Genomic DNA, 72,089 nt, shown 5'->3' with positions numbered 1-72,089 from the left:
AGAATTCAAGATCCCGGAGGTTAGGGTTACGGTTCGAGGTTATTTGTTGGGATGGAATTTCATGGTCGGATATTGTTATGTGTTGTGACTAGGGTTTCGGCAAGGCTCACGTTAGCGGAATGTGCTCGGGGCATCGGTGCTCTGGAAGCTCCGAACTCAGGTAAGAAAACCCTTATTTCCATAAAGCTTGTGTGCAGGGCTAAGCCCAATATATTGTATGGAAATGACATGCAGGGCCGAGCCCTATATACTAGAATTGTGGAGCGTGGCTCTTTGTCTGTTTATGCTTGAATTCTGTGCTTGTTGCTATATTGTGTTTGATATTATATGCATGATCGGAGAGAGCCGGGAACGGTGTAGACCGGGAATGGCGAGGGGCCGGGAACGGCGTGAAGCACGATGAGTGCAAGGCCGAGAACGGCAAGTGGCCGGGAGCAGCGTCGAGCACGTGAGGTGCAAGTTGCCAGGGCGAGTCCCTAACAGGATACCTGGGATATCCTAACGGCGTGGTCCACGAACCCAGGGCTTGGTAAACGCCTGGGACGGCTAGGCCGTATGTGTTTAACCATTGGTGGCCTGCTTATGTGCTTGATTCATGTATTGCATATGTTATCTGTTTTGGATTTTCTTGCTGAGCTTCGGCTCACAGATGCTCTGTGGTGCAGGTAAGGGTAAAGAGAAGATCAACAAACCATGAGCACAACTGGCGTGATGCGGCATGTACATGTCCGGCCAACCTGGCTGCCACAGCTAGGGGGTTTTGGGAGATGTTTGTAAAGGAACCTAGGTTTTGTCGTCTAGTCGACTCTGATCAGTTTTGTGTTGTAAATATTTTCTAAACTTAGTTTTGGGATCCCAAGTGTAAACTTTTATAATGTAATGACCCACTACTCTAGACTTTTTGGACCATTAACGAAACTATACATAAAACTTACATTTTTGCGAAAATACCACAATTTATCAGAAACTTGTAGAAACAAAGTTTACTTTCATAAAATAAGTAGGATATGGGTACCCATTGTCTTTAAAACAAAAATAACTTAAAGTGAAAAGAGTTACATAGAAAATGCGGAAAATACATTTAAAACCATAAAAACATAAACAAGACTACATCCTCGAATCGAATAACGCTCGGCCCCTTGACTCCATTCACCATCGATACACATCCTCTAAGCGTCACGAATCTTTCCGCCTCTAAAGCTTATTTCCTGCACATAAACAGAAAGGAATGAGCCTAATGCCCAGCAAGGAAAAATCTAACACTTAATCATATACATAATTTCATAAGAAACATAAAGACTTAACATAATACATATAACATACACTTAATATAATGGCCATTATTACTTGGGGTCCCATAGACTAAACAAGCATATGCCCATGGGATTAGTGGGGTCCTACTAGCTAAGTAGGTCATATGCCCATAACCCATTTGGGGTCTTGTTAGTCATATGGGTCATATGCCCAAGCCTACAAACATATATACATATCATAACACATTTAATAACATAAAACATATAGATAACATAAGCACATAACATATTGATTCTAGCCTATTTTCCTTACCAAAGTTACCGGGATATAATGGACTGAGTTGGGACTTTTTGGAACACTCCTAAAACCATAAGAAAGAGTGAGTCTAAAGAAAGGAGATGAAATGAAAGAGATGGAAAGACTAAACCATAAAAAAACATACTTACCGACTTATATGCTTAAGAACTTGGATTCCCTAACCAAAATAAGAATGAGGTTAGGGGACTGAGTAGAAGGTTTTGAGAAAGGAAATAACATGAAATAAATGAAATAGAGTTTCGGGTTTACCTCAAAGATTTGCAAGATCAATCTAACCTCCACCGAAATACTATAGAACTCACTTCCCAAAGTGTTTGATAAGCTTATGATGTTTAAGCTTATAGTTTTTCCCAAACCAGGTGTTTACACTCTCACACTCACTTAACACTAGCAGCTTCTGAACTTAGAGCAAAAGGTGAATAATGGCTGGGTACTAGGTCCTATTTATAGAGTTTGGGAAGGAAAGTATCTTGATTTTACTTGAATAAAAATAATGGCTTTTTAGATGAAAATCATTTGAATAATCGTTCAGCAGAGGCTGAAGACTCGTTCAAAAGATGCTGGACTTATGGAGGAGTTTGAATGGCTGAAAGGAAAAGAATTCAAAAGTATTTGAATTTATGCTGGAGGAGGCGATATATCGCCCCCTATAGGCGATATATCGCCTGGACCATTGTTCCCGAGGCGACCGTGCATCGATTCGTGTTTTCCGTATCTACGTGCTGCGATATATCGCCCCCTATAGCTGCGATATATCGGCACACGCTGAATATTTAAACACGAAATTACACATTTTTAGCTAAGTTTGAATGGAGTAAACAGCCTTGACTAAGCCCTCAACGTACTCAAAGCTGCTGACTGACCCTATAACATTCAAACTTTACTCCTTATTAAATTAAATCCTCAAAAATCTTTAATCCTTAATCACCATTCATAACATGTGCTTAAAATCCTATTGGTTGATATCTAAACCTTATAGTATAATAAATATAATCCTTAATATCAGTCACATTAATCAAACCTTAGGTTAACTTAATATTCTTAAACTATAGATTAAACTTAGAAAATCTATAAGTACTACTATGAGTGTCCAAATAATTCCCGGTCTGAACCAAAAATCCACAGTAACAAAGATAATGCTATAAATACTATCATACTACTATCTATCTTAGCTAAGTAAAGTTCTTGGACTCTACATATAATTAGCTATGAAATCTACTTTCTCTAATGTTTTCTTTTAATTATGGCTTAGTTACATGTTTTTTATTCAAAGCCTCGATTAGCGAGTTGAGGCACAATTTTAAACACACTTAGTAATGGCTCTAAGGGAGTAGGGCGTTACAAGGGTTGTATCCAGGTCCGGATCACATCGGTGGCATTGGACAATCTATTTGGGATTATACCTAGCTAGCCGGGGGTCAGCAGTAGCCCTATCTAAATTCCTAAACATGTAAGGGTTACCTTGGCCAGAAGGACCCGCGGCTGCTCCGGAACGGATCCTCTTCTCGTCCGTTCTCTGGGCGACCTCCAACGCCCGCTTCTTGTTCCTCACGAGGGGCACTTCGTCCTCCTCGTCCTCCTCATCTTCATTCCCCACGACCTCCTCCACAATGATAGACCTGGTGTCACGAGCTGGGGGAAGCGCTCGGAGCCTCCTTAGGTTAAGAGTCTGACCTGGGAAGATCAGCTTACAGGCCACCATCGTTTCGTCTGTCACGAGCAGACGATAATCCTTTTCACTGGGGGGCAAGCCCGCCAGTGTCTTATACTGAGCCCCAAGGGTCACAAATTTCTCTGTCCTCGCGAAGATAGCTGCAAAATTAATCTAAGTCAGAAAGGGATACAGGAGGAGCTAAATGGTACTTAACTTACGAGCTAAGGTTGAAAAGCACTTACGAGGACGATTGAAGTAGTGGAGCTCGCAGTTTCGGAACCCCGTCGACATAAAGAATTGATCTTTGAAGTCATTGGGGTGGCTGGGCAGCTCGATGACCGCAGCCGTGTTGGGGAACCGGGTTAAGTAATAAAACTCATCGCCTCGTCCCCGCTGCTCCGGGATGGCCTTGAGGCAGAAGAAGTACAGGATGTCCGCAGGAGTGGGGACCTCCCACTCCTGTTTCAGGAACAAGTATCTCAACCCCGCCAACAAGCGATAATAGTTGGGGGGGAGCTGGAATGGGGCCAACCTCACATAATTGAGGAAGTCAGCGAAATACTGATCCAACGGGAGGAAGGCCCCCGCCTTGAAGTGCTTGTCACTCCAGGCCGAGAACGCCTCATCAAGCGGCGCACAGCTCCGCTAGCCTTCTAAAGGAGGACGGGCAACCATGGATCCTCTCCCCAGCCTGATGTTATGGGAGAGGAATATTTTGTTGACCCTCGCCTGGTCAGTGATCTTTGAAACGATCCTCTCCGCCTCAAAGAACGCGTCAGGAGCCACCTCGAGCTCCTGTTCCACTGCTGGCCCGAAGTTGGGGATCGGGGATCGGGGATTCGGCCATATGCTCCTTTCCTTTGTCTTGTCGGGAGGACGAGCTGCCTACAGGCTTCTTGGGAGCATTCTTCTTGGGTCCCATCTGGTCGCCTAGCGAACAAAAAGAAGAAATTTTAGAAGAAGGTGACTTAAAAATGGAGAACAATCTGTTTCCTTGACACGAGCTGAGGTAAGCCCAGCCCGTGGAGAGTGAGACCACGCGGTTCTATGAACACGCGCCTGTGCTCCCAACAGATCCCCGATTACTCGGAATTCATGTGTCAGGAGGGTCAGGTTAGAATTTTTCCTTGGAGGGAAAGTTCCAGTAGGCAAGAAAGGCAAAACCGCCTGTGAAGCGTGTCCCCTAAGCTACCCGGTTTTGCACCCAAAATACTGGTTATTTTGAACTAATATCCCAAAAATCCTACCCAGAAATTTTCCCCAGAAAATGCATCCTGTAAACCATGCTCCTAAACGGTTTTCTACTACAAACAATACCCTAACCTAAAAGGCTTTCACCCTTTATGCCAACAAAAAACCAGCAAACCCTTGCATGCGGCTACAGTAAATATTTACCTAAGCTACAGTGAAAAATAATTTCAACACATGCACGGTCAGAAGACTTACTGAGTGTTCTGGTTGAGAAGAGGATGAAGGAATCGCCTGGGTTGGGGCTTCGTCGGAGTAGTTGATTCCAAAGCCTCGAAGGAACCCTTGCACCTGAGTTTCTGGAACGCCGAAGATGGTGACTGGAAAGAGAAAAAGGGGGGATTTTTGAGAGCAAGAATAAGAGAAAATTCTTGAAAATTTCAAATAAACGAGTGGCCCATGCGTAAGGTGGCCACCCATTTTATATACATAAAGGGCCACGTGGGGAGGACCGTTGGATTGCCCTGATGTGGGATCCAAGGCCCTCCACTCGAAAGACAAAACGACGGCTGGGCATAGGCTAGGCCATTAAATGCGGTTCTCGAAAGACATACTGTCACCAACCACGATGTTCCACGTATTCGGCGCCTGCGTAGAATGTGGAATATGAAGAGTTCATGGGGAAGCCTAAAAGCCCCTACTGTGGCCCTACACGACGTCGTGTACCACGAGCAGAGGCTTGGGGGGCAGATGTACGCCCTGATTTTCCCACGGGATGATTAACGAGCTGAGATACGGCCTAGTCATGACTACCATGTGGACATCCCCAAGACCGGAGCTGCCGTCATAAGATCCTACCTCCTTAGCTCGAGGTAACCCAAGGATTCACCAAGATTGCTTAAGGACCGAGTCTGGATTCTGAAGACCACAAATCGAGGGAATCATCCAACTCGTGGTACGAGCTAGAGTTAGAGGCTGTGACCCTTTATAAAGTCAACCACGCAAGGTAAACGTGGATATATCAGACATCACGTGTCTGATATACCCCTGACTTCTCGGACACGCAGCAGGAACGTGCGTATTCAGACACCCACGATTGGGTTGGGCCGTGCGGCCCATTATCCCCTTACCTATTGATTTGACCACACTTATGTATCAGGTTTAGGAATTAATCATGAATGTCCCAGAGTTGACATGATAGGTAAGAAGGTCACGGGATGACCTTCTTACCAACTCCCAGGTGCCTTCTCCTATATATATGGAGACCTTGGGAGTTAATAGGGGTTGGATTCTCTATTGTAAGAAATACCCTGTAAAAGAATACCCAGTATATAGCAATAATATTGACTAGTGGAGTAGAAGGATTTTAACCTTTGAACCACCTAAAAACGTAATTGTGTCACCAGCCCATTTTCATAAGATCATTCATCTATTTCGGTTCAACATAAGCACTAATCCCTTCCTCTTATTTTCTTAATTACCTGTTGGCGAAGAACCGCGTAAACAATAGTATATGATAACCCATCTAGGTCCTCTGTCTACTAATCGAGGTAGGGTAAATCATAACTCTAAACTACGATAATGATAAAAATTCTTGGGGTTCGCTATCTAAGCAACTATAATCCCCAAGTGACTACAAAACATATTTATACATATTATAGCATAAAACATAAAACATATCATAACATAAACATATAAACACATATATTCTAACCTATTTTCCTTACCGAAAACCGGGATATGGAGACAAGAACGGGATTTGGAACACTCCTAAAACCAATAGTAAGAATCGCGAGCTTCTAAAGAAAAAGAGATGAAAAAGAGAACTAAAACCATCCAAGTAGAAACTTACCGAAAAACTTAATGTTCAAGGAACTTATACACCTAACCAAGAATCATAAACAAGAGTTACGATCTGAAAGAAAATGTAATAAAAGAACTATGAAGAACTGAACTTAAGGATAGGAATACCTTGAATGATCTTATGACTTGATCTATACCTCGATACCAAAATAACTTTATATCTTACTTCCCAAGTGTTTAGAAAAGCTTAGATTGGAAAAGCTTTTATCCCAAAACCCAAGTGTTTCTCTCTATAGTAATCTTAGCAGCTTGGAGGCTTTGAACAAAGCTTGATTGATGAGTGAAATGGCTGAGTACTAGGTCCTATTTATAGAATTCAATAAGTGAAACTAACCCCTTTTAATTTGAATAAATAAATGAATATAAAATAAAAAAGATTTGAATTTTTGTTCAACAGATGCCCATAACTCGGTCAAAATCGTTCAAGGGCAGGTCCAAGTTGTTAAGGTTGGTTTTAAATTTAAAAACCTCAAGCTTCCAAAAATTCATGCCAGGGGCGATATATCGCCTACCCTGGGCGATATATCGCCTAGACCTATATCTCAAGCCCCATTCGATCGTTCGTGCGAAGTCGACGTTTTTCCGTATATCTCGTAGGTGATATATCGACACCTATAACTGCGATATATCGACATACGTTAATATATCAAACACGTATTTTCACTTTTTCAGCATATTTTGAATTGATTAAACAACTTTGACTGAGTCAAAACGTGACCCTAACAGCTGGTGGAAAGTTCTAGAGCTTCTAGATCTTTCTTTTATTTAAACTATTCATCAAAATACTTAATTCCTTAATAAACATGCTTGTGACAAGTGTCACGCTCGTATTAATTCTATCTAAACCTTAGATTATAATAAATAATATTTCTAAGACCAGCAATATTAATCAAACCTTATGTTAAAATTAATATTTCTAAACTATAGGTTAAACTTATAAAATTCATAATTGTTGCTATGAATTTCCAACTAAGTCCCGACTTGAACCAAAATCCATGGAAACTAACATACTACAAACTATTACTAACTACTACTACTATCTAGCTAAGTAAAATTTCGAGACACTTCAGTTAGTGTGGTATTTTCTCCTAAATACCCACTTACACCCAATTGGCTTAGACCTCAGTGGGAGGTCTACCAATTCCAAAGTGTTGTCGGAACGAATGGAATCCATCTCATCATTGATGGCTTCTTTCCAAAATGCACTATCTCTTGATTGCATAGCTTCTCTATAAGTCTTAGGATCATCCTCAACAAGAAGTACAATAGGAATTTTCCTAATGACTTCCTCTCTATTTCCTTATACCATGTAGAAAGAAATTCGTTGAGAATCTATCTCATCCACTACTAGACTTTTCTCCTTCCTAAGCCTTTGACTTCTTCTAAATTCATTGGGTTGCTTTACATTCATTTGAGAATTCTCCTCTTGAGAATCCTTTTTGGATGTAGAAGCTTGAGAATTGTTCTCATATAACAAATTCTCCTTTAGAGATGTTGAAGCTTGAGAATTGTTGTCACAGCACATGTTCTCAAAAAATTTAACTTCTCTAGATTCAATCACAATATTAGACTCTAAGCCTAATAGCCTATAAGCTTTACTATTGTTGGCATAACCAACAAAAAACACACTTTTTGGCTCTTAAACCTAACTTTGTTCTATTAGGTTCGTTTTTCTTGCAATATGCAAGACACCCCCATACTTTGAAGTACCCTATGTTGGGTTTTCTTCCTTTCCATAATTCATATGGAGATATCTCATTTTTCTTCATCAGTATTCGATTAAGAATGTGACAAGCGGTTAACAATACTTCACCCCATAAGTTGAAGTTCAACTTAGAAAACACCAACATAGAATTTATCATCTCTATATAAGCCCTATTTTTTCTTTCGGCAACACCATTGTGCTGTGGTGTATGATGGACCCAAAACAGGTATGTTTTAAATATTTATAACTCGCAAGCGCACGAATCGTATATGAAGTATAGTGTTCGTGTAAGCACAGGATCGAACCCAAAGGAGTTGTCTAAAATAAAAAAGAAAACTATTTTAAACCAAAATTAATATATTCAAACCTAGCTCCAAAGATTGATGAGAATTTGTGACAAGAAAATCAAATAAGGGACAATAATAAAGAAATTAAAGACAATATATAAACATAAATTAATAATAGAAACCAAGATGGTAAAAGAAAGATTATTAAGATAATAGAATCCACAAAATATAAGTTCAATAATATTTATAAGTACATTAATTTCCAAGTTTTAGTAATAGTAAAAATTAATCAAACCATCACTTATTCAAATTAGATATTCTATTTAAGTATGCACTAGAATTAGTTATTACTGTTATTAGGATCTTCTCCTGTTATTTCTACTATTACTGTTATTTTGATACTAGAATAGAAAATACTGAAGTATCAAAATTTTGATACTAAGTATGCACTAACTGAAGTGTCTCAAAATAATAATAGTTCTAATTCTGGTACCACTTTAATATATAAATGAAAGATGGTCTCATTGTTGAATACTTAATAATCCACTATTAGGATCTTCTCCTGTTATTAAAAGATGTATTTTATTAACAAAATTATAAGGATTATTTCCTAAATCAATTAATTCTTTTATTTCATTAGGGTACTGAGCTTTATACCTCTCCCAATGTGCTTTTACTGTTTCTCCTAAATAATTTTCTAAATAAGCATACATTTCTTCTCCAATGTGATTATGTTCATTTTTTATATATTCTCTTATTAATTCTGCCTTCCAACTCATTATTACTGAATTCCATAGTTAGGGGTCAATATTTGTTATATTTAATTGTTTATTATTATTCCAATTTATACTTAAATCTCCTGGTTCTCTCTGACCTCTACTTTTATACTTAGGTTCTTAAGGATATACAGGTTGTCTAGGGAAATTTCCTCCGCTTAATGGTTCAATTGTTCTAGTATGGGGTCTTAAAAATAAATTACTATTTGCATTAGTCATACTACTTTCTCCTGAACTATTTTCCATAAAATCTTTTTGATATGAAATATCATATACTTCAGTAATATTTTCTTCTGTAATATTTTCATTTTTGAATTTTTCTCTGATGATTAATATTTGATTTTTAAATTCATCTATATTTTTATCCATATTATCTTTTTCATCGTCTTCTAATTCTTTGTTACTTTATTCTCCATAATCTGAAAATGAAATACTAAGTCTATTATTATTTTGATATATACTTCCATTTGTGGGAACACTTATATTTTCTTTTAATTTTACATCCCATTCTATTCCTTTTAATAGTTGTGAAGAGTATTCGGGAGGTTTTATCATTTTTATTCCTTTACTTTGAAGGGTTTCTATTACTTTTTCTATTTTTAAATTAAATCTTATGCTAGTATTATGTATTAATTTTCCTTGAAATCATGTACATATTATGAGGTTTTCACAGTCTATATTTTCGTATCCTCTACTTTGAATTCTTAGTTTAATACTTCCTATGTCTTTAATCATCATCATAAAGCCTGGGGTTACAAAGAATAATCCATAATTATTATTCATGTCTACTTCCATCATGATATGATAATATTTAAGATGATATTTAAGTGTAAATATGTGCTAACAATAAAAAATACATGATATTTAAGATGAAATAATATATTTGAAAAATAAAATCCATAAACTTTATTGCACAAAATGGGAAATCAATATACAACATAAATACTATCTAGTTACATATTGTTTCATCATCACATTAATAATCTTAAATAGATTAGAAACTCATAACTAGAATAGAAAATACAAACAAAAAAATTACAAACATAACTTAGGAAAATTTGGAGAAAAACCCACAAATTGTTCCTCTAAAAATACATAGAAAATTAACCAAAAAGAAGAAAAAGATGAAGAGAATAGAGAGGTTTGAAAGTGTAGAAACTTTGTGGTATGACCTCTCCCAAAATTAAGCACTCCAAATGGTCTTGGAAATTCCCTATTTATAGTCAGAATGAGAGTATTAAAATAATCAAATTAACTTGATTAAATTAATTATAATATGGCAAATATGGGTATTTTTTTGGTATAATGATGATTTTGGGGTAAAATGAGAAGAAAAGTTTGGGTAAAAATGTGGTATTTTAAGACAAAGAGACAAGGGGACAAGGGTGAAATTGTTGGGTTCAAAAAAGGATGGCTTTGGTGGGTGTTGGCAGCTGTGGAAGGGTGCTGGGCCGAAAGCTTGCTGTTGTCTGGGAGCATCAGGTGTGAGGCAGCAAGGCTGGCTGGGTCTTGGTGAGCTGCTGGCGTGGTGTTGCTGATGGACTGGGCCAGGCGGAATGGAGGGACTGAGAGCATCAGGTGGACCGAACTGCTGCTGAAGGCTTGTGCCAGGAGGCAGAGGCATGTGGAGCTTGGATGATGGTGTGGATGGGCCTGGTGAGGTGGCGTTTGGGCTGGCTTGCATTTCATAAATGTCACAATTTTTTCTTGCTTTTCAAGAGCCAAAAAATACAACATATCTCCTCTAAAAAACATAAATTAAATTAAAACTAAATATTTTCAATAATCAAATATACAACATAAGTTCTATGAAAATATTAATTAAAACTTAATTTATATTTAATATTTAAGTTCAATAATACAACATTTTTTTACCTCAAATTAGACAACAATAATTCAAAAAATTAACTACAACATTTTACAACAAAATAACTATAAAAACACACAAAAATAAATAAAATCACAATAAACTCAATAAATTCAAAATTACTTAAAAACTTAACAAATCAATTAAAAACTCAAGAATTAAGCAACAATTAGCACATAAAAAGTGGTAAAATAACTCTATTTTGTAGAGTTATCAGTGTATAAGGTGCGGTGTACTCATGAATTGTACAATTTTCTTCACAAAATGTATTGAATTCATTAGAGAAGTACTCTCCTCCTCTATCACTTCTTAGTATCTTAATATTTTTATTTAGTTGATTTTCAACTTCTAATTTATATATTTTAAAAGCATCAAAAAGTTTCATCTTTATGCTTTAAAATAAACACGTAGGTATATCTACTAAAATCATCTATCAAAGTAATAAAATACATTTTATGTAACGCCCCACATCACTATGGCTACTTCCTGGAATGACGACTGGCCCTACAAACCAACACGAGTCTTTCCAGCGTGTTTTTCCTTACTCGCACGCTTCTTGGGAAAACTTCCCAGGAGGTCACCCATCTTGAGATTACTCCAGGTCAAGCACACTTAACTTTGGAGTTCTCAAGTGATGGGCTACCGAAAAGAAGATGCATCTTGTTGGCATTGGTAGTACCCATCAAACCATTTAAGCCCTCTTCAACTTTGTAGTCCCATACCTACACAGTCTTAGAATCATCACACTTGACCTTCCCCAGGCGATGTGGGATTGCACAGATTTTACCCGGTTTTCCCCCTACAAATCATGGGATTCTGACTGTTCATTTACCACCTCTAGTTAAAACACCATTTAATTCACAAAGATCACTATGAATTAAATCTAGTACATTAGATGATCTTTCTACACTAGGAAATGGTTTCTTAATCATTTTTTCCTTAACACATGTTTCACATTTACCATAGTTTTTAACATTGCATGCTATCATACCACATTTTACTAGTCTTTTTATGGTTCAAAAACATATATGAGATAGTCTAAGATGCCATAAAAATAAAGAATCATACTCAACTATATAGGTGGAATTAGTATTTTTATTGATAACATTGAAAGTTACATCATTGGTGCACAACTTAAACATACCCTCACAATAGTATCCCTTTCCAAAAAAAATACATTAGATTTGGTAAGAATAAGTTTACTGGACTCAAAAATGACTTTAATGCCGAGCTTGCCAAGCAAATCACCACTTACCAAGTTTCCACTCATTTCGGGAACATAAAGTACATTCACTAATGTTACTTTCTTGCCGGAGGTGAAAAAGACTTTAATGGTACCTTGGATTTGCTCTCATTGCTCATTTGAATCTCATGGTTGCCCTTTGACTCTTCAAAGGTCTTGAACAATGATTTTTCATAGGTGACATGGATGGTGGCACATGTATCATACCACCACCTTTTCACTGGACTGCATTCACCTCACTAAGGGTAGCAACTATGTTTTCCTCTTGAGTTGCGTTTACCTTAGGTCTTTGTTCGTCTTTTCTATGCCTACACTCTCTAGCATAGTGACCATTTTTCCCACACACAAAGCAAGGACCTTTCTCGCCCTTAAACTTGTTTGGGTTGGTTCTTGGACCCAGGGATGTCTCGTTACCCTTCTTGCCTTTCCCTTTGTTTTTGGGATATTTTGGTTGTGACACTGAATTTGCTTTGGAAGTCTCTCCATTAGACCCCTCCACAAGTTTATCTCTACATATCAATTCCTCATCGATTTGAATATGCTTTTGGATTTCCTCCAAAGAATAATCCTCATTTTTATGAATGATTCTTTTCCTATAACTCTTCCAAGTTTGTGGTAATTTAGCCACTATAGCACCAACTTGAAAGGGCTCGGGAAGCTCAATCTTCAAAACTTTCAATTTGTTAATAATTATTTACAATTCATGTATTTGAGGAAGAATAGGTTTATCACTAAAAAACTTGAAATCAAAATATTGAGATATCAAAAACTTTTTGGTACCATCCTCTTCTCCCTTGAATTTTGTCTCAAGTGCATCCCATATATCCTTTGCCGATTTGGTCTCGGTGTAGAGGTTATAGAGCCTATCGAAAAGGGCGTTAAGGATATGACCCCTACAAAGGAGATTGTCCTCCTCCCTCTTCCTTCTTTTCTCCACCTCCTCAGGAGTGTCCTTGTCGGATGGCGTTGGGAGTGGTTCTAGAGTGGACTCTAGAATGTAGGTGATCTTGAGAGTGGTCAAAAGGAATCTCACCTTGTCTTGCAATCTAGTGAAGTTGGACCCATCAAACCTATCCAACCTCACTAGGTCTTGATTTATAATCTTGATAGTCTCACACAACCAAAGTGAAGAGTCTTGGGGATCACCAACTTGAACAAGGTGAGTTCGGTTGGGAACTTGAGTTCTAAGGTTAAATCCTGACGAACATATATGGGTGCTGTGACTAGGGTTTCTGCCATGCTCGAGTCAGGATTAGCGCTCGGGGTCGTTTCGCTATTCGCAAGGGGATCGAGGTAAAAAAACTGCACTCGATGCGTGAGATACGTGATTAGGGCTCAACCCTGCTGTCAAGTGTAGTATGATTAGGGCTCGACCCAATTGTTAAATGGATATGACTGGGCTTGGCCCAACTATTAAGTGTATTATGATTAGGGCTTGGCCCAACTGTTAAATGTAATATGACTAGGGCTTGTCCCAATTGTTAAGTGTATTATGATTAGGGCTTTGCTCCGTTGTTGAATGTATTACAATTAATGCTCGGCTCAGCTATCAAATGTATATGATTAAGGCTCGACCCAACTGGTAAATGTAAACATGATTAGGGCTTGAGCCCAGGTAATGAGCATGATTATAATTATGCCTGTGTATATCTGCTTTAGCATACTATAATGCATTGTAACTGTGTGTATGATGAATGTATTATGTGGATGTTGTTCTAGCTAGGAAGCTCGGTTTATAAGCCGAGAATTTGTCCATTGCTTCTAATTAAATCTCAGCCTACTAGTTGAGGGTATATTTGATTCAAAAAGGGCTCGACTTATAAGTCGATGGACTAAAAGGGCTCGAATTATGAGTCGAGGGGTTCACAAGGCTCGACTTATGAGTCGAGGGTTTTCAAGGCTCAACTTATCAGTTGTGATCGGCATTATGCGCGATGAGCGCAGGCCGTTATGAATAGGCCACCTTGGAAGTGCATTATTCACTTGACTGGCTCGGATGCTGCCATATGAATGAATGGGAGTGCGACTTATAAGTTGAGGGGTTCACAAGGTTTAACTTATGAGTCGAGGGTTTGCAAGGCTCGACTTATCATTCGTGATCGACATTATGCGTGTTAAGCGCAGGCCGTTATGGCTAGGCCACCCTGGAAGTGCATTATGCACTTGACTAGCTCGGATGCCATATGAATGAATGGGAGTGTGACACACACTTGTGTGATGTTATGGTCACTTACTGGTACAGTGTGAATGCTTGGTTTCAGTTATCACTGTCAAGCATGTTGTTATATTCTGTTGACTATCTGAATTTGTTAGTATGTTTTCTTGTTGAGTCTTTTGGCTCATGGATGCTTTGTGGTGCAGGTAAGGGTAAGGAGAAGCTTGGCTAGCCATGAGTTGGAGAGCGTTAGGGGCGATGTGTACATATGCAGTCTGCTCGACCGCCACAGCCGAGGTATCGCAGGGGAACTAGGGTTGGACCATGTTTTGCTGCTTAGGTCGGCTTATTTTGTAATCCCTCAGTTATAATTTTTTTTTAAATTTTCATTTTGGGATCCCATGTAAAGACTAAATTTTTATTTTAATGGAAATGTTTATTCATTGACCAAGATTTTTAATACATGAACCCTTAGTGGCTTAATCACATGTTTTAGTCCAAATGACTCGTTTAGCGAGTCCATCACTAATTTTAAACACACGTGGTAATAGACCCTAATTAGCAGGGCGTTACATCTGCGGTCCGGGACCCCCCACGACAGAGCAATGTCCGGGGACCCAACGACCAACGCAGGCTTCCACCTATTTACCAAGACGGACTAGGGAGAAGAGAGGGGGACAGTGCGTACAGCAGGTCGCGTACTCACAGGTTACAGTTCAGAGACGACCATGATTACAATGAAGTGGACTTCGGTTATATTAGGAGAAACAGTGGTCGACAAGAGGAGGAAAGGAACGGGCAGTAAAACCCTCCTCCGATGGACAACTGACCAACAGCCCAGGACGCTGGGGGCAGCCCAGACAACCCAACGTCTTTGATCGACTTGGTGCAAGCGAGCACAGGCGAAGGGATGAGGACCTAAGGGGCGTACTTAATGGCTAAAGGGAAAGGCACGATGAGTACGCCCCATCTGCAGCGGCCGCTCCTGCCCCTACTATACCAGACATTTTTCAGGCTCAAATTGATGCCTTGAATCAGGTTGTGCAACAACTGATCGGGAATAAAATGTCCCATATTGAATATAACCAAAGAAAGGGCACCCCATTCATCAACATAATTGCTATGGAAGAAATCCCAAGAAAATTCAAAATGTTAGTACTACCCAATTTTACTGGAAGAGAAGACCCAATATCTCACGTGAATAAGTTTGAGATACAAATGGATATACAGAAAGTATCCGAAGATGCTCGGTGCAGGATCTTTCCTACTACTTTATCCGATGCTGCTCAGGAATGGTATTTCAAATTCCCACCGGCTAGCATAATTTCATGGGAAATGTTCGTAAAAGTATTCTACGGATAGTTTTATTCTGATCGGATACATCCAGCAGAGGCCAATTAGTTGGTCGATATGAGACAAAAGGAATGAGACCCTCTCAAGGAGTACATCCAGAGGTTTATGTGAGTAACCGCTTGGGCCAAGACTGTCGGAGATGAGGTAAAGATGATGGCCATCACAACTCGAGTGCAACGCCAATATCCCTTTTGGAGCAGGCTACAAAAAAAAATGGAGTCAAGAGCACTTAAGAATTCCTGGATCGAGCAAACAAGTATATCAAGCTGGAGGAGGCTATCGCCAATGAAGGAAAGTCTCCAAAGGTCGACCAGGGCAAGAAGGAAGAGTCGACCAAAGACGCTAGTGGGTCTGGCAAAGCCAACGACACTAACGACAAAGGTAATAATAAGAATGGAGGAAAAATAGCAAATACCGAGCATACGACATTTGATAATAAGCGCCCTAAGCAGACTAGATACGAGTTGAGGTTTACTAACTCCATGACCCTGATCGATAGCAGAAAAGAAGTGTATCAGGCCAGCCATACCACAATCCCTTTTAGGCGACCAGCCCTGATCAGAAATGACATATCCAAGAGGGACACAACCAAGTTCAGTCATTTCCACAGCGATTATGGTCATGATACCAACGAATGTAACTAGATGAAAGATGAAATCGAGTTCCTTATACGACAAGGACACTTGAGACGATATGTACGAGTAGGGGGAAACTCCCAACAAGGGGCTAACAAAGCCAATGAGCAGGCACCTGTACGCCAATGCTCACCTCCTATATAACCAGCCCCGGTCGCTGGTACTTTGCTAACTATCTGTAGGGGACCGCATATATTTGGTGACAATGGTAAGGCAAAGGAAATAAATGCTAGAACCCTACATCACGAACAGGACATAGAGATGTTAAACGTCGAAGAGCGAACTCCCAAAAAAGCTCGAACAGAGGAAGATGTAGTAATTTTCTCTGAGCTAGACGCACAGCATGTCCGATTCCCTTACTCAGATCCTTTAGTCGTGGACGTTCAGATTTCCAACATGATGGTGAAACGAGTGTTGGTAGATACTAGAAGCTAGGTAAACATTCTATACAAGTCTTCACTGGAGAGAATGAAACTTTCAATGCAAGACTTAGAACCATGCAACCAAACCATCTACGGTTTCTTTGGTGAGAGATTATCACCACCTGGGTCGATCAGACTTCCGGTCACGGCAAGAACGACACCCGCGAGCAGGACATTACTCACTAATTTTATAGTAGTTGATTTTCCATCCACGTATAACGCCGTGATTGGAAGACCTGTCATGGTTCATCTACGAGCAGTGACTTTAATCTGGCACTTAGCCATGAAGTTTTCAACCGATGTAGGAGTTGGGTGTGTGTTGCGAAATCAGTGAAATTCCAGAGAATGTTACAACTCCTCGATCACAAAGGCAAGAAGGTACGAATCGAGGAGTGGATCAGAAAAAAGGTTTCTAATGGTAAATGAGTCCCAAGCCCAATCACGTGAACAAGTCACCAAATAGGGCGTTGCCCAAAGTGAGGATAGGGACTTAGATCCCTGCTTTGGGGATTTTAAGGAAAGCATTGGACCCGTGGAAGACCTCGAGAAGGTCCAACTAGAAGAAAAAGATTCGACTACAGTTGTGAAAATCGGTAAAAATTTAGAGACAACAATCAAGGAAAATCTGGTGGAGTTTTTGAGGAAGAACCAGGATGTTTACGTCGATGATACGCTAGTTAAGTCAAAAAGAGATGGTGAACACATTGAGGACCTGTAGGAATGCTTCAACATCTTGAAAAAATATCAGATGAAGTTTAATCCTCTTAAGTGTTCTTTTGGAGTTGGATCAAGAAATTTTTTGGGATTCATTGTAAACTCGCGAGGAATCGAAGCCAATCTCGAAAATATTCGAGCAGTGATCGAGATGTAGTCACCAACCAATGTTAAAGATGTACAAAGCCTGACAAGGCGAATCGCGGCTCTGAATAGATTCATATCTAAGTCTACAGACAATTGTGTCCTATTTTTTAATCTACTCGGTTCTTGGATTTATTGTAATATATATTTTTAATTGAAAATATTAATTTTAATGTAATTTACACTTTATTTTTAGGAAATAAATTGTATTTGGACATTAATAAAAATAAAGAAGAAGAAAAATAGTTGAAATTGAAGAAAATAATAGAAAAATGGCGAAATTGAAGAGAATTAGTCCAAGCCCAATAGGAGTCGGCCCCTGAAGATCCCAGGCCCGCCTCTTCTTACTCCCTCTCGGCCTGCCACTTGACGCGTCCTCTGCTTGCCACGCGTCCAGCAAGACCTAGCCGCCTGACCTGCCTACCTGCGCCCGCCCCGAGTGCGACCCGGATCCGGATCCGCGAGCAGCTGCTGCCCAGCCCGCCCAGGTTTTCTTTCTCCTTCGACCCATTGCTCCATTAACCCTATTCGGCTTGTTTCAACATCCATTCAGGCTGCCACAGGGCATATTTTTATTGGTTGTGCCTGCCTACTGCAATTTCTGATCAATTTGGGTCCAAATAATTGCACATCAGCTTATCTTCCCCTATTTTGCTTAAACTCAAGCTTCATGCAATACTATAAGTCCAAAATAACAATGATAACTACATAAATAATAATATTAATAAATGATTTGATTTTAAATAATCAGATTTTATTATTGATGTTTTATTTATTTGCAAACCCCAAAAATCTTATGTTTTTTTAGTCATTTTTAGGCTATATAAATAGAAAATCTTTTTATTAGTTTGGTATGTAATTTTTATAGTAAATAAACTATAGCAAAATTTCCTCTCACTTTTCTTCTCACGTTTCTTTATAGAATTTTTGTGAGAATGATGTGCATGGCCTGATCTTCCTTGAAAGGTTAGGGATGATCCTATATGAAAGTGATGTTATTTATATTTTTGATGCAATATATGTGTCTTTAAAGTTTATAGATTTGAGTAATTTATGTTCTTCAATCACCTTCTTCATTTTTAGTTATTGTTGCTAATATTATATATAGAATTAGTCATGTTTTTTCTATGTATTTAAAATTAGTATATATAATATTGATGCTTAGTTTTATGTTCAATCTTTTATTGCATTATGATCTAAGACCATCTCCAATGCAAGATGTAAATTTTGTGCCAAATTTAGCACAAAAAATAAGTTAATGTTATATTTGTCCCAATATTTGTAATTGTACTCAAATGCACAAGATGCAAATTAACACAAAAAGTCAATAATTCATTTAATATTTATTGAGAAAATACAAAAATTAATTTTTTATTATCCAAATTATGTACTCAAAGAAATTTTCTATTAGAAAAAATAAATAAAAAATGATATATGGTTGGTCATTAATTGTCAACTACTCAATTATAATAATTAGTGACAATGTGGTAAATACAAAAATAGCATTTATTGATGTGCCAAATTTGACCCATGTTATATTTTGTGCCAAATTTGGCACATGCTAAATTTGACATACTTTTTGGAACACCATTGGAGTTATACTTTTTAAAAGATGTGTTAAATATAGCATTGCACCAGCTTTTTGGCACTCCATTGGAGATGCTCTAATGGTATAATGTCATTCTTAGATTTTTCATAAAAACATATTGCTTCCAAAGTAAAAATATATTTGCTCAAATATATTTTTGTGAAACATCCATGAACTTTAATGTTAAATCCTCCACATAAATAGTTGGGATGTGAACTATTTGTTTGTGCAAATTTTATGAATCAAATATCTAAATAACTAATAAATGCATATGGGTGACTCTTGATGCCTTTTTATTCTCTAATTTTGGATTACTTCTTATTTTTATTTGTTTTATTTTAGCATCAAATTCTCAAACCAAAAATCATATATCCATTTCCCTTTCACTAACTTTTTGTGTTTATTTTTTCACTGATATTTTTGTTCTTAGTTACTTTATTGTAGAATCGACCGTCCGATCTTTACTACAACTACCGCTTAGTGGATACACGTTTTGGGCGTTAAATAATATCTAACCAATTTCACCTTGTATTAAACCAATTATAACAATTTCTAATTTAGGTATATTATTTTTGGAGTGATATTTTTTAATGATGTGACAATGGATCTTTGTAAATGAAAATTTGTAAGTGATTTTTGTAATTATTTTATGCTACATGTATATTATTAAAAATATCTCATTTTTAATGGTTAATTTTGTGTTTAATTCGAAATTATTCATGAATTCGGTTGATTATTTATTTTTCATTAATTCAAGTGTTTTCTAATTTTTTTAGTTTGTTAATTAATTATATATTTTTATTCTATAATTAATTAAAATGATTTTTAAGCATGTGAGTTTAGTTAGTATTTAACACGGCTAACGGAATAGATATACTATTTTAGCAACTTTTAAGTATTTTTTCAGCAGAAAAAATATTTTGAGTATTAAATTGCTACACTAGATAAACCTTGGGTGTTTAGAAATTTACATATTTTGGGTTTTATAAAATCACGATTAAACTAATACTATTAATTTCTAATTTACAGAAAATGATATACTTTTATAGCTACGATGCTTTCTTTTTAGAAATTTGTAAAAAATTACAAAAATGACTAACAGCATATATTATTTTTATATTTTAGAATCTTTTATATTTTTTATTTTTCTAATAAAAAAGAGAGAGAAAAGTATGAATTAGTAGAGTAACATATGTATTTTGATATTTTTTCATTAATAATGGCCAAATAATAATAGGGAGTGGAAGAGGGTTGTGAGTTCAATTTTATTTTTTAGAGAAAAATACATGATTTAACTATACTGAAATATAGGAAATTAGTGAAAAATGTTAGGGTTAGTGAATTTACACCACTTATCTAAATAGATTCATGATGAAATTTACAATGTAGAGATCCAAAAAATTTATGAAGAAAACAAGTACAAATAGTAAAACGAAATCTAATTTATAAAGAGAAGAAGAACACCTCTTGTGTAACGTCCCAAATTACCTAATAAGGCTTAGGACCTTGATTAGAGAGCCAAGACAGCAAACTATGAAAAATTATGTGTTTATGTGATATTTATGTGTATCATTGTATGATTATGTGAGTTATATTGTAATATGTCTTGATATGCATGTTTAGGTGTATTAAATATGCATGTGAGCCCGTTTCTTATCAAAATGTCAATTTTCGTAATTTGGTCCGTTATGAGTATATTTTGCATATATGTGATATATGTGTTAGACCACATTATTATGTGGACATATTTGAGTTACTCGACACAAGTTGATCCTAGGGAGCAAGTTAGCGAGAAAGTCACAGCGGGACCAATACTTGACTCGGGTTAAGTCAAGGGGTATTTTGAGTATTTAATACATTACTGGGATATTGCTTAATAGGAATGAATATTCGATGATATGTTTGGAGTTAGTGAGACCAGGAGAGAATTATGAGGATTTTGACTATTTTACCCCGAAAACGTTTTTGGTACCCCGAGCCTTGGGATTTGCTTAAGGTTACTACATGTCATAAACATAAACATGTTCAAACCCTTTCGTTCTCTTTTTACTGCTCGTTGCATTTTCGAAGGAAACTTGAGTTTTAGGGCTTGGATTCAAGCAAGGTTAGAGTCATAACAATTCTAGGGAAGATTAGAAGCTTGATAGCTGGAGGATTTAGCGGGAAAACAACTTAATCAGAGGTAATTTAAGCTTTGAATTTCTGAGTTTCTGTTTTCTTAAGTTTTGAATTGGATTTTACGGTTTAGTGAGTTTTTAATCCATTGAAAACGCGCATTTTGTTGCCTAGAAGATTCTAGGGATGTTATGTGATTAAATGGTGAGTTTGGTACAGATTTGTGTGAGTTTTGAGAGGATTTGGAATTGAGAAAGCTGAGTTCGCGGGGCCGCGCTGCGACCCTCATGAACTCAGATGTCAGGGTTGTTTCCTGAAGAAGGGTCGCGCTGCGGCCCGTGTCCAAAGAATTTTGGATGGACTCTTTGTTAGTGGAGAGTCGCGACCCTAAGTAGGGGTGTTCATAAAACTGCCCACACCGCACAAACCGCCTACACCGCACCACATCGCACCGCAATTTGCAGTTTAGAACCCTTCGCGTGCGGTTGCAGTTTGTATTTTTGCCAAACCGCGCGGTGCAGTGCGGTTTGCGGTTTTATATTTTATAAATGCGGTTCAAACCACACCGCACCGCATCATTATATATATTAACTTTTTTATATTATTTTTTTTTCAATTTTACTACATTTAAAGTTAATGCATAAATATTTATATAGTATAATAAAATATACACAATATCTAGAAAAAAAATATAATGTTTCATAGGATGCTAACACATATTCTACTTCAATCTAAAGATATTCCTCCTTAATTAAAATAATATTTACTTTTATATTACATTTTTTCTTTGTTATTAGTTTGTTATAATTTTATTATTTTTCTTAAAGTTTATTAGCTTGTTGTACATTTAATTATTTTGTTGAACACTCTATGGTTATGAGATTTATTATGAATCTTTCTTAATTATAATATTTAAATGTTAAATTATTTGGCGATAGGTATAAACCGCCCACACCGCATTTTTGTGGTGTGGTTTGTGCAGTTTGAGGTCTATGCGGTGCGGGTTGCGGTTTAGAAAATTGTTCAAACCGCATATGCGGTGCGGTCCAAAAAATTAGAGAAAAACCGCACCACCCGCACCACGAATACCTTAACCCTAAGTGTGGGGGCGCCGCGACGCAAATGGGGATTTTTGGCCAATGTAGGTTTTGAGTGCGGGAACTCAAACCTTAGGGCTCAGGATCGATCTTACTAACCGGTTTAGTAGAATTCGATGTCCCGGAGGCTAGGACTCGGTCCGGAAGCCTTTGTTTACTCGTTATTGACGGGATTCTATACTTGGTTGTGACTAGGTTATTGCTAGGGGCTCGGGATCAGGATCATGCTCGAGGGTCGTTCATATTTTACTTTACACTCAGACCTGAAGTAAGAAAACTGTACCCAATACGTGATGTACATTGTTATCCCAAAAATTTCAGTTCGATGATGTGGCAATCAGAAGTGACAAGTGGCAATGCATGGTCAGTAAATGACACATTAATAGTCAATAAATGTATTAGCCAAGGAGGGAAGGTTGGAAGATTAATCTTCGGAGTTGTGATATTACTAGTCATGAAAAATATTTATCTAGTTTAAAAGTGATTTGACCGACCAGGTAGAATTTTTGCCCAACCAGTAAAGATTTTTGACTGACCAGTAAAATGTTCTGGCCAACCAGAGGAGTATTTTGGCCGACTAGTCATTTGTTTTGCCCGACCAGTAAAGTGTTTTGCTAGACCAGAGATATGTCATGCTAGACCAAAGATGTGTCATGCTAGACCAGAGGTGTGCTAGAGGAGTGCTTTGCCTATACCGACCAGAGGTGTGCTTTGCCTATGCCGATGAGAGGTGCTTGCCTATGTCGACCGGTGAGTTGTCTTGGCCGATAAGTCACTTCGGAGATGAATTTGGTTGGTCCACAGATTAGAATCTCAGAAGTTACCGTCTAGTGACTCTTCAGTAAAGCCTTAGTAACGGCTTCAACCCGAATCATTCGCAACTGCCGCGGGAATCTCTCAGATATCCCGACATAATATCTATATTATTGTAATTTGAATTTATTTATATTTTAGTTAATTAAAGTCTGTTGGAAGAACCAAGGAACCAGTCAAAGGGATATACCTGATGTACGATCCATGAGCCTATAAATAAATGGCTCATGACATCATTTATGGGGATCTGATCTTTTTAGACTGAGAAAAACTCTCTAGTTTTGAGACTTTGGGATTGTTACTTGGGGCATTCTTGGGGCATTTTCTGAGAGCTTAGAGAGATAAAGCTTGTATTCTCTAGAGAGAGAAACTCTGTATTTTTCTACTTACACTTAAGAAACTCAGTTGGCTCAAGTTCATCTGATCTTAAGTGTAGGCTAAATATATCACAACTCCAAGTGGATTAGGCTATTACCAATAAATTGGGCTGAAGCATTATAAAATTATTGGTGTCATATTTTCTATTCAAGACTTATTGTCATTTTGACGTCTACTCGTTGTTGGCCAAAATCGTGGTCAACATTTTGGTGCTTTTATTGAGAGCCTGAAGAAAAGAAACACACGACTATCATATTGAGATGGCGCCCAAGAATGCCAATGTGGCATCCAAAAAGTCAGGCATGTCAAAAGAGCCTACTAGATCAGAAGGTCCTGGACCGCAGAATCCAGAGATTGAGCCCAGGGTCTTTCTCAAGGAGACCACTCCCGAAGTTGAACAACTCCAGGAACCAATAGGCACTTTCCAAGAGGAGATGATGCAATTCAATGCTCGGCAGGAGTCTTTCGCTGAAGAGATGGCCAGGCAGAGAGCTGCGTTAGAGCAGCAAAGGCGCGATATGGAGGCCAGAAGCGAAGAGATCAGATAGCGACAGGAGGAAGTCGACTGGAGACATCGTGAAGCAGAACTTGTTCTAGAAGCGGCTACCCAATTGGCCCAAGCCAATGCTCAAGCCGCGGCCCAAGCAGCCACCCAGAGTGCAAGAAATAATAATGTTGGTTGGAGGACCACTGACAAAGCCAATTCTCGGGGACTGGACAGAAGCAGGAGTAACCCCCCTGGTCGGGAAGATGATGGGGTCCGATCCGGAACTGCCTCGACACAAAGGGAGAACTCTAGAACCCCCTCCAGGAGCCACCGATTAGAAACTTCTAGATCAGGGAGTCACCGATCGGGCAGTAAAAAGACACCACCCAGGCAGGATCAGACTAGGACTCCTCGAGATAAGAGGACTTCACAATTCAAAGATGGGCATGGTCGTGATGAGGCTGATAGTCATCACATCGACCAGTCAAAGGATAAAGAAGACAACAACCCACAAGGAGGAAAAGGCTATCCGGGATGTACCAAAAAGCCTCCATTGCACCCCGGCCAGTAGCGTAGTGGGAGATAGCAAGTTCCGCGTAGTAAGCCCTCTGAAAAATCATAAAGTACGGTGTTCGATCGGGTAGGAGAGCATGCTTCCCGAAAGGATCTAAGGGATGTTATCACCAACAAGAGGCGGACCGTCCTGGTCGAAGGGCAAAATCTGAACTGCCCTGCCAGTCAAGTAGAAATACTTGACGACAGTGCACCAGATGGTAATGCCCGACTAGGCGGTCAAGACCTTGGAGCTTCATCAGTTGCACCAGCCATCCAAGCCCAGCTTGACGTGCTAACGGCTGCAGTGCAAGATTTATCAAAACGGCCTTCCAGAATGGATGTCGTAGACCACATGAGTGGCAGTCCATTTTGTGCCCGGATTAAAGCAGCCCAGCCGCCAGCAAAATATAAAGCATTGGTGCTGCCGGTATATACAGAAAAGATCCCATCAGACATGTTGGGAAATTTGAGGACCAGATGGAACTGCTCGGGGTAAGTGACGATTATCGGTGAAGAGTTTTTCCGACTACATTGACAGATACTGCCCAGGAGTGGTATTGGAAGTTTAAGCTGAATTCCATCACCTCTTGGGAAACATTCAGGAAGGAGTTTTGTAGACAATTCAACGCTGCCCGGACTCCACGAGTTTATGCCAACCACTTGGCAGATATCAAACAAGGAAAAGATGAGTCCTTAAAGAATTATATACAGAGATTCATGAGAGAAGCCAATAGAGCAACTGCTACAGGAGATGAGGGGAAGATGGCTGCCATATCCGCTGGGATAACTTATCGGATCCCTTTATGGGATAGTATACATAGAAATCCAATTTCGACACTTCAACAATTTCTTGACCGAGCAGACACGTATATGAAATTGGATGATGCAATCGAGAAAGAGGAGAATGACATAAACAATCTGGGCAGATCAGTTGACCCTCTTAAGAATGGTGGAAACAGTCAGAATGGTGGAAAGAAACATGGTAACAACAGGTCTGACCACCATGAAGAAAAGAAGGCCAAGTTGAGTTCAAACGAAAAGCCAACCAAGTATGAGCCTCAGTTCACTAATTACACCACTCTCTCAACTAGCCGAGCGGAAATATATCTTGCTAGTCATGAAGAGGTTCCCTACAAGAAACCCCCACCCATAAGGAAAGAGATATCTAAGAGGGACATGAACAAATTTTGTCGGTTCCATGGAGATTATGGCCACGACACAAATGAATGCAATCACCTCAAAGATGAGATAGAATTCCTTCTCCGGCCGGGCAAGTTGAAAAAGTAACGGGCAGAGGCACCTTAAGGAGAAGGAGGCAGCATCAATCCTGGCCTCAAACGACAGAGATCTCCACCCTTGCAACCCGGGCCTGTGGACTTTACCTTAGACACTATATGTGGAGGTCCACACTTGGCTGAAGATAGTAACAAAGCAAGGGAAAGGTATGTTAGGAAAAATAGATATTTGCCTCAATGGAAATGGTAAGAAATTACAACTCTATGCAATATATTACAAATAATAATGATTGATTTAAAAAGAGTTACAACTCTATAACTGAAAATCACAAATAAAAGGAGAAGGAGATGTAAGATGATGGAAATAGAAAATACAACTCGATTACAAAAGATACAAATAAATTATAAGTGTTTGAACAAAAGGAAATAAAAGGATTACAACTCTTAAACAAAAGTACAAGTCAATAGAACAAGAAGAAATAGTAGAAAAGCAAATAGAAGAAAATAAGAACAAGAACAAAAACAATAAACTCTCACTCACACAACCAAAGTGAAGAGTGTTGGGGATCACAAACTTGAACAAGGTTTGAAACCTTTGTCCAAAAGCTTATTTCCCCCTAACTCAAGCACTAAGGGATCTCTCACAGATTATAGGAAATGCTTTATGGAATTATCAAGCCTTTCTAGCCAAGAACTCCAATGGATAGAAATGTTGTGTCTTACAAGTGAACTATAGGCTCCTATTTATAGAGTTTAGAGACACCCTTTGAATTTCAAATTCCACCAACCCCCATGGCAGTTACCAATGTTTAATTGGATTAATATGGAATTAAAAATGAGATTTGAGAGTTATTTGAGTTTTTTGAGCCGTTCAACAAAGATTGAAAAAACTTAAAAAATGGTCAGTTTTTGGCCTGTGGCCGCAGCTAGAGACATTAGTGGCCGCGGCCACCAACATTCAGTGGCCGCGGCCACCAACCATTTTCAGCACTAAAAAATGTGTTGTTTTTCCAAAAGGTTCCAAACCCTCCCAAATGATTTTGTAACTCCCAAAACACATTATTGGGGTTAAAATCATATCTCTAACAGCCATATCACATATGGATTTATGAAATTCATCTCAATATTGTGTAACAACAAATTTACACAGTAAAGGGTAATATTTGGAACTTACAAATTTGTAACACCAAATATGTTACATTATTTGGATATATCTCATATATCTAAATATTGTAACTCTCTATTATATGTTACTTCTTCCCCCAACTAAAGAAGAGATCTTGGCGGAATTGCCACATATGAAATTGCCCAGACACTTCGACATGAGCGGGAGTGCTAGGATCAGATTTGGTGAACGGAGCCTGATCAGGAACCATTGGAACAGCGAGCGTATGTGGATATATTACTTCTAAATACCACTTTCAGAGTGGTAGCTTAATTTCAAGTTGTTTGACTTGTTATTTAAGTTTGGTTTATGAGCTGGTTATTTGCTAACCAGTCATTTATTTTTTTGAACAATTTTTGTTATTTCAGACTCGTTATTAGACACGTTTTGTCCTTTTTAATTTACGAGTAATAAAAGAGACTACGCGCAGCGTGGTCGATTCTTGCTACAAATGTGCATGTGTATTAATTATCTAAACAGTGTTCAACTGGTCGATACATTCAAGCAGTGTTCAACTGCTCGAATATTTTCCATATATTCTATGTGTTTCACGAGTAATTAACTGCTCAAACAGATTCGGTCAAGTAGCAAGTGACCAAGGATCTTTCAACCCTCGATCACTTGGGGGGCACATGGGGTATACTGGTATAGAATTTAACACAGGCAATAAGAGCACGAGTTAAGATATCTGTTTTTAGGTTGACTTGTAAATTTTCGAAGTCAAAAAGGGCCATTAAGCTAACTTGTTTGACAAAGCTTAAGTAACTTGGAATTTTTTAAAATTTCAAGTTAGAAGCAGATATTCGTGTGACAATAAACATTATGCTCATAAAATGTTAGAGCAATAAGAGTGTGAGAAAGTATACTTAGTAGGGACTTATGAAATATCTAGAATTTCTAAGTTAGAAAACTAAGTACTCATGCGAAAATATAAAGCATACATCAAAGTGACTTTACTATTCACAAAAAACTTATAATGTTTTAAGTCTAAAAAGACTTAGCATGTTTCAAGTTAGCAAAGAAAAGTAAAGTATAATTTCCAACAGCTCGGCTTTACGAGAAAAATATCAAATCTGCTAAGCAGCAGTTGTCTTCACAAAAGTATAAGAACAAAGAGTACACTACTAGCCAGATACAAAGTTCAGCTGGACATGTGTAAAGTTTGCCTGGTCGGGAGAGCAGATACAACTTCCCTGGTCGGCTGAGCATGTTTCACTGGTTGAGTAGGAAACTTTGTTGATGGATAAGAAGCTCTCAGGTCGGCTAAGAGTGTCTACTGGTCGGGTAAATAAGTCCCTGACTGGTTAACACCATCGTCAAGACCTGGACCAGCTCCTTATAGTCTATTGCTCAGCGTTGATCATGACAAACAGAAAATGAGTGCAAAGTAAAAATATTTACTACACAGTGAAAAAATTTCTTTGAGAAGAGAAATCAATTTTCCCCAAGATTGATTGAGAGAAATCAATCTCTCAAAATACTTTTGAGAGATTCGAACAAGGTGTTTTAATGGTGTTCGGAGGGATAAGTTTTAGGCATATGATTAAGTAGATATGCCATATTCCCGAGGGGTTGTACCACATGTTCGAGGCTGCATGTCCGAATGACTCAACAGGCACGCCGAGGAGCTGCTGGCGTGCGCGCATCCGAGGAGCTCCATGTCCAAGCGGCTGCGTGTGTCCGAATAGCAGAGTGCGCGTCCGAGCGGATGGTGTCAGGCGTGTCCGAGTGGCTGGCATGAGTGTCCGATCAGTCATGTGCGCGTCCGAGCGGATGGTGTCTGGCGTGTCCGAGCGAATGTCTGAGCGTCCGAGCGGATGGTGTTAAGTGTGTCCGAGTGGATGTCCGAGCGTCCAAGCAGTCATGCGTGCGTCTGAACGTCCGACCAGTCATGCGCGCGTCCGAGCGGATGGTGTCAGGCGTGTCCGAGTGGATTGGGCATGTCCGAGCGGCTTAGGCGCACATCTGAGCAGATAGGAGGGCCATCTATCCGAGCGGCTTGAAGGGGCACGCCGAGGAGCTGAAGGCAGGTGCCCGAGCGGGTTCGTGCGCATCCAAAGGCTGGTGCTTCCGAGAAGCTCTGCCCTGATGCCGAGGAGCCAGCATGCCAAGGGTTGCTATCCGAGGAGGTTATGTGCCCCAAACAGAGAGGGCATTCCCAAGGAGCAAGGCGGGCGTCCAAGCAGCAGGAAACAATGCACCCAAGGGTCCCGAGGACCAAATAGGCATTTCCAATCAGCTAAGCAAGCACAAGTTTATTAAAAAACGTGGAGAAAACATGTTTTCCTACTCATGGGGTACTACAACAAGATCAAAAAATAGAATTTGAAGAATTCAAAACAAAAGTTCTGTAACACCCCAAGTTGCTAATAAGGTTTAGGACCTTGATTAGCGTGTCTGGAGGGCAATAAGTGAATTAACATGATAATATATGAATTTGAATGAATATGTGATTAGAATGCATGTTTAGGTGGTATAAATATGCATGTGGGCCCCGTTTGCATGTTAGGGGTAAATTGGTAATCTTAGCCTGCTGAGGGCATAAATGTAATAATTGAATTGTATGATTAATACCACGTGTGAGTGGTGATATTATTGTGATGTATGTGTCGAGACGGTCCTAGGGAGCTGTTAGTTTAAAAGTCACAACGGGATTTTGTACCCGGCTCGGGAGGAGCCTAGGGGTACTTTGGGAATTTCGTAAGTTGAGTTGAGAATTAGTGGTTAATGGTTATTGGTGATTGAGGAACCTGAGTAACCATTGGTAATTAGCAAGGGTAACAAGTTTAGATGAGAGAAATGGTAGAATTGTAAGAAAGTAGAAATGACAAAAAGGGCCTTGGGGTTTAGTTAGAAGGGGAAATAAATGGAAGGGCAAAGTGGTCTTTTGGCAAGGATTTAGATCATTTCAGCTAAGGGAAAGATCATTCACGTTATTCTCATTTGGGCAACTCAGTTTTTGCTGAAAATTGGAAGAAAACCAGAAGAAAAGAGGAAAGAAGAAGGGGGCTGAAGTTGGGAGACCTAGGAGGAGAATTAAGGTGGTTTAAGGCAATTAAGTTGAACATAAGCCAAGATTATTCAGAGGTAAGGATTTGTCTCTGTTTTGTTTAAGTTTCAAGTCTGGTTTTTAGAGAATAAACATGAAATTGAATGAGAGTTGTGGCTGGTTTTGTATGGAATTCAGTTTGGATAATCAAGGGGGAAAGTGGCTTGAAGATGAGATTGAAGAGAATTCAAGCTGAATTCTTGATTGAGGTAAGAATTTTTAACATGTTTGAATTTCGTATCTGATGTGGTTTAAGATTTTAGGAGCATGGTTTATATCTCTCAAGCTCTGATTTATGTTTTGGAAGCCATGGCTTAAGTTTCTGAAGTTTGAAACTCAAGTGTGGATTTTGGGTGTAATTGTGTAATTGAGCTTGTTGTTGATGTTTATAGGTTGTTAAATGGTTTATTTGGGGTTTTAAACTGATTTTGGGGTTTAGGTATGCATTGGGGTGGAATTGGGAGTGTTTTGGCTCGGGGAAAACTCAGATTTCTAGGTTCGCGAAGGGGCGTCGCGGCCCTATTCTTTGGCGCCGCGGTGCGAGGCTGCATCAGGGCTGGGGGTACTCTCTGACTTGCTGGGTGGGCGCCACGGCGCTAGGCTATTTTTAGGATAGGGTAATTTTGCATTTTTGGGCATTTGATCCGGGGGCTCGGGGGATGTATCCGTTGTGTTGTTTTGGGAAATTGGGGGTCCTGAGAGTATGGGATTGGTCCTGGGAAGTGGTTTTGGATTAGTTAGTATTAAAGGATGTTTTATATGTGTTGTGACTAGGTCTTCGGAGAGGCTCAGGATAGAGGATCGTGCTCGTGGCTTTGGTGCATTGTGAAGCTCGGGATACATGTAAGAAAACTGTAGCACCCGTAGAGCAAGGCGTGGGCCCATAGTGTTGTTGCAGGGCACGGCCCTAGATTGCATTATTGTTAGGGTGTAGCTTTGATTGAATTATTATATGCTTAAATGGTGTTTAAGTATGCTATATGTGTGGATATAGTAGAACGAACGGCAAAGGAGCCGGGAACGGCAAATGAGCCGAGAACGGCGAGGGGCCGAGAATGGCAGTGGGGCTGGGAATATCACTTAGCACGTGGAGTGCTTATGGTTAGGGTGAGACCCCAATGGATACATGGGATATCCTTACGGCGTGGACCGAGAACCCAGGCTTTGGTAACGCTTCTGAGACGGCATTGTCGTATATGTGTTTAAATCTTATGGACTGTCTGTTTATCTGTGAGTTATCTGCTATAGTGGTTGTATGATATGCATATGTTATGTGTTGTGAGCGTTTTCTTGCTGGGCTTCGGCTCACGGGTGCTCTGTGTTGCAGGTAAGGGCAAGGAGAAAGTCAACCAGCCATGAGTACGGAGAGCGTGGGACGGAGCGTACATGTTTGGCCTGCCCGACTACTTTGGTTGGGGGCATTTTGAGAAATGGTTGTATTAAACTATGTTTTTGATAATTAGTCATCTGTAAACCTATTTTGAATTGTAAATATTTTATATACCTTATTTTGGGATCCCAAATGTTAAACTCTTGGAACTTTTAATGAGATAGAGTACTTTTAAAGATTACAGCCTTGACTTTCTGTTTAATCACACTTTTGTTCTAAAAACCTCATTTAGCGAGTTAATTGCACATTTTAAACTCACTTAGTATCGGCTCTAAGGTAGTAGGGCGTTACAAGTTCAATCATGGGTTTACTACAAAAGTGAAAGTTATTGACCGGATGGAAGCTTTTGGATGACCTCAAAAATATTTTGCTAGAGAAAAAATTTATCATACGAGTAAATCATATAATAAACTTGGGGGCAAATGTTATCCCCAAAATTTCAGTTCGATGACGTGGCAATCAGAAGTGACAAGTGGCAATGCATGGTCGGTAAATGACACATTAATAGTCAATAAATGTATTGGCCAAGGAGGGAAAGGTCGGTAGATTAATCTTCAGAGTTGTGATATTACTAGTCATGAAAATTATTTATCTGGTTTGGAAGTGATTTGACTGACCAGGTAGAATTTTGCCCGACTAGTAAAGATTTTTGACTGACCAGTAAAATGTTCTAGCCGACCAGTGGAGTATTTTGGCCAACCAGTCATTTTTTTTGCCCGACTAGTAAAGTGTTTTGCTAGACCAGAGATATGTCATGCTAGACCAGAGATGTGTCATGCTAGACCAAAGGTGTGCTAGAGGAGTGCTTTGCCTATACCAACCAGAGGTGTGCTTTGCCTATGCCAACGAGAAGTTCTTGCCTATGTCGACCGGTGAGTTGTCTTGGCCAATAAGTCACTTCGGGGATGGATTTGGTTGGTCCACGGATCATAATCTCAGAAGTTACCGTCTAGTGACTCTTCAGTAAAGCCTCAGTAACGACTTCAACCCGAATCATTCGCAACTGCCGCGAAAATCTCTCAGATATCCCGAAATAATAACTATATTATTGTAATTTGAATTTATTTATATTTTAGTTAATTAAAGTCTGTTAGAAGAACCAAGGACCCGGTCAAAGGGATATATCTGATGTGCGATCCATGAGCCTATAAATAAATGGCTCATGGCATCATTTATGGGGATCTGATCTTTTTAGACTGAGAAAAACTCTCTAGGTTTGAGAATTTGGGATTGTTACTTAGGGCGATTCTTGGGGCATTTTCTGAGAGCTTAGAGAGATAAAACTTGTATTCTCTAGAGAGAGAAACTCTGTATTTTTCTACTTACACTTAAGAAACTCAATTGGCTCAAGTTCATCTGATCTTAAGTGTAGGATAAATATATTACAACTCCAAGTGGATTAAGCTATTACCAATAAATTGGGCTGAAGCACTATAAAATTATTGGTGTCATATTTTCTATTCAAGACTTATTGTCATTTTGGCGTCTACTCGTCGTTGGCCAAAATCGTGGTCAACATATATGATTAGAGCTTGGCCCGAATATTGAATATAATCTTAGGGATGTTCGTGGTGCGGGTGGTGCAGTTTTTCTCTAATTTTTTTAGATCGCACCGCATATGCGGCTTGAGAAATTTTCCAAATTGCAACCCCCATCACATAGACCTCAAACCGTATAAACTGCACTACAAAAATGATGTGTGGTGCGGTGCATTGTGAGCGGTTTATACCTATCGCCAAATAATTTAACAATTAAATATTATAATTAATAAATATTCTTAATAAATCTCATAACCATAGAGTGTTTAACAAAATGATTAAATGTACAACAAGCTAATAAACTCTTAGCAAAACAATAAAAATATAACAAAGAAAAAATGTAATATAGAAGTAAGTATTTTAGTTAATGAGGAATATATTTAGATTGAAATAGAATATGTGTTAACATCCTATAAAATATTATATATTTTTTCTAGATATTCTGTATATTTGACTATATAAATATTTATGCATTAATTTTAAATGTGGTAAAAAAAATATAAAAAGGTAATATATATAATGATGCGGTGTGGTGTGGTTTGAACCACATTTACAAAATTTAAAACCACAAACTGCACTGCACCGTGCGGTTTGGCAAAAATACAAACCGCAATCGCACCGCGAAGGATTCTAAACCTTAAATTGCGGTGCAGTGTGGTACGGTGTGGGCAGTTTTATGAACACCCATATATAATCTTGATTGGGTGTGGGCCCCTGTAAATGTGCATGATTATGATTATGACTATGAATGATTGATTAAGCATGCTAAATGCTCTGTATATGGATATTTGTTATATGATGAATGTCTGTTAGCACTATATAATTGAGAAATGCTTGACTTATGTAGAGTCCAAGAACTTTACTTAGCTAAGTTAGATAGTAGTATAATAGTAATAATAGTATTATCTTTATGACTGTGGATTTATGGTTCATACCAGGATTTATTTGGACACTCATAGTAGTACTTGTAGATTTTCTAAGTTTAACCTATAGTTTAGGAATATTAATTTTAACCTAAGGTTTGATTAATATGACTGACATTGAGGATAATATTTAGTATATTATAAGGTTTAGATAAGAACCAATTAGATAATAGCACATGTTATGTATGGGTTATTAATGATTAAGTATTTTGAGGATTAAATTTATTAAGGGTAAAATTTGAATGCTCTAAGGTCAGTCAGCAGCTTTGAAAACGTAAAAGGGCTTAGTCAATGTTGTTTACTCAATTCGAATTAAGCTAAAAATGTGTAATTTCGTGTTTAAATAATCAGCGCATGCCGATATATCGCAGCTATGGGGGCGATATATCGCAGCATGAAGATACGAAAAATACGAAACGATGCACAATTGCCTCGGGCATACTGGCCCAGGCGATATATCTCCTATAGGGGGCGATATATCGCCCCTCTCAGCATAATTTGAAAGTTTTTGAAATCGTTCTCCATTCAAACCTTCAACCTCTTGATAAGTCCAGCACCTTTTTGAACGAGTCTTCAGCCTCTGCTGAAAGATAATTCAAATTATTTCCACTTAAAAAGCCATTATTTTTATTCAAGTTAAATGAAGATCTCTTCATTCCTAAACTCTATAAATAGGACCTATTACCCAGCCATTATTCATCTATTACTCTAAGTTCAGAGGCTGCAAGTTGCTAGGTGAATGTGAGAGTGTAAACACTTGGGTTGGGAATCATAAGCTTGATCATCATAAGCTTATCAAACACTTGGGAAGTAAGGTTTTATAACATTTCGGTTCAAGGTTTAGATTGGTCTTACAAGTCTTCAAGGTATTTCCACACTCTAGTTCATTGGTATTATTTTATTTAAGTTCTCATAGTCTTCTACTCAGCCTTCTAACCTTATTCTTTATTTTGGTTAGAAAATCTAAGAACTTGCACATAAGTTTTTGGTAAGTATATTCTCAATGGTATAATCCTCCCATTCCTTTCATTTCTTTTCTTCAATATGCTGACTCTGTTACAAATGGTTTTTAGGAGTGTTCCAAAGTCTCAACTCTGTCCCCATATCCCGGTAATTTTGGTAAGGAAAATAGGATAGAATTTATATGTTATATGCTTTTATATGTTATCTTATGATTTTTATGTTATGAAATATGTTATGTTAAGTATGTTTGTAGGCTTGGACATATGACCTATATGACTAACAAGCCCCAAATAGATTATGGGCATATGACTTGCTTAGCTAGCAAGACCCCACTAATCTAATGGGCATATGACTTGTTTAGTCTATGGGACCCCAAGTAATAATGGTCATTATAGTATGTATGTGATATAAGTGTTATGTTATGTTTTATGTTTTTTTTTTTTTATGAAATTTATGTATATGGACTATGTGTTAGATTTTTCCTTGCTGGACATTAGGCTCACTCCTTTTTGTTTATATGTGCAGGAAAATAGTTTTAGTGGTGAGAAAGGTTCTTGGAAGCTTGGAGAATGTGTATTGAGGCGGAATGGATTCAAGAGCCGAGCGTTTCGATTCGAGGATGTAGTTTTGTTTCTTATGGTTTTTACATGTATTTTTCCGCATTTTGTTATGTAAATCTCTTTTTAATTATGTCATGTTTTGATTTTAAAACAATGGGATCCCATATCCTACTTGATATTTTATGTAAGTTTAACTCTTAGTTTTACAAGTTTCTTAATAAAGTTATGGTCTTTTCACTTGTAAAGTTTTATTAAGGATTAGTGTTTATGTATAGTTTTCATTAATGGTCCAAAAGTCTAGAGTAGTTGGGTCATTACAATTTATGAGTCAAGGACGACAATAGCGTGGAGCGCTGGTCGAAAAGCATTGACTTATGAGTCAAGGACGACAATAGCGCGCCAAGCGTTGGTCATTTTGGTTAGATCTAATCAGGAGCGCATCATAGGCTTGTCTGACCCAATGACCATGGAAAACTAAAGTGTTAGGTACGCTGGGCCAGCTCCAAGGCTAGTTATACAGAGGATAGGGCAAATGGGCCCCGGGGTGACTTATTAGTCTCATATCCTAGGGTTGGGCCCACAATGTGATTTATTAATCATGTATCTTGGGCAACGGGCCCTGATATGATTAAGTTAATCATTTAATTAGGGTATCTGGCCCTATATGACGCTGTAGGCATTTATATGAATGATATGCATGCATGAGTAGGGTTGTACTGCTAGACATGCTTGTTATGATTTGGTAATGTGTTAATAACTGCTTAGGAGCATGTTTAAGTTTTCTTGCTGGGTCTTGACTCACGGGTGCTATGTGGTGCAGGTAAAGGGAAATGAAAATTGGACCAACCATGAGTTAGAGAACTTAGGTGGCGACGTGTACATATGCGACTGCTTGACCACCACAACCAAGGTTGTTTAGAGGAACTAGGGTTAAACCCTATTTTTTCTGCTTGGGTTGGCGGGTTGTACTTTTGATGTTGTAATTACCTTTTGAAACTATAAACAACTTTGTAAACGTTTATTATGGGATCCCATGTACAACCTAACGTTTAATGAAATATCTATTCCTTTTAATCGAAATTTTTAACCCTGGACCATTAATCACATTTTAGTTGCATGTGTATGGCCAAATGACTCGTTTAGCGAGTTTAACACTATTTAAAATACACAGTGTAACGGTCTTGGCTAACCTAGGGTGTTACAACTTGTAACTTCAATATTGGGGGAGAAACACCATAAGACTTATACATGAGAAGTATCGCTGTCCAAATTTTCTATTTCCTAGCCCATCATTGATGGTTGAGACTTTTTCTAAGAGGGAAAAAATTTGGATTGAACAAGCTTTTGAAATTTTCAAGACAAACACTTTCTTGATGAATTCATGGGAGAAAACTTATGATCTTTGAGAGCTAGAGAGAGTTTAAAAGTGTTATTAATGTTTCTCAACTCTAAAAGACCAATTTTATAGTATAAGCACTGTCATTAAGCTCAATCAATAGGATTAAAGCTTTTAAACACATCATTTTGGAGTTAAAACACGTAATTAAAATTCTGAGACAGATGTCGCCTATCCTCTGTCTTAGTTTTGGTTTTAAGCTTTGTGGTGACATGTCGCCATCTAGGTTGCGATATGTAGCCTCCCCACTGCCTAGGGTGCTTAAAATCACGGTTAATTACCTCCAAATGATTCCAAACTTTTAGGGTAAACTTAGATACCTCATTGTATGACTTTGGACCCATAAAATTCAATTATTAATACCTGCAACAAAAACTCATATTTTCACTTTAACATAAGTGAATAACCGCTAAGTGCTTCACACCATCATGTGCAATACTGTTTAGCATTTATATTTGACCAATCTCAATAGAAAGTGTTAGCCCAAGATGGATACTCAAAAGAGGGTGAATTGAATTTTTGATAGTTTTTTTTAGAATTTTAAAACCTAACTTTTTAACTCCAAGAATTTTATGCAATGAATGTTGTGCAAGTAGATAAACAAATATGAAACAACAAGATAATATAAAGGGTTTATACCTTTTTGGACCCTGTATTTTTTCCCATTACTTGTTTGGATCATGTGTTTTGACAAATTATTTTTTGGATCCTATGTTTTGTAAAATGGTTAAAATAGAACCATAAAACCGATTTTGGTCAATGTTTTCTCAATTAAAATCACAAATAATTTACAAAACTAACAATTCAGAACAAAAATAAAATCATTCTACTTAAAAACTGTGTTGTTATATTCAATTTTCTCTTCATCAAAATTGAGTTTATGGTTCTATTTTAACCATTTTACAAAACATAAGGTCCAGAAAGTAATTTGTCAAAACGCTTGGTCCACACAAGTAATGAGACAAAACACATAGTCCAAAAAAATATAAATTCTAATATAAATAAAAAAGAGTTTAAAAATAGAAATAAATGTGTTCATTGAGCATGTTGGACATATTTTCAACCGGGCCAAACCCATAGTAGGGTTGACCTATCAACCCATTTTTTGGGAAATCAACCCACAAACTATAACCCATTTTTTGGGATATCAACCCACAAACTACAACCCATTTTTTGGGATTAAACTCGACCATCAAGTTAACCCTCCTAACTTTTTTTTTTTTGTTCAGGTTCAAGCAACAAAAGTCAACAACATTTATAAACACAAAGTTGAAAATACATTCAACAACAACATAAACATCTTCAACAAATTTTTTTGCACCTTTTTTTTAAGAATAAATTATCTATAAAAGCTAAGAAGTTCTATTCAATTTTTTTTTCTATTGAAAACAATCAACAACAACAAGCAACAATATTTACAAAGTTCATAATATCAATTTAAATATACGTTGAAATTTTTAATTTTTTAAAGTTAAAATCCGTGAGTGAAAGAACTGACTTGGAGGAGGAGCTGCATAGATTGGAGCAGAGGAGGACTAGAGGTGGATTGCTCGGTAGAGTTTGGAGGTGGAAGAGTTGCTGGAACCGCCTAGGTGCTCAGGCGAGTTGTTGTTGCATGTTGTCGATGTCGGGGAGAAGAGGGAGATGGGAGAGGGTGCTTGCTGGGTCGTCTTCCGTTGGTGGCTGACAACAACGTCAGGGCGTGCAATCTACATTGTTCGGGAAAGAGAAGGAGAGAATGGGGAAGGGTAGGAGGAGAAATGTCTTAATTCAACAACATTTTACAATTTTTTTTAACTATAAAAAGAGTACTATTTTGTCACACACACCTATTTCTTTATTTCTAGAATTTAGTTGTAGATTTTCAAAATCATATATTCCTAAGGTTTTTTTTTTACTAAATTATTTGACTAAAGGGTTTAGTCGTTGGAAAAAAAAAAAGAGAGTTTACAAACTAGGCAAAGCAATGAATGTGACAAAATTAAAGAGATTGAAAGGTATAATTCCTTCAAAGAAAGTGAAATCTTCAATAATTAGCAAAGTTAATTAAAGCAAGTTGAAAAGACTGAAACACCCTTCGACGGAGACAGACGGCCGTTCAGCCAGGCGACATGTAGTGCTACTTTCCTTTGCCGAAACCTCTCTCTCATAAATTTATCTATTTCTTTATTAATTTAATAATATTTTATTTAATAAAATAAATAAATAAAAGCAGCCAAAATCTCACATCGTCTTCGTCTTCTTCTACTCATACTTATGTTACTTCTTCCTTTTCCTTCTCACCATCGCCAAACCCGATAATCCCATATCATCAACCGCCGAATCTTCTCTTCCTCTTCGCTTCCAACAATGCCTGCCCAGAAGCGCTGTTCGCCGGGAAATTCCCACGATGACGACGACGGTGATGCAGAGCCCACGCTTCATCCCAGGCCCAAGCAATCTCGGCCCGAACCTCACCCTAAGGACGACCTGGAACTTCTTTTACGACGCCATGAAGAACAAGGACTTGATGAGGAAACTGAAGAAGAAGTAGAAGAAGAACAAGTGAAACAACAAGCGTTGGAAGACGACGACGGCGACGATGATGATGAGGATGAAGAGGGTTACGTGGCTTTTTGCTCTTTTCTTTCTTTGCATTCGATGTGTTCCGTTGGGTTGTGATTAATTTTTCTTATCTGGGTCGAGTTTCGTTTTCTCGATTTGCTGAGGTTTTTCCGTTTTTTTCTTTGTTTCTTCTTCTTTCTATATTTGCAGATTCTGAGGGAACTCCATCTTCGAGCTCTCAGCTAAAACCAGAGTACTTTCTCTTACTCTGTCTCTCTTTTTTTCACGAACCCATTTCCGTGTTTGTTTCTTTTATGCCATCTCTTCTGGGTACTAGCTGGTTTTGATTTTTATTTTTACGACCATTTTAGCTATACTTGGAAGCTTCATTTCGTCGATGTTGATGGGTTTTCCATGTTTTTGTAGAAGAGGATAATGCGTTTCAATTATAGAGGTTGTGTAGCTTGCATAATTGTTTATGCGTTTCGAAACTGTTTTGGTTTTTTTAATTGATGCGTGGAGTGTTGCATGCTAGGATCTAGGCCTGTTTTTGCTTATGGCTCTAGCCAGTATCCATGCGGTCTATTTCCCATAATGGCAATCTCTGAACTCTTTCTGCTCAGCCGTGTTACTATGTTAATCATATTTATGGAATCGTACGGTACTGGCTATGGTTTCAGTGCCATTAATGACCATTTTAGATATCCATTTTTCTGTTCTAATTATGCATTTCTGTATTGTTTGTCGTACATTTGATTCTATGAATTTAGTTAACTAATTCCACTTACTTTTTTTTTGTTTCTCTTGTAGTTTTGTCTTTGTAAAACTGCCAGAAATACGTAAGGATGTGCAATGTCCGATTTGTCTAGGTGATTTTCTTTCATGAATCTTTTCCTTATAACGTAGCATTTCTAAACCATAATCTCTGTATTCATCTCTAATTCATATTTTGATATCATAAGACATCTTCTCATTAGTGCAATATATATATATATATGTTTTTTGGGGTAAGCGTAAGCTTTCTCAGTGTGCTACCCAGCACATTCTAAAGATGTAAATTGACTCACTGAGGAAACTAGTTAGCCTGCGCATACTAACTTAGATGATTAAGTGGTAAGTAATCTATTTCGGATGTTGAAAAGGCTGTCGAAAAGATCAGCAATTGAAGCTATAGTAATTTTTCAAGCAGGGATGCCATTCTCGTCTTATGCATTGTGACTTTTTTCTTTACGACATCTTCAGTTTGTCAAGTTATTAGCTTAGTGCAGAGGTTCTAGTGTTGACAGTAACAGAAGTTGTATTGCCTTGATAGTGTTTAGGGAGAAAAAGTAACAAAACTTGTATTTGGTTTGGACAGGTATTATTAAGAAAACACGAACTGTAATGGAATGCCTACACAGGTTTTGCAGGGAATGCATTGACAAATCAATGCGAATGGGGTATGTAATCTTGAGCTATAACAGCTTATCTTTTTTCTGACTTTCTTTTGTATTACTGTCCTGATAGCTGTTATATTCATCTTTTGTTAGTTGTGAGGATATCAGAATATAGAAGATAGTTATAAAATTGTAATAGAAAACTCTGTCTTATTGATGCATAATCAGGAACAATGAGTGTCCTGCTTGCCGGACACATTGTGCCAGTCGACGATCCCTGAGAGATGATCCAAACTATGATGCCCTTATTGCAGTTTTATATCCAGATATTGAGAAGTATGAGGAGGAGGTAGATTTAGATGAGCTTCTTCGTTTATTTTTATTTTTGAACTTTCTTATGTATGTTTTTTTGATAATGTTTTTGCAAAGAAAGCATTATTCACTGTCACTTTTTCAGGAATTAGCATTTCACGAAGAGGAGAAGACTCGAAATAAGCAGGTAAATTTCATGGATATTTCTGGTTGTTTGCATAAAAATTATAGTGATTTCCTCGCGGGCAGTATCCTCACATATATCACTCATTAAATATTAGTGAAATACAAGAGAATGAATCTGAATTGTATTGAATGAATAGAAAGCTGAGAAGCATAACAACCTATTAACTAACTAACCAACCAAAACAGAACCTACCCAACATACCTAACAGAGTTGTTGGTAAACTAATATTAAAGACTATTATTCCGAGGACGTCTTCATCTGAATGATCTCCATGCTACCATAAAACCGGACTTCATTTTAAATGTGGACTTTTATAGACATTATTCTTGACGGCCATTACTTTCTGCTGTTGTCTTAATAAGTTATGCTTGCAAATAAGACTTTGCCATACTTTTAACCTGTCACTGTCTGGAATGCAACCACGTTTGGAAACACACACCAAAAAGCAAAAAAAGGGTTAATGAGGTTTTTCATGCTTTTTTGTAAATTCTGAACATAATAATTCAATTTCAACCCCTACTATTGTGGTTTCTTAGCCAGAAAATTGTGAAAGGGATTTTACATTTTGGGTATGGGGTCATAAATTGTATTCTCACCTGTGTGCTCCTTCAATGTTTGGTCATTTAGATCCAAGCATCAATTGCCCAAATATTTCAAAGACAATCAGAAGCTCTAATTAAGAGACGCACACTTGGGAAAGACACACCAGATACATATACAGCAAGGACACAACGCATTCATCGAAATTCTTATTCAAGGAGAAGAAGTAGCCGAGCTGTTGAGCTTCAAGGATCTGAAGACAATGAGGATGGAAATGATAACAATATAGGCAAAGGTGAATCTTCCAATGATGAGAGTCGTATAGAAACCAGACATAGACGACGCAAGAGACAAGCAGGTACTCGGTCTTCTCAGCCTTCATCATCAGTGGCCAATTCAGATGGAAACACTGAAAATGACTTGGAGATGAATGGAGAGAAACGGGGAATTTCTCCTGGTATTGCATGGAACTCTGAAATACTTGCTTGGGGAAGGGGTGGTGCTCGTAGTAACACTCGTCATGGAAGTGCTGGTGGTTTCAACAATAAAAGTTCCCGAAACACTCGTTTATCCAAATTGGTTGATTACCTTCGGAGCTTAGAGGAAAACAGTGATGAGGTATAAAGATGCTGATGAATTTCTATAATCCACGGCGTTCTGTAATTTCTCAATAAATGGTGATAGACTAGGATTTTTGTCCAATAGCATCATAGGAACCTGATACATTTTTCCCTTGTTAATTTCAACCTTTTTAATCAAAATTTATTATTACTGTGCAGTTAGAATTACATCTCGTGCTGATTTCTCTGGACAAACAGAGTACGCCCAGTTTGCAGCAGTCTCACCTTTGCTGTCGGCCAAGTTTGTCTGTTAAACACCTATGTGAAGTAAGATTTCTTTTGGGAACTTTATTCTTAATCCGCTTGTAAATTATTGTTATGGTTCATCACTGTACCCTCAAGTCATGTTTGGATAGAATTAAAAAATATTTTAGGAAAAATATGTAAGAATTAATTAGTTGATTATTTGCCAAAATGCTAAATTAGAAGAAAACAGGTTGGATGCAAAGTAGCAATTTTTTTTGTCTTTCCAAGGAAATACAATGGAGATAGGGATTGGATAGAACAAAATTACAATATAAAAATGATCCAATCTAATCCTACCATTTGAACGATCTTTTAAAGGAAAGAGGGTGATGGTTCTTGACGATGAGCTCCTTAACTTGCGCAATAAACTAGAGAGTGCTGAATATAACACGTTAAGCTGACAAAAACCCAAGTACAGATGCATTCATTTTCTCATACCTCGTTGGTCTGCTTGCTTTGCTAACACCTGAAACCTTTAATGAGATGCTATTGCTTCGTATATGATGATGTATACAGTATGTCGCACGTCAGACACCTTTGAAAGCCGAAGAAGTCGAATTTTTGGTGGTTAAAGGACAACAACCCCTCCCCAAAGATGACAAAACAACCTCAGATACAGATTCAACGTCCCTGGTGGTGGTTGATCCATGCAGAGATGACCTGCAAGTTTTGGAAGCAGAAGAAACTTTGGCTGGGGTCAAAGCCCATTGCAGTCCGAGTCCGGGCAATTTGGTAAGTCCCAAAGTGCTTATCCATAATAGAAGTGCAACACCATATGAGTTTTTTTACATTCGTATGGCTGAATTTATATGTCTTTCTACGCTACGCTCATCTTTCTATGAACCATTTTTTATGTTGTTTCAGATACTCGGGTATCGGCGGAAGGGAGTCTTTTAACACATTTCAAGGCTTTTTCGACACAGATTGGTTCTGCATAAAATATAGTGAAAAAGGTTGTTTATAATTCATTACTGACAAGGGTCGAGAGTTTAGTGATAATAATAAATGTGGTGCTGGAAGTAGAAGATTTACTAAGCACAGAGAATCATAAAATAATAATTTTACAATGGAAATTCAAATTTTATATTTGCTTATTACATTTGCTTCAGTACAAATGATTGAATAAATAAAATGATTGATGTACATTCAAATTTTATATTTGCTTATTACATTTGCTTCAGTACAAATGATTGAATAAATAAAATGATTGATGTACATTGATCTTGCACACAGCAGCAGCTACACCCTAGTAGCTTGCTGTATATATCTCTACAACACAACAAAGAATATCTAATCTAAGGCAAACGCATCTATCTACTATCTATCTCATATTGGAAGCAGCACTCGAAGTGGCAGAATTTACTATCATTCTTCTCTTTTCTTTCCTTTGTAGCACGCGAAGATTTGGTGACTTTGCCTTTGTAGCTTCCCTGACCGACCTATAATTATTATAATAATATCAATATCAGTAAAAGAAACAAAACGAAAAAAAAGTCTGAAAAATGATATCTTACTTCTGGGGGCAGAATGGGTTGTTAAAGTTTGGCACTGGCCTAGCATGGGGGACCATTGTCCTCCTCAGCTGTTTCAGCGCCTTCTCTTCTTCTATCTGCAAGATATATTGAGCCAAAGGCTTACGTCAACACTCAAGCTGTTGTTATTATTGTTACATTAGTTAGTAGATTTGAAAGAAAGAGCAAAACTGACCATTCTGGCTGCATCACTCTCTTCTCTGTATCTCTTATACATCACTTCCTTCTCTTTAATCTGTCAAAAAATTAAAATAAAAAGGACTTTTAAGTATTAGTAGATGCAACGTATATACAAAAAGATTTATTACTTATGTGAGGAGTTACCTTTTGATCAAATTCTGCTCTATCCACAGCTCTATGGTCCACATGAAGAGAGAATCCTTGAACTTCAGTCAAAGGCTTGCGCACCTTTTCTGGGACTGGAATGGGATCTCTGTTGCATCATAGACAAAAGAAAATTTGATTAACAGTTAGTTATATCGTCTTAAACTAGTTATGATGATTCTTTGCAATTTCTCTTCTTCAGTCATGTGGTGCTCCTTACTCTTTAAGGATTGGCTGTGCCTTGAATACTCTCATTTGAGCCTCTTCTCTTTCTTTCCTCTCTCTCTCCTCCTTTTCTCTTTGCATTTCTTCCTCATGCCTCACCAAACTCTCCAATTGAAAAGGATTTGGCTTTGTGCAATTTTTGGGCTCTGGTTTGGGTGGAATCTGCATGCAAACACGTTAATCAAATATGGTAGGATACAGACAATCAAGTGTGTGGTGAGGGAGAGAGAAACAAATTTTAGTACCACAGGGTAGTCAGTGGTATAAGGATATGGGTTAGCTTTTGGAACCCTGGCTCGCTCCTCTTCCCACTGCTTGTGCACAACTTCCATAATAAATTTCCTCTCTTTCTCGGCTCCTCTTTCCTGATAATAGTAAGACACAGAAACATAGTAAGACACTGTATACAAAGAAATTCATTTGAAGAAAAGTAAAGTACTTTCTTCATGTATACCTCTGTATGCAGATGAAATGGATTTGGTGTTGTGTTTTTCGGAAGTGGATTATGGCGAGGTTCCATGTTCAAAGATAACTAATCACAGAATAATAATAAGGTAGTTGTTAGTTTTTGCCAATTTCAACAATTAAAATTCAGAAGGATCAACATCAAGTGTACAAGTACCTTGTCAAAAAGATCTGCAACTGTTGAAGGTGGTGGAATCCTCTCATCAGTAGCAAAATGAAATTCTTGAGGGATTGTAATATGTTTCTTGACATTACAGAACATACCCAACTCACCCTTGCTTTCAAATATCTACAAAATAGAAAAGAAACAAGACCCTTGATATCTTTTTGTTCTTTTAAGGCGTTGGAAAACAAAACGAAGAAGAAGACGATATACCTTCTTGTTTAGAGGCTTAGCCTTGAATTTAGGTAGTTTCTCAAGTTCCTCTTGCTCAATTTCCAAGGAACTTTTCACCCTGGGTGGTCGGGCCCTTAGTGATGTCTGAAGTAGCGGGGTTTTAGGTTCAGTTAAATGGCCCTTCCATTGATTTTTCTGTGTGATGAACAACAAACAGGAAAATGTAAGCAGATGAACAAGATCAATTTTTCAAAGATATAATAAAATACAAGATGAATGCTCTCTACCTGACGTGACGAATCTGTTGAGACAACTGATGCCGATTCTGCATTATGGTTTGCTCTTGCCGAAGTCTCTAAATGAAATTCCTACATCAATTACGAAACATGGAAACTAGTAAGACTCTACTCCTTTTTTCTTACTTGCACTCATTTTTATATGTTTGCCCACCTTAAATTCTGGCAGCTGGGGTGTACTTCTTGGTACTGCAGGTAACGACGGGGCTTCCAGAATCTGTTTAAAAGAACCGATTAACCATTAAACATGAAAGAACACAAGCCACACTTGTTCAAGGGACGAGCAAAATATTTTATATATTATTACCTTCTTGTTCAATGGACGTGCTTTAAACTTGGGAATTTTGGCCATCATCTCTTCTTCAAGCTCAGCAGTGCTTTTAATCTTAACAGAGCGTGCTCGCTGAGCTGTTTCAAACTCAGGTTCCTTGGGCCTTGTCAATGTGAGTCTAGGCTTCATCTGCACAGTAGAAGCATAAACAACAAGAATATTAAGTACTGTGGAAGGTATAAAATAAAAGGACAGCAAAAAACTGGGACTTGATTTTATTTCTCTAACCTGAGAACCAGTGTGAGGCAACGACAGGTCTCTGGTACTTGATTGGAACTTCTTCATCATTTCAGCAGCTGAAACAAATGGAGGAGCTTGTGCTGGTGCTGCTCCTTCTCGAACATAAATCTATTCCAGGGTAAAAAAATTACCAGTTAAATTCCATGTTCACCAACCTTCGAAATTTTTTCAAAGAATTATAATGAGAAAACCAAAAAGCAATTTAATGAAAAACACAAACCTTTCTTTCATCTTTTTTAGCTCTATTCACAGTTGATGGGCAGAAGTTGGAACTGCCACTTACAAGACCCGATTTTGTCTTGTGGGGCAGATTATGCGGTTTGAGGCTAAGAATCTGGGTTTTGAAGAGACAAGACAACACATTAGTTTTAAGATGAAAAAAAAAATCAAAATAAGCAACAGGGGAAGGGGAAGACAAAAAAAGAAGTGTAGCAGCTTCATAATTACCTGTCTAGATTGTCCTCCTTCCAACTTCTGTCGCTTAATTGCCTGATTCTCCTGGGCCAAAGTGAGAGTCCCAGCAGTGCTTTTCACATTTGTTTCACTACAATGTTTTGAGTTTAATTAACCGCACATAATCAGTACACACTTGAAGGCCCAAGATTAAAAAAAAAAAAAAAAACGTATATCAGAACAAAGAAAAATGCACCCACCTTTTCAAACAAGATGGTTTGGGGGTTTTGGATTGTGACGACTTTATCTGACTTTTTGGCTTCAAGGCTGATGGGTTTCTAACTAAACTAGCAATCTTTTTAGCTGTCTGGTGCTTCTTGGAGTTGGTCCCAGGATTCGGTGGCACAGGAGTGCAAGCTTCTTTTTCTGCTTGAACAGAAGGTTTGCTATTCTCTTTATCACTATTCGCTTCATTTTTCACATCAGAAGAAGAAGAAAGTATCGTAGCTGATGCTCTGAGATAGGCAGAGAAAGCGCAAACAAAAATGGAATCAGAATTTTAGCACTAATTACTAGTATTAAAGTACTAATTCCATGGCATAGATTCATGAAGACAAACCTGTCATGTTTCTCAGTACTCTTGCTTTCCCCTTTGCCATCCTCCTTTGAACCTTTATCAGCAGAATTCTGAAAAGACTAACTTGATCAGATACAGAAAAACAACAAAGATGTCTTGATCGAAAAGAGTTTAAATATAATAACTAAGTACCACTATGACAATTTCTTCTTTGGTCTCTGAAGAAATTACTTCTTCCTTTAACTCAACTGGACTAAGCACGGTTTCAGGCATAGTTTCCGAAGTACCATTAATTTTCAAATCGGACGATGAACTAGAAGTCTGAAAAATATTCAGTCACGAATGATATCAATAAAAGGTCATAAACTAAGTTCTTCTAATTTAAGATGAAAAATAAAACTATAGAAAGTCACCTCCTTCTGCATCTGATCTGCTACACTAAAATCGCATAAGCTTTCCATGGTGAAAGATCTACCGGTCTTGATTCTAGGCATGAAAGCTGCATATATTTGGGGCAAAAGAATACTTTGAAAAGTTGCAACAACAAACACTCGAACTCTGAACCAAATTCTAAACAATTTTCTATCATCTCCTGAGAGCAATTGACTTCATTGAAAGCGAAAGAAAAACACATAGAACTTCAGAATTAGCATAATCAAACTCATAAGTTCCATAATTACTATAACACAACAACTTTGCTATCTCAAAACATGGACATATTTAATGAGGAAGAAAAATAAATCTTTCGTTCTTGGTCATACAAGAAAACTTAGTTCACCAAAGTCTTAACACCAAAAGAAGCGTAAACAAACCATTCAAATAATCGTGAAAAAAGTCCAATCGAAACTTCAATTAGAATAATCAAGGACTAAGAAAAACCCTAGAAGCTGAGATGAAATAATCGAGGAACATACGAGAAGGGGCGTGAGTGAGGGCGGTGTCGAACCAGAGCTCGGCCTTGCGCTTGTCCTCGTCCGACTCGCCCTTGACAAAATCAAAGAACCGAGGGGCCGAGAACTCGTAGGCCTCGTCGATCATGGTGGAGATGGTTAAATTTGCTGGGTTGGGTTCTTCGGCCACCGACATGGATTGTGGAAGACGGAGTAAGATGGAGTTATTGTGGCGTGAGTGAGTGAGAGAGAGAGAGACTTTGATTCGCTCTGTACAGACAGAATCAGAAGAAGAAGAAGATGGTTTGGGGTTAATGAAATGAAGAGATACTGAAACGCTGGAGAATTAGAGAAGAGAGTAAGGGATCTCTAACGGTCATATTTTTCAAATTTGGGAAGCCCCTTAACGCAACGATCACTTATACAGACCAATAGGTCTCTCCTGTTCCTAACGGCTATATTTCTTCTCCTTGTCTTAAATACTTTCACTTTACGGTGTCGTTTCGCATACTGAATCGTGGAACTATGTCGTTTATTTGTATTTTTTATTTTATTTTATAATTTGATTCATAGAATTGGCCGATAACGGAAAAACGGAATTTCTTTTTCTTTTTTCAGCTTTAGATTTTATTATTATTTGACTAATTGATAATTTTTTATATGGACAAATAGCACTCTTCTTGTCTTTTGCATTGAATTGTTATTTACCCATATCATTTCATTTGCACTTTGGTTCACTTACCCCATAATTTACAAAATTGGTTCTAATTTACACCATATTCTATAAACGTTGTTAAAACTAAATACAAATTGATGTATAAAAAAACCAAAGTTCTCAACCTGTATAAAATTAAAGTTGTCAAGAACTACAAAATGACCCATTAAAATAAAACAACAACAACAAAAGGAACCATAACTAAATAACTTTGTCAAAATATAATTAACAATAAACAGCCTTCATATAACAAAAGTGGTTCTTTTAATTTTCATTTTTCTTGTAATCTTGGAGCTTCATTCATGTCATTCATCAGGATTAGAAATCTTGGAAACAAGTTTGTGTGGTTTATCAATTGATGAACTTGCAGCCTACAAAAAAATAACACATTTATTATAGGGTAAAACATTTTTGGTATTTTTTAACTTTTTTACTGTCTTTGATTTTTTTTTTCAAAAATACTATATTTAGTTTTCGGAAAATACATATTTTAAAGTTTTATATTTACAAAAATACGATGCCAATGAAACAACTAAAAAACAACAATAAGACAGCAACTAAACATTAACTCAATATATGTTAACATGTTTTTTTTAAATCAAAATATATATATATGAAAACAACTAAACAATAAATTAACATCATCAACTGAACAACATAACACTTATATATAAACTTAAAATAACTAAAAACCAACATAAAAACAACTATACATAAAATATAAACAACAACACAATGCAACCAATTACACTTAAAAACAACCTCACACAAAAACATTAAACAAAATCCCATAACTTGCACCCAGCCCTCATTGCCCAACAAAACCTTGAACCCAAAACCCCTAGCCTCATCCTCACCCAAGCCCCAAAATTGAGCCCAGGTGCACCCCGTCCCAAGCTCCGAGCACCCCTGCGATTCGCGACCTTGTCCAAGCTCCGAGCTCTGTCGCCCATGCACGTCACAGGCGCAATTTCACCTATGCAAGCTGACCCGACCTAGACCTCTGCGCAAGCCCAGGACCCCTCGCCTCTCCCCATCTCAGCTCCAAGTCGTTAGATCCCCAAGCACCCAGCCTTACTGTGCGCAAAACCAACCTCCGAGTTCCAGTCGCGAAGCCACAGACCCACCACCCAAAACACTGATTCTGACGCCGAGCCTCTCCCACACTTCATCGCAACCACCACCCGAGAGTCCCTTCGTGTGAGCCCCTCCACCAGCACCCACACAGCCTTGCCGACTTCCTACCTGCGACAGCACCACTGGAGCCGGAGAGGAGAGTCCGTAAAAATGAAAGAAAAAAAACGATGAACAGTAAAAATGTTAAAAAAACCGTGTCAGTATAAATGTTTAAAAACTGGCTTTTTTGTCGCTTTATGTAAATATTCCTTTATTATATGACACTAACAAATGAAAAATCAAATTATATAATTTGTGAGTTTTTAACTCACTTGTTTCTTGGCATTCTTAATTATATTTTCTTCTATTTTCCCACCTCTTAATGATTTTGAGTCTGATCCTTTCAAACATTGAAAATATTGGAAGTGATCTAGCCCTTAAGATGCTTTTCTCACCATTGAATGACTCACAAAGATTATTTAGCACCATATCACATTTGGCTTTTCCTGAAAAATGGCTTCTGCTCCATTTGCTAGAAGGCTTCTCACTAAGCCAACTACGGGCAGCCACACTTATCTCTTTGATCTCATTCATAGTTTGTTCAACGTTTAAGATAATTGATGATTTTGAAGCTTTCCAAAGCTTTGTTTGTTGGGTTTTATGCTCTTATAAAACTATTTTTTTTTATGTAATTCATTCATTATCAATAAAGTTGTATAAATCATTTTGTTCAATCAAATTGCGTTGTTTATATGTTTTTTTACGTGATTAATTATTACAAATGTTTATAAAATCCCGAACATATATATAGTTACAATTATAATGACTCGGTCACAGTAGATTATAATTGTAATTATATATTCAAAATTATTTTGTCCTATGATTAAATCAGTACATTGGATTTTTTAGTGATTCGGTAATCTACTTACACATTTAGTGTGATATCATATCATAGACCTTGACCAAATATATAAGATTGGATGTATTTTGTTATATTGAAATAGACCGATATTGATTATTGAAAAAATAAATAAGTATCGTTATTATCCAATCTAATCATATCACAACGTTGGTTATATGTCAATTGAATCTTAATTCTGAGTGATTAATATTCTGTTAATTGTATTATTCAAATATTTTGATTTGTTGATTAATATACTGGACCACTCCAATACAGAAAATCTTACCTCTATAATCTGCATTTTTTTCCCCATTGATTCATAACCATCATCCATCTTAACTTAAAATCCAAAATCACCAACATGCCACTTACGCTGTCAATAAAGCCAATCTTCTTCCACAAGTGTAGTAATCCTTCAAGTGTTAATATTTTTTTTAGCAAATGACAACAAAAACTAGATTTTTTTTCTTCTCAAATCGAAAGTCTATGTAAACTATCCTTCATTTTATTTCTTGTATAATGCATTGGGGATATTAAAAACCTTAATAGTTATAATTACCTTTTTAGCCTTGTAACAGCACATTTAGTTTTAACGTTGTTTACAAAATGGGATTCTGGGGTAAGTGAATCAACTTTCAGAAGATATGGGGTAAATAACAACTCACTCTAAAACACAGGGACAAGAAAGCTATATGTCCTTTTTTATCGACAATTTTCAGGGTTTTTTTTTTTGGAGCACTTTTCAGGTTTCATTTGATTCTTACTTGGTTTTTTTTTTAATATTTATTGTCCTATCAATATATATTTTAGAGAATTAATTCTACTTCTATTTTAGTAGAATTAATTTAGGCAGTACTCCTTATAGTGATATTGTTTCATTTTATTTTTTGTATTATATTTTTGTATGCAATTTTCTTTCAGAATTTGTTTGTTATACTCTAACTCTGACAAGGCATGTGAGAATGTATCAGGTTTGAAAAATTATATTTTTGGAGAAGATAACCCAAATCTGACTTAAATTCCAACCCAAACTTATTGTAAAAAAGTTTGAGAATGTTTGGACTAGTTCAATTGCTCCATCTGAATTCGAAAATTTGACTCGTTGACACCTTTCCTACACATTTTCAACTTTAAAAACATATATATAGCACTGCAGTGTATATATAGAGGATAGCACTGCAGCGCAGCCAATTTATTTTTGTATTACATCATTTAGATAATTATTTTTTTATTTTTTTTTATGACAGTGTACATTGTAGTCATTTAAGATATTTTGTAAATTTTTAAGAAATTTAGAATAATTTAACGTACCAAGAATAAAGTTCAAACAACTTGTTACACTCATGTCTATTTTTTCTGTATGCATGTATAAAATAACTGTTTAAAAATTTGCAAACAGTACTGTAAATTATTTCAGTACTGTAAATTGTAACTCCTTATTAGCTTGAGCCTACTTGGCGAGATTGGATTTTCATATATTATTTAATTTATTAACAATTTATCTATATTTTAAAAGTGTTTAGAAGCCAATAGTAATCAAACAAGTGGATTGTGAGAAAATTCTAATCATAATATATAGCATAGTTAATTCAACAATATTATATATATTACATTTATACTTTCAAATTCTCCTAGTTCCATAAGAATTAAGTGTAACCACACTATATAATTACTTAAATACTATCAATTTTAAATAGTATTTATTACATAATATTCTTTTACAACTTAATTACTAACTATTTTGCAAAACATAATATTAGGAATTTATAAGTAATTAACACTTGACATCCAAACACGCATTGTATTTCAAATAGAGTAATGATATGTGTACCCAAAATATGCACTCAACTATTACACATAGTGACGTGTTACTACTTTTTAAAATAGTAGGTCCCAGTTTTAATAAATGTGATTGGTTAGACTAAACTGTCACATCACTATGTATAATGTGTTGTGTATATATTTTGGGTGCACATATCATTACGCTTTCAAATAATAGTGTAAATATTAGGATATGAGTAATTACAAGGTCTAACAATTACACAACTACCTTGAAACATGTCAATCTATTAATTGTTTTTTATCGTTAATTTTAAGGTTTCATTTGATTCCTATGTGTCATAATTTTTAATTTCACATACTATACTTTATTATTGTGAATTATGCAATTATAATATAATGCCAACAAAAATTCATTTTATTATTTTGTTTTTCTTATTAATTTTTTCATAAATTTTTATTTTTTTTAACAGCTCCTATTTTTTTTATAGATACATATATCTCGTTATATGGTTAAAAAAGAAAAAGAAGTAATTAATTAGCACATTGTAACGCCCTAGTTACCCCAAGACCGTTACGGTGAACGTTGAACCGTGAATTTAACTCGCTAACCGAGTTCTTTAGTTAAAAGTGTGCTTCTAGGTGTTGTTAATAGGTTAAGTTGGAAAACCAATCAAAAGGGAAAATATATATTTTATTTAAAACATAAAACTGTTCATAGGCCCATAAAAACGTTTACAAGTTGTTTACGATACAAAAAGATCATTACAGTTTGAAATTTACAACCCGCCGATCTAAGCGGCAAAAATAGGGTAAACCCCCTAGTTCCCCTGAGAACTCCTTGGGCGTGGTGGTCAAGCGGTCGCATATGTACACATCACCACCTAAGCTCTCCACTTAAGGCTGGGTGAGCTTTTCTTTCCCTTTACCTACACCACATAGCACCCATGAGCCAAAGCCCAACAAGAAAATACAATATTGCATGAATATAATATCAACAATGATCATAATAATCATTCAGGACTATCAGTCCAAAATAGAGGAGTGACAGTTACAAAAGTCACTAAAGTGGGTTCCGTTCCCATTAGCCATGTGACGATAGAATCACCTGGGCTTTACAAATAAGTGATCATTTCACTAGCTTAAACAGGATAGGTGTTTGACGGACTAGTCACCAACATAACCTATCTCGTGACTATAGAGTCAGAATCATGGGATTTCGCTCCCTAGCCATGTGACAAGCTGTCACCTAGGCCTTTGGCCTTGGCTCTGAGTAACTAGTCTTAGACTAGTCAAGCGCTTATAATTCTCATCGACCTTAGGGTCGGTCCAGCTTTAATGCTCCTAGAGTCATTCAATGTTGATATCGATTAGACCTAATCTTTTATTGGCTCTGCGTTCATGACGCTTATGCCGTTCCTGACTCTTAGGTCAGTAATACGCGACCGGTGTCGATTCTGAATAGTTAGTGCCATACACAGGTAAGCAAGTTTTGTTAAGCATTTAATATGCAATCAATGTCCACATTTAGCAACCAACATGCCTCTATAACAATCCCGCATGTCACATATAGGATGCAGTTTTCTTACCTCTGGTTCGAGCGAGAATTAGTATAAGAACTACCCATGAGAACGGTCACCTGGTCATAACCAATTATGGGATTTCATCAATAAAATGAATAATAAAATTTCCTAAACCAAAACCTAGCCTCCAAGACATCAAACTCTACTAAACCGGGTAGTAAGATCGATCCTGAGGCCTAAGGCTTGAATCCCCAAGCCAAAAACCTATTTCTGGCCAAAATGCCACTAAGGGTCGCGGCCCTCCCTAGCCATGCAGCCCGCCCCTCAACCAGAGGCGGCCTCCCTTCAGCTCCCAACACGGGTCGCGGCCCTCCCTGGTCATGTCGCGGCCCTTCAGCCACTTCCTCCCATTTTTTCAAGCTTGGGCCACGACGCTCTAGAACAGAGCCGCGACCCCACCAGGAACTCAGCCAAAAACCTGGTTTTCCTCCCTTCAAACTAATTCTAAAACCCCATTAAAACTCCCCCAACATCACCAAACAAAACCACCAATTGATACCACAATTTACCCACCATACTAGCATCAAAACCCAAGCTTTACACCAATCAAAACTTCAATTAATTCCCAACTAACCACATCAAAATCTCTTGACTAAAAACCATAAAAAACAGAGTATAGCTTAAATTCATGTATGAATTCTTACCTCAAGCTGGGTTTGAGTCCTCTTCAATGGATGAACTAAGGTCCTAAGCTCCAAACCTTGATTCCTTAGCTTAGTTCTTCAAATAGAGGTCAAGAATTCCGAAGGAAAATGAAGGAGAAGGAAGGTACGGGAGAAGGAAAGAACTTGCTCTATTTTGGTAAGCTTCTACAACCTTCAATGGCATATATAAATCCTAGGGGTGAAAAGACCAAAATACCCCTAGGTCAAATAAAGATTTCTAAAAGCTCCCAAGGGTAAAACCATCATTTCCCTCATATTTCGTTAATCATAATTAACACCCTCCAATTCCCGCTATTCTCAATATCCTCAAATACTAATAATTCATATCCTGTTACCCTTTAATTCTCGGTAACGCTCTATTCACCAAAACATCCCGAGACTCACCCCGAGCCCCAAGCTTAAACCTGTTATGACTAAACCGATAGTTTATATTCAAAGATCGTCTCATGCCGGTTAACTCGAACAAATCCACATTATAATGTGGCCTCACAATTAATCACAAACATGCACCAAAATATACAAATATGCCCTCAAAGGGCCAAATTACCAATATACTCTTATAATCAAATGTGGACCCACATGCATGCATTTAACATCATATTATAATATAATTCACATAAACATGCATATAACAGTTTAATGGCATAATAAATCAATTATGGCCCTCCTGACCTACTAATTCGACTATTAAACCACATTAGGGATTTCGGGGCATTACAACTATCCCTTCCTTTCAGAAATTTCGTCCTCGAAATTTACCTGAACAGCTCGAGTGTAATGCCCCAAATTTCCTAATAAGGTTCAGGACCTTGATTAGGAGGCCGAGAGGGCCATACTTGATTTATTATAGTATTTAATGATTATATGCATGTTCATGTGAATTATATTATTATATGATGGTAAGTGCATGCATATGGGAGTATTTATTTTTACAAGGGTATTTCGGTAATTTGGCCACTGTGGGCGTAATTGTATATTTTTGGGTGCATGATTGTGATTAATTAATATAGTCACATTATAAGGTGGATTGGTTCGAGCTAATCGACATGAGACGATCATGAGATGTAAGTGTTCGGTCTAGTCATAACGGGTTTAAGTTCGGGGCTCGGGGTGAGTCTCGGGGTGAATTTAATGATTAGAGCGTTATCAGGGATTTTAGGGTAACGGGATATGAATTATTGGAATTTGAGGATATTGAGAATAGCGGGAATTAGAGAGCGTTAATTATAATTAACGAGATAAACGGGAAAGGACGGTTTTACCCTCGGAAGCTTTTAGAGGGGTTTATTTGGCTTAGGGGCATTATGGTCTTTTGACCCTAAGGATATATATGACTTAAGAAGGCTGTAGATTGATTTTAAAACAGAGCCTATCCTCTCTTTCTCCCTTCCATCCCGTACAAGCTTCCTCCCTCACCTTTCTTTGAATTTTGAGAGCTCAAATGGAGGTGTTGAGCTAGGGGATTAAAGGTGGCAGCTAGGGAACCTATAAAAACCATCAAAGGGGATTCAAAGCTGTGTTTGAGGTGAGTTTTAGCCTTTGAACTCAGGTGATGCTCTGTTTTCTTCTTTGGTTTTTCAGCTTTGATTTCTTACTAAAAGTTTGGATTCAAAGGGGTTTTGATGGATGATAAGATTGGGTTTTGATGAGGGGAGGTTATGGGTGTTGTCTAGGGGTTTAATTGTATGTTAGGAAGAGGTTTTATGATGGTTTGAAGGACTGGTTTGAGAGGGAATGGCACAGGGGAAAATTCTGGTGCGTGTGGCCGACTTGGCTGGTTTGGGCTGGGCGCCGCGGCGCAGCAGGGGAGCGCCGCGGCCCTTGGCGTCTGGCAGGGGGAGTCCCTCTCTGTTTGAGGGCACGCCGCGGCGCAGCAGGGGATGGTCGCGGCCCTTAAGGCCAATTTTGCCAAAACATGTTTTTAAGCTTGGGGGTTCAAGCCATAGGCCTCGGGGTTGAACCTAGTACCCGGTTAAGTGGGGATTGATGTCCCGGAGGCTAGATATTGATTTGGGAACTTATGTTGATCATTTTTATTGATGATACCTTATATTTGGTTATGACTAGGTGACTGCTAAAGGACTAAAGGTTGATCGTTCTCAAGGGTCGTTCTTTTAATCATTCTAGCTCGACTTTGAGGTAAGAGAACTGCACCCTGTGTATATGAGACATGCATGGTTATTATTGATGCATGTTGGTTGATTATTATGTTGACATGCATGGTTATTATGATGCATGTTGGTTGATTAAAGAGTATGACATGTGTGGTTATTATTGATGCATGTCGGTTGATTATTATGTATGACATGCATGGCTATTCTTGATGCATGTTGATTGACTATTAAATGTGACATGCATGGCTATTATTGGTGCATGTTGGATTGCTGGATATATTGCATATGATGCATGAGAAACATATGATTGGGACATGCTTTATATACTGAGTATGATATCGTTCAGAGCTTGAGCCTCTGTGTTTATGCATGGTCCTAATTGTACTAATACCTGTTTAGTAAGCATGCTGAGTATCTTGTTTATGGATATGGAACATGTGATATATGATTGGCGGCATGACTTACTTGTGTATGACACTGACTAGTCAGGGACCGACTCTAAAGTCGAGAATCACGCATTGAATGGCTCTATGGCATTAATGCTAGACTGACTCTAAGGTCGATGAATCATGCATTGAATGGCTCTATGGCATTAATGCTGGACCGACTCTAAAGTCGAGAATTGTGCATTGAGTGGCTCTAAGGCACTAATGCCAGACCAACCCTAAAGTCGATGATCACGCATTGAATAGCTCCATGGCATTAATGCGGGACTGACCCTAAGGTCGAATAACTTATAAGCGCTTGCCTGGTCTACGACCAGATGACTATAGCCAAGGTATATGACCCCGGTGACCGTTTGTCACATGGCTAAGGGACGTTGTCCATAGTTTCGACTCTAGAGTCGTGAGGAAGGTTATGTTGGTGACTAATCACCTTGCACCTGTCCTAATCAAACATAAGAAAGAATCACTTATCGGTTAAGCCCTGGTGACCCTATCATCACATGGCTAGAAGGAGCGATGCTCATTATTGTGACTTTTGGCTATTGCCACCTATTTGCTTGGACTGATAGTCCTGAATGGTTATTATGATCGTTGTTGATATTATATCATGCTTTATTGGGTTTTCTTGCTGGGCTTCGGCTCACGGGTGCTACGTGGTACAGGTAAAGGCAAGAGGAAGCTGGACCATCCTTGAGTTGGAGAGCTTAGGTGATGACGTGTACATATTCAGCTGCTCGTCCGCCACGGCCGAGGTTTAAAGTGGAACTAGGGTTAAACCATGTTTTGCCGCTTAGAACGGCTTGTTGTAAATATTTTCTATAATAAACTCTGAAATTATATTTTCGGGATCCCAATGTATATATTAAACGTTCTAGTGAAACGTTACATCTTAACCAAAGTTTTTAATCCCTAAACCGCTAATCATACTTAGTTCATGTTTTTGGCCAAATGGCTCGATTAGCGAGTTTAGCACTGTTTACAAGGCACACCGTAACGGTCCCAGGAGTTGGGGCGTTACATCGAGATACTGACTTCGCATATCTGACTCTAACTCCCAGGTTGCTTCCTCGAACTTATTGTTCCTCCACAATACTTTAACCAAAGGTATCGTCTTATTTCTGAGGACCTTGTCCTTCCTGTCAAGTATCTGGACTGGCTGTTCCTCATAGGAGAGATCTGCCTCAAACTTCAGATCTTCATAGCTCAAAATATGATTCACATCAAATACATGCCTTCGAAGAGTTGAAACATGAAACACATTATGCACTGCTGACAATGCCGGAGGCAAAGCTAGTCTGTAAGCCACCTGACCAATCTTCTCCAGGATCTCAAATGGACCTACAAACCTAGGACTTAGCTTGCCCTTCTTCCCAAACCTTCTCACCCACTTCCATGGCGAGACTCTAAGGAAGACATAGTCTCCCACATGGAACTCCACGTTCCTACGCTTGGGATCTGCATAGCTCTTCTACCTACTCTGAGAAGCGAGCATACAAGCTCTAATCTTCTCAATGGACTCACCGGTCCTTTGAACTTCCTCAGGACCTAAGTATCTCCTTTCATCTGTCTCATCCCAATGAATGGGAGATCTGCACTTCCTACCATACAACATCTCATAAGGTGCAACTCCAATGGTAGACTGATAACTGTTGTTATAGGAAAACTCTATCAAAGGTGGATACTTACTCCAAGATCCATCAAATTCAAGCACACATGCTCGCAACATGTCTTCCAATATCTGGATCGTCCTCTCAGATTGCCCATCTGTCTGAGGATGATAAGTAGCACTGAACTTCAAGTATGTTCCCATGGCCTTCTGCAAACTCCCCCAGAACTTGGAAGTAACAGTGGGGTCTCGGTCTGACACATTCGACCTCGACGCTCCATGGAGGCGCACGATCTCTCTCACATAGTGATCTGAATACTGATCAACTGTATATGTAGTCCTCACTGGCAAGAAATGAGCTGACTTGGTGTAGCGATTCACTATCACCCAAATAAAATCATCCTGACCAACAGTCCTAGGTAAGCCCACCACGAAATCCATCGTGATGTCCTCCTATTTCCACTCCGGAATATCCAGAGGCTGCAATAACTCTGTCGGCCTCTGATGCTCAGCCTTGACCTGATACCAAGTTGTAACGCCCTGGCTACCCCAGAACCGTTACGGTGAACGGTGGACCAGAAATTTGACTCACTACCTGAGTCCTTTGGTCAAAAACGTGCTCTAAGTGTAATTAGCAGGTTAAGGTATAAAACCAGTAAAAAGGAAATGGAGATTTTATTACAACTGCTTTGCAGAGCTAAACAAAACGTTTACAGGCTGTTCTCAGTACAAAAAGGTCACTACTGTTGTAAAGTTACAATCCCGCCGACCTAAGCAGCAAAAATAGGGTAAACCCCCTAGTTCCTCTGAGAACACCTTGACCGTGGTGGTCAAGCGGCTGCATATGTACACACCACCACATCAGCTCTCCACTCAAGGCTAGGTGAGCTTTTCTTTTCCTTTACCTGCACCACATAGCACCCATGAGCCAAGGCCCAGCAAGAAAACATAACACTTAATGTAAACATTATCAAATGATTATCATGATAATCACACTGAGCATAAAGCTTTCAAACAAATGAGTGAACACCACATGAGGTCCTGATAAACCACACTGAGTGACTGCCATGCATGTCACTAATTCAAGTGGGAGAGTGGCTGCTGAGTAAGCCACTAGCCTCCAAGCGCTTATTTCATTCATCGACCCTCAAGGTCGGTCTGGCATTAATGCTCTTTGAGTCATTCAATGCTAATAATTGATTAGATCCAATCTTACTAGCTTGCGTGACACACGCCAAGGCCGTCCTGACTAATAAGTCAGTTCATCGTGATCAATGCCCAATACCACTGCCGAACCTGACTAATAAGTCACAGCCTCACAGTGATACTAGCACCCTTGCCAAACCTGACTAATAAGTCAGTGCCATGCACAAATGAGCAACATATGCTAAGCATTCCATATACAATCCATGTCCACCTTCTCACACTCAACATGCCTCAGGAATATCCATGCATGTTCCATTTGGGGTGCAGTTTTCTTACCTCTAGTTTGAGCAAGAACGAATAAAAGAACAACCCTGAGAACGATCGACTTTTTGGTCCTTTAGCGGTTACCTGGTCATAACCAAAATGTAGGATTCATCAATAAAAATGATAACTGAGGATTCCCAAACCAAAACCCAGCCCCCGAGACCTCAAATACCACCCAACCGGGTACTAGGCCCAACCCCGAGGCCTATGGTTTGAATCCCATAGCTAAAAACCATTTTTAACAAAATTTGGCCTATGGGCCGCGGCCCCAAAAAGCCGTGCCGCGGCACGCCTCTAAGCTCCATCTTCCAGACGCGCGTGGGCCGCGGCACGCAAAAAGCTGTGCCGCGGCACCCAGCCCAGTTCAGCCTAAAACCAGCACGCGAACCCAGAATTGCCCCTGCGTTTTACCCTTAGAACCAGCCTCTCAAACCAACTTTAAACCTCTTCCAAACACCCAATTCAACCCCCTATCAACACCCTTAACTCACTCTCATCAAATCCCAATCAAGCTAACACAAAAACCTCCTTTGATTCATGCTTCCCACATCAAAACATGAATTGAAAACTATAAACAAAAACAGAGTATAACCTGAAATTCAAAGACAATTCCTTACCTCCAACTGATTTTGAACCCTCTTAAGATGATGAACTAAGACCACAACCTCCAAGCTTTGATTCCCTAACGTGCCACCTCAACTTGGGACCAAAAACCTCAAAGAATGATAGAGAGGAAATGATGTACGGGAAGGAAGAAGAAGACTCTCTGTTTTTGCTCTGTTTTGAACGGTTTCCACAGCCTTCTAAAACCACATATATCCTTGCCAAATGACCTAAATGCCCCTAGGTCATTTAAGGCTCTAAAACCAACTTAAGGGCAATTTTGACATTTTCCACCTACACCGTTAATCATAATTAACGCTTCCCTTTTCCAGCTAATCTCAATATTCTCAAACTCCAATATTTCACATCCCGTTACCCTTTAACGCCCGGTAACACTCTAATCATTAAAACACCCCGAGACTCACCCCGAGCCCCGAGCTTAAGCCTGTTATGACCAAACCGATATTAAACATTCCTTGATCGTCTCATGCCAAATGGCTCGAACAAACCCACATCATAATGTGGTCTCAAATTATATTACCGACATGCGAACAAATAATCAATTTACCCTCAACGGGCCAAATTACCATCACACCCCTGTGATAAAGAAGTATGGACTCACATGCATGCATTTCACATCATATCATAATATAATCAACATATACATGCATTTAATCAATTAATAATACAATTAAGCAAGTATGGCCTTCCCGGCCTACTGTTCACACCGCTAAATACATCGGAGAATTTGGGGCATTACAACATGTCAAGCACTTAGCCACATATTCCACTACATCCCTCTTCATCCCTAGCCACCAATACAACGATCTCACATCCTGATACATCTTCGTGGTGCCTGGATGCAAAGAGTAAGGTGTAGTATGAGATTCATCCAGAATCTCTCGCCTCATAGCAGTGTCTAACGGAACACATATCCGACCCTTGTATCTCAGCAAGCCTAAATCAGACACTGTGTAATCTCTGGATGCTCCAGCCACAACATCCTCCCTGATCTTGATCACCTATGGATCACTCAACTGACCCTCCTTGATTCTTTCCAACAGTGTAGACTGTAGCGTAATATTGGCCAACTGGCCCACCAGCAACTCTATTCCAGCTCTGGTCATATCATCAGCTAACTCTCGGGCTATCAGCCTCGCACCATAAATCTGCCTCGGACCCATCCGGCTTAAAGCATCAGCTACCACGTTGGCTTTTCTTGGATGATACAAAATCTCATAGTCATAATCTTTCACTAACTCCAGCCAACACCTTTGTCTCATATTCAAATCCTTTTGGGTGAAGAAGTATTTTAGGCTCTTGTGGTCTGTATAGATCTCACACTTCTCCCCATAAAGATAATGCCTCCATATCTTTAAAGCGAAAACCACAGCCGCCAACTCTAAATCATGAGTGGGATACCTCTTTTTATACTCCTTCAGCTGACGTGAAGCATAAGCAATTACTTTCTCTGACTGCATCAGAACACAACCCAAACCCTAATGAGAAGCATTACAATAAATCACAAACTTGTCCTGATCTGTTGGAAGACTCGGAACTGGAGCTGTAATCAATCTCCGCTTCAGTTCTTGGAAGTTGTTCTCACACTTGTCTGACCACACAAATTTCTGACTCTTGCGTGTCAGCTCAGTCAACGAAGTAGCAATCCTTGAGAACCCTTCCAAGAAACGACTATAATAACCTGCCGATCCAAGGAAACTTCTAACCTTAGAAGCATTCTTTGGCCTTGGCCAGTCTCTGACTGCCTCAATCTTTGTTGGATCTACCTTAATCCCCTCCTTACTGACAATGTGCCCAAGAAAGGATACTTGAGATAACCATAACTCACATTTCTTGAATTTTGCAAACAATCTGTGTTCCCTCAATCTCTGTAGAACCAACCTCAGATGTTGCTCATGCTCTGACTCAGACTGAGAATATATCAAGATATCATCGATGAAGACGATTACAAACTGGTCCAAATAATCCTTAAACACTTTGTTCATCATATCCATAAAAGCAGCAGGGGCATTAGTCAATCCAAAAGACATGACTAAGAACTCATAATGCCCATACCTGGTACAAAAAGCAATCTTTGGTATGTCTCCCTCCTTGACCCTCAACTGATGATAACCAGAACGAATGTCGATCATTGAGAATACCTTCTTACCTTACAACTGATCAAACAGATCATCTATCCTTGGCAAAGGATACTTGTTCTTAATTGTTAACTTATTCAGCTCTCTGTAATCAATACACATCCTCACAGAACCATCCTTCTTCTTCACAAAGAGAACTGACGCACCCCAAGGTGAGAAACTAGGTCTGATAAAACCCAAATCTAACATCTTTTGCAACTGTACCTGTAACGCCCTGGTTACCCCAGAACAGTTACGGTGAACGGTGGACCGAAAATTTGACTTGCTACCCAAGTCCTTTGGTCAAAAACGTGCTCTAAGTGTAATTAACAGGTTAAGGTATAAAACCAGTAAAAAAGAAATGGAGATTTTCACTACAAACTGCTCTGCAGAGCTAATCAAAACATTTACAAGCTGTTCTCAGTACAAAATGGTCACTACTGTTTCAAATTTACAATCCCGCCGACCTAAGCGGCAAAAGTAGGGAAAACCCCCTAGTTCCTCTGAGAACTCCTTGGCCGTGGTGGTCAAGCGGCCGCATATGTACACATCACCACATCAGCTCTCCACTCAAGGCTAGGTGAGCTTTTCTTTCCCTTTACCTGCACCACATAGCACCCATGAGCCAAAGCCCAGCAAGAAAACATAACACTTTGCATAAACATTATCAAATGATTATCATTATAATCACACTGAGCATAACACCTTCAAATAAATGAGTGAACATCACATGAGGTTCCGATAAACCATACTGAGTGACTGACAAGCAAGTCACTAATTCAAATGGAAGAGTGGCTGCTAGATAAGCCACTAGCCTTCAACAGGTTCTGGTAAACCATACTGAGTGACTGTCAAGCATGTCACTGTTTCAAGTGGGAGAGTGGCTGCTAGGTAAGCCACTAGCCTCCAAGCGCTTATTTCGTTCATCGACCCTTGGGGTCGGTCTGGCATTAATGCTCTTTGATTCATTCAATGCTGGTAGTCGATTAGATCTAATCTTGTTGGCTTGCGTTAACACGCTAAGGCCGCCCTGACTAATGAGTCAGCTCAATGTGACCAGTGCCCAGTACCACTGCCGAACCTGACTAATAAGTCACAGCTTCACAGTTGATACTAGCACCTTTGCCAAATCTGACTAATGAGTCAGTACCATGCGCAAGTGAGCAACATATGCTAAACATTCTTTATTCAATCCAAGTCCATATTAACACAACCAACATGCCTCATGAATATCCATGCATGTCACACTTGGGGTGCATTTTTCTTACCTCTGGTTCGAGCTAGAATGAGTAAAAGAACAACCCTTGGGAACAATCAACCTTTAGATTCCTTAGCGGTTACCTAATCATAACCAATTATAATCCATTAATAAAATAAATTAATAAATGGTTTACAATCTAAAACCACACTCCCGGGATCAATCCCCTACTCTCGGGATTCTTAATATACTCAAACGGGGCAAAGGAACCAAACCCCGAACCTTAAGGATCATTCCGAGCCCTAAAATAGGTTTGCTGAAAAATGGACAAGCAATGCAGCCCCATCAAATGGCGATGCAGCCCTATGAGTGGCGCTGCAGCCCTATTTCCAAGTCAGAGAGCCCATCTCTGAGCCCTGAATAGCGCTGCTGCGCCCTAAGTGGCGCTGCTGCGCCAATTACAGACCAGAAACTTTCGGGTTCATCTTCTTTGCAATTTTTCTTGAAACCAAACCCTCCAAACCAATCCAAAACCTTACCAAACACCCAATTCAACCCCTAAACTTCATCTACATCATACCCTCATCAAAACCCAATCAATCTTACACAAAAACTCCCATTGATTCCAACTATCCACACCAAAACTATAAGCTGAAAACTATAAAGTAAAACAGAGTATGGCTTGTTTTTCATGGATTAATTCTTACCTCAAATGGAATTAAAGTCCTTTTCAATGGATGAACCGAGTCTACAACTCCCAAGCTTTGATTCCCTAGCTGGTATCTTCAAATTGGAACCAAAAACTTCAAAGGAAGAAAGAGAGAAATGGATGTACGGGAAGGGTAATTCTTGCTCTGTTTTTCTGTTCTGTTTCTACAACCATCCAAAGCCATATAAATCCAAACCCAAATGACTAAAATACCCCTAGGTCTTTAAAAGTTTCTAATGTCTTCCCGAGGGCAAAGTTGGTACTTTCAAACCTATACCGTTAATCATAATTAACGCTTCCCAATTCCCGCTATTCTCAAAATTCCCAAACACCAATAATTCATGTCCTGTTACCCTTTTTACTCCCGGCAACGTTCTAATCATTAAAACATCCCAAGACTCACCCCGAGCCTCGAACTTAATCCCGTTATGACTAAACCGCTACTTTAACACTTAAAGATCGTCTCATGCTGAATAGCTCGAACAAATCCACATTATAATGTGGCCTTAAAACATATCACCAACATACATCCAAATAAACAATTTACCCTCAACGGGCCAAGTTACCATCACACCCCTGTAATTAAAAATATGGACTCACATGCATGTATTTCACATCATATTATAATATAATCAACATATACATGCATTTTATCAATTAATAACACAATTAAGCAAGTATGGCCCTCCCAGCCTACTATTCACGCTGTTAAACACATCGGAGAATTCGAGGCATTACAGTACCTTTAATTCTTTCAACTCAGCTAGGGCCATTCTGTAAGGTACTCTAGACACTGGCTTCGTCCCTGGTGCCAGTTCTATCACAACTCTATTTCTCTGTGTGGAGGCAACCCTGGGAAATCTTCTAGAAACACATCGAGGAATTCACAGACTAATCTGGTCTCACTGGCACGACCTGAGTGGTGTCAACCACACTGGCTAAGAATCCAATGCAACCCCCTTGCAATAGATCCCTAGCTCTCAAAACAGAAATCAAAGGTATGCGAGGTCCATGCACAGTACCAACAAACACAAAAGGATCCTCACCTTCAGGCTCAAAGGTGACCATCTTCCTTCTGCAATCAATGGTTGCCCCGTACTTTACCAACCAATCCATACCCAATATCATATCAAAGTCAGTCATAACCAACTCTATCAAATCCACTGACAATTGTCTGCCCTCCACTGTCACTGGCAAAGATCTGACCTATCTTCTGGATACCACTAATTCCCCAGTGGGTAACAAAGTTCCAAACCCCACAACATAAAAATCACAAGATCTACACAGTCTATCAATAATACTACTGGCAACAAAAGAATTTGTAGCACCAGAATCAATCAATACATTATAAGGGGTTCCTGCACTAAGAAGCTAACCTGTAACTACTGAGGGAGAAGCTTCAGCTTCTGCTTGTGTCAACGCGAACACTCGAGCTGGGGCTGAGCAGTCCACTTTTCTAGGTTCTTCTCTTCTTACCTTAGGGCAATCCTTTCTAAGTTGACCCACTGCTCCACATGAGAAGCAGGCCCTTGCCCTACACTCTTCCAAATGATGCCTCTTGCATCTAGGGCATTCAGGATAAGACTTCCAGGCTTCATTACTAGCTGGACGACTCATTGAAATACCAAGGGGTCGCCTGTCAGGACCTGGAACTGGGAAGGTGTCAGAAACCTTCCTCTTCTGATCACTAGGGCCTCCACCCCTACCAAAACCCACAAATGGAGGTCCTGTCCTCCTGAACTCCTTTCTGGCTGCATTATCACGCCAAATCTTATTCTCTGCACTCTCAGCTGTGAGTGCCTTCTTGACCACCTCTGCTGTAATGCCTTGGTTACCCCAAAACAGTTATGGTGAGCCAGAAATTTAACTCGCTACCCGAGTTCTTTGGTTAAAAACGTGCTTCTAGGTGTTATTAACATGCTAAGGTGGAAAACCAATAAAAAATAAAGGATATGTTTTATTTAGAACATAAATCTGTTCATGGGCCCATAAAAAACATTTACAAGTTATTTACAACTCAAAATGGTCATTACTGTTTCAAATATACAACCTGCCGACCTAAATGACAAAAAACAGGGTAAACCCCCTAGTTCCTCTGAGAACTTCTTGGCCGTGGTGGTCAAGCGGCCGCATATGTACACATCACCGCCTAAGCTCTCCACTCAAGGTTGGGTGAGCTTTTCTTTCCCTTTACCTGCACCACATAGCACCCATGAGCCAAAGCCCGGAAAGAAAACACAATATAGCATGAATATAATATCAACAATGATAATAATAATCATTTAGGACTTTCAGTCCAAAACAGAGGAATGACAGTTGAAAAGTCACTAAGGTGGGTTCCGTTCCCTCCAGCCATGTGATGATAGGGTCACCGGGGCTTTACAAATAAGTGATCCTTTCACTAGCTTATCAAGATAGGTGCTCGATGAACTAGTCACCAATATAACCTATCGCATGACCATAGAGTCGTAACCATGGGATTCTGCTGCCTAGCCATGTGACAAGCTGTCACCTAGGCCTTAGGCCCTGGCTCTGAGTAACTAGTCATAGACTAGACAAGCGCTTATAAGTTTCATCGACCTTAAGGTCGGTCCAGCATTAATGTCCCTAGAGGCATTCAATGCTGATATCGATTAGATCTAATCTTTTATCGGCCCTGCGTTCACAACGCTTATGCCGTTCCTGACTCTCAGGTCAGTAATACATGACCAGTGTCGAATCTGAATAGTCAGTGCCATACACAAGTAAGCAAGCTCTGCTAAGCATTTAATATGCAATCAATGTCCACATTTAATAACCAACATGCCTCTGAAACAATCACACATGTCATATACACAGGGTGCAGTTTTCTTACCTCTCATTCGAGCGAGAATGAATAAAAGAACGACCCTTGAGAACGATCTGACTTTTAGTCCTTTAGCGGTCACCTAGTCATAACCAAATATGGGACACCATCAATAAAATGAAAAACAAAGGTTCCCGAACCAAGATCTAGCCTCTGGGACATCAAGCCCCACTAATTCGGGTAGTAGGAACAATCCCAAGGCCTAAAACCAAGTTCCCGAGGCCAAAACACTCAAACGGCCTCAAAACCACTCAAGAGCCACGACCCCCAGCCACACCAGGAGCAAGGGCCGCGGTGCCCAGCATGCCCAATTGCCTCCAACTGCTTCTTCGAGCTTGGGCCGCGGCGCCCAAGAATAGGGTCGCGGCCCCCCACCCAGAACCAGCCATTACTCGACTTTCTTCATCCCAAACCTTCCAAAAACATACCTAAACACTCCCAAATTCAAAAATCAAAGTTCCCAAACTCCCCAATGATCCAGAACCATCAAATCCCGAGGCTCAAACGAACCAAAAACTCAACGATTCACAAAAACCAATTATAAGCTTAGAAACTCTAAAAACTCAAAACTTAAAACTTAGATTACCTTTGATTGGGTTGTTTCTCGTTAAATCCTTCCGTTCAGAAACTTCTAATATTTCCTAGGATCGCTATGCCTCAATCCTTGCTTGATTTCGACTCCTAGAACTCGAGATTTCTTCGAAATTGCCTCGAACAGTAAAATGAACTAACGAGAAGAGAGCAAGTGTTTTTTTTTTCTAACGTACGGTTCTATCTGACGAGCTACTTCAAGCTTAAGTAACCTCAAATAAAACCTAAGGCTTGGGGTCCCAAAAACACCCCCCAGGTACATTATAGTCAAAACTTCCAGAATTTCCTCCTGATCTTAATAACTCCCAATTTATCATCAAATAAACATTCTCATTATCCAATATCCCAATAAAAGACCCCGTTATGACAAAACCACTAATTTATAATATAAAACCGTCTCATGCCGAATTGCTCGAATATGTCTCCATAATAATGGGATCTCATCCATAAATCACAATATGCACCCAAAATACACAAATATGCCCTCAACGGGCCAAATTACCAAAATGTCATAATAATCAAATGTGGACCCACATGCATGCATATAACATCATATTATAATATAATTCACATAAACATGCATATTATCTGTTAATGACACATTTAAACAATTATGGCCCTCCCGTCCTACTAATCCATCCATTAAACGACATTAGGGATTTCGGGGCATTACAACTATCCCATCCTTACAGAAATTTCGTCTTCGAAATTTACCTGAACAGCTCAGGATATTGACTCTGCATATCTGACTCCAGATCCCAGGTCGCTTCCTCGACCTTGCTGCTCCTCCACAATACCTTAACCAAAGGTATCGTCTTATTCCTGAGGACCTTATCTTTTCTGTCAAGTATCTGGACTGGATGCTCCTCAAAGGAGAGATCTGCCTCAAGCTCCAAATCTTCATAACTCAAAATATGATTCACATCAAATACATACCTCCGAAGAGCTGAAACATGAAATACATTATGCTCGGCCGACAACGCCGGTGGCAAAGCCAACCTGTAAGCCACCTGACCAACCCTCTCGAGGATCTCAAATGGACCTACAAACCTAGGGCTCAGCTTGCCCTTCTTCCCAAACCTTCTCACCCCTTTCCATGGCGAGACTCTAAGGAAGACATAGTCTCCCACTTGGAACTCCACGTTCCTGCGCTTGGGATCTTCATAGCTCTTTTGTCTACTCTGAGAAGCGAGCATTCGAGCTCTAATATTCTCAATGGCCTCACTGGTCCTCTGAACTACCTCAGGACCTAAGTATCTTCTTTCACCTGTCTCATCCCAATGAATGGGAGATCTGCACTTCCTACCATACAGCATCTCATAAGGTGCAACTCCAATGGTAGACTGACGAGATAATGGTTCATAATTAACATGTATCAGATAAAGGTTCACAATTAACAATACTAATAAGTATGTTTCAACAATTTCAGTACTATTCAGCACACGGTTGCTGAAGATGCAATATTCAGGGCACAGTTTTAGCAAGGTGTCTCATGTAAATAGGTAAAGCATTTATAATATATTTAAACAGTTAAACATATAACCACATAAATAGTTACCAAACCATGAGTCGAGCTTGACTTCAGTGGTGAGTGTACATGCCCAGCCAGTCTACAGGAACTCTAACCTTGGCACGCTCTGATACCAAGTTGTAATGTCCTGGTTACCCCAAGACTGTTACAGTGAACGTTGAACCGTGAATTTAACTCGCTAACCGAGTTCTGTGGTTAAAAACGTGCTTCTAAGTGTTGTTAATAAGTTAAGGTGGAAAACCAATCAAAAGGGAAAAGATATATTTTATTTAAAACATAAAACTGTTCATGGGCCCATAAAAATGTTTACAAGTTGTTTATGATATAAAAAGGTCATTATAGTTTGAGATTTACAACCCGCTGATCTAAGCGGCAAAAATAGGGTAAACCCCCTAGTTCCCTTGAGAACTCCTTGGCCGTGGTGGTCAAGCGGCCGCATATGTACACATCACCACCTAAGCTCTCCACTTAAGGCTGGGTGAACTTTTCTTTCCCTTTACCTACACCACATAGCACCCATGAGCCAAAGCCCAGCAAGAAAATACAATATTGCATGAATATAATATCAACAATGATCATAATAATCATTTAGGACTATTAGTCCAAAATAGAGGAGGGACAGTTACAAAAGTCACTAAAGTGGGTTTCATTCCCATTAGCCATGTGACGACAGGGTCATCTGGGCTTTACAAATAAGTGATCATTTCACTAGCTTAAATAGGATAGGTGTTTGACAAACTAGTCACCAACATAACCTATCTCGTGACCATAGAGTCACAGCCATGGGATTCCGCTCCCTAGCCATGTGACAAGCTGTCACCTAGGCTTTTGGCCCTAGCTCTGAGTAACTAGTCTTAGACTAGTCAAGCGCTTATAATTCTCATCGACCTTAGGGTCGGTCCAGCTTTAATGCTCCTAGAGTCATTCAATGCTGATATAGATTAGATCTAATCTTTTATCGGCTCTGCGTTCATGACGCTTATGCCGTTCCTGACTCTTAGGTCAGTAATACGCGACCGATGCCGATTCTGAATAGTTAGTGCCATACACATGTAAGCAAGTTTTGATAAGCATTTAATATGCAATCAATGTCCACATTTAGCAACCAACATGCCTCTATAACAATCCCGCATGTCACATATAGGGTGCACTTTTCTTACCTCTGGTTCGAGCGAGAATTAGTATAAGAACGACCCTTGAGAACGATCAATCTTTTTAATTCCTTGACGGTCACCTGGTCATAACCAATTATGAGATTCCATAAATAAAATGAATAATAAAGGTTCCCAAACCAAAATCTAGCCTCCGAGACATCAAACCCTACTAAACAGGGTAGTAGGATCGATCCCGAGGCCTAAGGCTTGAATCCCCAAGCCAGAAACCTATTTCTGGCCAAAATGCCACTAAGGGCCGCGACCCTCCTTGGCCATGTCGCGGCCCTTCGACCCTTCAGCCACTTCCTCCCATTTTTTCAAGCTTGGGCCGCGGAGCTCTAGAACAGAGCCGCGACCCCACCTGGAACTCAGCCAAAAACCTGGTTTTCCTCCCTTCAAACTCATTCTAAAACCCCATTAAAACTCCCCCAACATCACCAAACAAAACCACTAATTGATACCACAATTTACCCACCATACAAGCATCAAAACTCAAGCTTTACACCAATCAAAACTTCCATTAATTCCCAACTAACCACATCAAAATATCTTGACTAAAAACCATAAAAAAAAACAGAGTATAGCTTAAATTCATGGATTAATTCGTACCTCAAGCTGGGTTTGAGTCCTCTTCAATGGATGAACTAAGGTTCCAAGCTC

The 72,089-nt window shown here is 38.7% G+C and overlaps 2 protein-coding genes across 6 annotated transcripts; one reads left to right on the top strand and one right to left on the bottom strand.

The window, feature by feature from the left end:
• The first annotated feature begins 39,043 nt into the window (after positions 1-39,043).
• On the top strand, positions 39,044-43,749 carry LOC133817461 (putative E3 ubiquitin-protein ligase RING1a). Of its 3 annotated transcripts, none has more exons than XM_062249986.1 (10): positions 39,050-39,432; positions 39,585-39,627; positions 40,185-40,243; positions 40,732-40,813; positions 40,979-41,086; positions 41,180-41,249; positions 41,877-42,407; positions 42,569-42,676; positions 43,172-43,387; positions 43,520-43,749. In XM_062249986.1, the coding sequence occupies exons 1-10, from the start codon at positions 39,180-39,182 to the stop codon at positions 43,550-43,552; spliced, it is 1,503 nt and encodes a 500-aa protein (XP_062105970.1). In that variant the 5' UTR covers positions 39,050-39,179; the 3' UTR covers positions 43,553-43,749. The 3 variants fall into 3 exon arrangements, with proteins under 3 accessions (XP_062105972.1, XP_062105970.1, XP_062105971.1); XM_062249987.1 differs by having other exon boundaries at positions 39,052-39,432; positions 40,979-41,099; positions 41,208-41,249; XM_062249988.1 differs by lacking the exons at positions 43,172-43,387; positions 43,520-43,749 and adding an exon at positions 42,974-43,147 and having other exon boundaries at positions 39,044-39,432.
• A 47-nt stretch (positions 43,750-43,796) lies between these two features.
• Positions 43,797-48,660, bottom strand: LOC133817460 (protein TPX2). 3 transcript variants are annotated; one of them, XM_062249984.1, is made up of 20 exons: positions 48,290-48,658; positions 47,789-47,874; positions 47,568-47,696; positions 47,418-47,485; positions 47,059-47,313; positions 46,853-46,949; positions 46,626-46,739; positions 46,394-46,513; positions 46,142-46,294; positions 45,989-46,051; positions 45,826-45,906; positions 45,578-45,733; positions 45,359-45,490; positions 45,191-45,268; positions 44,982-45,101; positions 44,732-44,898; positions 44,512-44,620; positions 44,363-44,422; positions 44,170-44,264; positions 43,797-44,094 (listed from the first exon to the last, which is right to left on the bottom strand). In XM_062249984.1, exons 1-20 carry the CDS (start codon positions 48,459-48,461, stop codon positions 43,977-43,979), a joined length of 2,373 nt encoding a protein of 790 aa, XP_062105968.1. In that variant the 5' UTR covers positions 48,462-48,658; the 3' UTR covers positions 43,797-43,976. The 3 variants fall into 3 exon arrangements, with proteins under 3 accessions (XP_062105968.1, XP_062105967.1, XP_062105969.1); XM_062249983.1 differs by having other exon boundaries at positions 46,142-46,513; positions 48,290-48,660; XM_062249985.1 differs by lacking the exon at positions 48,290-48,658 and having other exon boundaries at positions 46,142-46,513; positions 47,568-47,688.
• Between the last annotated feature and the right edge of the window lie 23,429 nt (positions 48,661-72,089).

Source organism: Humulus lupulus, chromosome 2 (assembly GCF_963169125.1).
Source record: "Humulus lupulus chromosome 2, drHumLupu1.1, whole genome shotgun sequence".
Classification (NCBI taxonomy): Eukaryota; Viridiplantae; Streptophyta; class Magnoliopsida; order Rosales; family Cannabaceae; genus Humulus; species Humulus lupulus.
This window is presented reverse-complemented; position numbering and strand designations above follow the sequence as displayed.

Excerpts from the sequence above, each read along its gene's own strand:
- LOC133817461 (XM_062249986.1), top strand. The coding sequence starts at position 39,180 with ATGCCTGCCCAGAAGCGCTGTTCGCCGGGAAATTCCCACGATGACGAC. Across the intron at positions 39,433-39,584 it reads TGATGATGAGGATGAAGAGG|ATTCTGAGGGAACTCCATCT; the intron begins GTTACGTGGCTT and ends CTATATTTGCAG. Across the intron at positions 43,388-43,519 it reads GTCCGAGTCCGGGCAATTTG|ATACTCGGGTATCGGCGGAA; the intron begins GTAAGTCCCAAA and ends ATGTTGTTTCAG.
- LOC133817460 (XM_062249983.1), bottom strand. The coding sequence starts at position 48,461 with ATGTCGGTGGCCGAAGAACCCAACCCAGCAAATTTAACCATCTCCACC. Across the intron at positions 47,875-48,289 it reads CCTCACTCACGCCCCTTCTC|CTTTCATGCCTAGAATCAAG; the intron begins GTATGTTCCTCG and ends AAATATATGCAG. Across the intron at positions 44,265-44,362 it reads AGAGTGATGCAGCCAGAATG|ATAGAAGAAGAGAAGGCGCT; the intron begins GTCAGTTTTGCT and ends TATATCTTGCAG.